This window comes from Peromyscus leucopus, chromosome 20, assembly GCF_004664715.2.
Source record: "Peromyscus leucopus breed LL Stock chromosome 20, UCI_PerLeu_2.1, whole genome shotgun sequence".
NCBI classification, from domain to species: domain Eukaryota; kingdom Metazoa; phylum Chordata; class Mammalia; order Rodentia; family Cricetidae; genus Peromyscus; species Peromyscus leucopus.
The window spans coordinates 35,595,047-35,665,188 of NC_051080.1; the positions used below are offsets into that span (position 1 = coordinate 35,595,047).

General features: G+C 55.1%; 2 protein-coding genes across 3 annotated transcripts in view; both read right to left on the reverse strand.

Moving 5' to 3' along the window:
• The window catches only part of Mfng (MFNG O-fucosylpeptide 3-beta-N-acetylglucosaminyltransferase), an 18,823-nt gene extending 13,211 nt beyond the window's left edge, over window positions 1-5,612 (reverse strand). Inside the window, exon 1 of one of the 2 annotated variants that reach the window (XM_028871097.2) lies at window positions 5,103-5,609. In XM_028871097.2, coding sequence (XP_028726930.1) covers window positions 5,103-5,357 — 255 coding nt within the window. In that variant the 5' untranslated portion in view covers window positions 5,358-5,609. Of the gene's footprint in view, window positions 1-5,102 lie in introns of both variants that reach the window. The other variant, XM_028871098.2, reaches the window with a different exon arrangement.
• A 1,617-nt stretch (window positions 5,613-7,229) lies between these two features.
• Card10 (caspase recruitment domain family member 10) lies at window positions 7,230-35,078 on the reverse strand. The gene is made up of 21 exons (XM_028871099.1): window positions 34,949-35,078; window positions 34,423-34,674; window positions 33,497-33,634; window positions 31,185-31,510; window positions 27,393-27,584; window positions 26,145-26,300; window positions 24,826-24,951; window positions 23,287-23,478; window positions 22,111-22,239; window positions 21,097-21,212; window positions 20,248-20,276; window positions 19,788-19,911; window positions 13,471-13,630; window positions 13,125-13,236; window positions 12,459-12,702; window positions 12,249-12,318; window positions 11,162-11,255; window positions 9,719-9,877; window positions 9,499-9,614; window positions 9,013-9,125; window positions 7,230-8,400 (listed from the first exon to the last, which is right to left on the reverse strand). The coding sequence occupies exons 1-21, from the start codon at window positions 35,076-35,078 to the stop codon at window positions 8,163-8,165; spliced, it is 3,216 nt and encodes a 1,071-aa protein (XP_028726932.1). The 3' UTR covers window positions 7,230-8,162.
• Window positions 35,079-70,142: the final 35,064 nt, after the last annotated feature.

The following is a 70,142-nucleotide window of genomic DNA, read 5'->3' on the forward strand; positions in this document are numbered from 1 at the left end:
TTAATCCCAGCACTCAGGAGGCAGAGACAGGCGGATATCTGAGTTTGAAGCCAGCCTGGACTACAGAGTGAGTTCCAGGGCAGCCAAGACTATACAGAGAAACTCTGTCTCAAAAAATAAATGAAATAGAAGAAGAGGAGGAGGAGGAGAGAAATAAAGCAGACTGGGTAAGCCGTGGGGAGCAAGCCTGTAAGCAGCACCCCTCCATGACCTCCGCTTTCTGGGTTCCTGTCTTGACTTCCTGCCCTGACTTCCTTCATGATGGACTGTAACCTGTAAGCTGAAATAAACCCTTTGCTCCCCAGTTGCTTTTGGTCGTGGTGTTTACCACAGCATTGAAAGCAAAGCCCCTCGAACCCTAACCCACGGGAGTGTGCAGACGGAAGGGCTTCCCCCACCCATTCCCTCACACGCCACACCATCCAACCACAAACCCTCGTCCAAGTTCAGAGGCCCCGAAGCGCCTCAGAAACCTCACGTGCTGGCACGATCTTGCTTTCTCAGCTTGGGCACCTCCTCCCCAGTGACCATCCTAAGATGAGGCTAAGCAGGGATTCCAACCCACAGACCTGCGCTGTGTTCTTATTTTGTTTATTTGTTGAAACGAAGTCTCACACTGTAGATCAGGCTAGCCTGGAACTCAACTATGTAAGCCCAAACTGGCCTACAACCAGTGGCAATCCTGCATTGGCTTCTCGTGTGCTGGGATTACAGGTACGTCCTGGCGCGACGGGAACATTTCTTGCCACCCCCGTAGGTGGGTGAGAATCAGTCTCTTAGTCAACCAAATACCAACTCCACACCAGACATCTTCAAACCCTCCAGAATCCGCCTGTGGGCAAGACAGGGTCACAGCAGGCAGGCAATATGTCACTTGCCCACCCCAGAGCTGGCCCAGGGTTTACAGAGCTTCCCTCCTGCGTAAACAACACACACTATCACAGAACATCTGGAAGGCCTTTGGTGGTGTCCCTGACCCTTGGGCTGCTCTGCCAGAGTATGGAACAATTTTGCTCCCCCACTAGACCCAGGCCGGTGTGACCTCCTCTATCGTCCTTCCCAGACCAGGGCTCCAGCTTCAGGGAGCTGCTTTCTGCTTTACCCACAATGTCTTGACACCACAAACCCTCCCAGGCCAAAACAGCCCCTGTCTTGAGCCTCAGTTTACCTATCCGTCAAGTAGGAGAGTGAGGCAGCTGTATTCGTGGAAGACAGGGAAGTTAGGGAAGGCAGAGCTTCCAGGGAAGGCAAGCTCTTCTTCTATCTCACAGGGAACAGGGGCACAGGAGGCCAGAAGCCAGGGGTAGGGCACTGGGAAAGGGGGGCATGAGGGAGCCAGACCGCTCCCCCAAGGCCTGTGACCACAAGCTTACTTCTGAGCCACGGTCATCCTCTGCCTTGATCCTCAAACCTACTGCCCCCTCAGGATCAGATGGATAGCACCTGTTCATGTCATTCACGACGCCCTGTTTCCCTTACAGTACGTGTAGTCTGGACCGAAGAGATGGCTCAGTGATTAAGAAAGAGCACTGTCTCCTCTTCCAGAGGACCCAGGTTGGACTCCCTGCACCCACATGGTAGCTCACAACTGTAATTCCAATCCTAGGGGAATTCCAGTGCCCCCTTCTGGCCTCTACGGGTACTGCATGCACATAATGCACAGACGTATGTGCAGGCCCAAACACCCATATACATAAAATAAACACTTTTTTTAAAAAAAGTTAAGTGTGGTCAAGGAAGAGACATCTGCTCTTTGCCACCTGAAGTGACTTTACCTCAGCCCTTCTTGCCCTACCCCTGGGGCTTCTTGACTCAGAGTCCTTTCAGTCACCCCAACACATTACAGACACACCTTCTGCATACACTGAGCTCTTTAAACCTCAAATTGCCAACTCTAGCACCTCCCCACAAGAGACCTTCCCTGACACCTGTCGCTACTCCAGAGGCCCTCTGTGCTCTTCTTGCATCCCACCTTGTCCTCAGTCCCTCCCAACGTGATCTGTCTGTCCCCAGTGTCCCAGCACCTGGCTCTCTCAGGGCCTTTGAGTCCTCTTCCTGGGGTCTGCTTGTGCCTGTCACATCGAGCTGGAGCCCTGGACGTTCTGGGGAGCCCGAGTGGCCTAGGCCTGGTATCTTCCTCTTCACCCCTCCACCACACACAGCATTACCACCTGAACCCTGGGACCCCTCTCCACACCTGCTGCTCGGCCTCCTACTGAGCCCCAGCCTCTCAAATCCCTCAGGACTGAGGCCCTAAGAAATACAAGCAAAGGCCAGCAATGGAGCTGTAGCCTAGCACTTGCCCAGCATGCTCAGGCCTTGGGTTCAATCTCTAACACTGGGGAAGAGGGGGCAACCCCCCCCCCACCAAAAAAAAAAAAAGGCAAGAGCCAGGGTTCATCAATAGAGCAATCACCTGCACTTGCCTTGCGAGGCCCTAGATTCCATGACCAGCATCAAAAGAGCGAGTCGCCCCCCCGCCCCCCCCCCCCCCCCCCCCAGCAATTCTCTTCCCACTTGCTAGGTCCCTGAGCCTTGCAGTCTGGGTACCTGTTCCCTTCCCCTTGCGCCTCCTATGGTCCGTCCGCTCCTCTCACCCTCCACATTATCCTGGCTTCTGGCTTCCTCTGCTCCCAATCTAGTCCTGGCCCAAGCCTTCTCCTGGGTCTCCAGGCTGTCTTCCTTGGCCTCTGGCAGTCTTCTGCCCTCACCCAAACCTCCTCACAACAGAGCTCTAGAGGGAGCCAGCCGGACGGCCAACGAGTCGGGCCCTTCTCGCCTGACCGTCTGGCAAATATTTGCCGCCAAACGGCCACGGGGTAGCAGAAGTCACGCAAGTTCAGAGCATGAGACCAACAGGCCTGAGGATGTTTGCTGAGGTGGGGTGGGAAGTGGAGCGGAGTTTGGGGAAGGACTGAGGTCCAGGCCCAGAGTCTGGGGCCAGAGAAGGCCCGGGAGCCCACGGTTTTGGCCCTTGGGAGCACAGGGTCGTGGGTAGGAGCAGCAGGCTGCGTTTGATTTATTGAAGCAGGAGACCCAGACAATAGTTAGTTACAGCTTCACAGGCTGGGAAACAAAGAGACTGGCAGGCTGCTGGGGCAGGGGAGGGGGTGGCCGGGGACCATCTGCTGCCGTGAAGGGGAGAGTGGGCTAAAGCCATCTCCCCCCCCCCAGCCCCCACCCCGGAGGGAGAAAGGCCCCTTGAAGCTCAAAACACACAAAACAGCCTTCCCCGCCCACCCCCTCCGCCACACAAAGGCCATACACGAGTCCCTCCGGGCACACTAAGCTGGGGCCACCTGTCACCCCATCACCTTTAACCAGCTGGGAGTCCAGCACCGGAGTTAACCAGCTGGGGCTGTTTCCAGACACATTGGTGATGTGCAAATGTGGACACTGAGAGCCCAGAGCCAAGATCACAGGAAGAAAGAAGCCTGGAAGTGAGGGACGGATCTCCCTGTCTTCCTATAGTCCTTCTACACCTGACCACCCTTCCAGAACCTTTTCCCTTGCTCGGTCGGGGTTCCAACACCTCGCCTGCCTCCGCCTGAGCTCATTGTGGATTGGAAATCAGTATCTGCCGTGCACACAGGCAGGATTAAGCAGCCTCTGACTGCAGCCCCTTAGAGAAGCTGGTAGGTGCCCCTTGACCTGGTCAGCCTCTGGGAGAACCTGGGGCATGCAGTCATGCCAATCTGTTCTGCCAGGCACCAGCACCCCAGCTGATGACACAGAACCAGCACTCCAGTAACCCTGGCAGCTCTGATTTTGGGGGTCCCCAGCAGAAAAGAAAAGGGCCCCGTTGAGATGTCCCACTGTGCTCTGCCCGACAGGCCCTCTGGGTGACTCTGGCCAGCCTAAGCTCATCTGCAGCCTTATTTGAGGCGAGGGCACCATGATGGTGAGCAAGACAGGAAAGCGCCAGGGACCACATGAGGCCTTGTTCCCTGGTACACACAGACGCAGCTCCATAAACAGGAAGGTCTGTGCGGAGGGCCAGCCCTGCTGGCTTCCGAGGAGGAACCATACTCTCCACAAGACAAAAAAACTGTATAGGGTGGTGGAGCAGGGCGGGGGTGGGGGTGGGGAGCTGGGGGTGCACGGAACTCTATGGGAATGGAGCTCACGCCTGTGCCGGACACTGTGCCAGGAAACAGGGGAGGGGGGGCATCCTTTTCAGGTACCTCCACCTCTCCTCCCTCACTGAACTGCCTCCTCTCCTCGGCCTCCCCGGCAAGGGCTCAGCCACTTCCTCCCACAGAGCCAGCAGCCACAATGAGGACGGGAGTATGTGTGTGTACAAATGCATGAGACCACTTCTGCCTCCCCTGAGGTGGTCTCCAGCGCACCCCCATCCCTGGCTTTGATTGACAGGGTCTTGAGTATTGGGGAGGAGGGCTCTGCTTTCAGGAACCACACTTATGGCCCGCACTTGATTAACTTTCTTATTGTTGTGTTTAGCATACGTGGCTCTGTGTGTGAGCACGCACGCACACACACACACACACACACACACACACACACACACACACACACAGAGGTACTCCACATGACAGGCAGATCTCCACCTCACCTTGACCTCCTGCCCACTCTGCCTGAGTCACTGTCTGCCAAAGGCAGCACAGGAAACCAGGAGGCTAGACACTGCCCTCACACAGCACAGTGGGGCAGGAACTGAGAGGAAGCCTCCTTCAAGCAGGCCCCCCACCTCAATGTCTCCCCAGCATCCACACCACACCTCAGCTACACGCAGCCTCATCCATGCTCAGAGCCGAGGACTCATCTGGTGGGCTGCACCTTTCCTGCGGGCTAACATCCACCGGTGACCCTGAGGCAAGTTAGGGCCAAAAATCTAGGAAAAGAGGGGGACCCACAAGGGGCGGGGGGGTGGTGGTCCTGGAGCAGGGGTACCACGCTGAACCCAATAGATGTAGACACGTGAAGCTGAGGAGCCCCTGGAGCATGGGGGTGGGCATGGAGGAAGGAGCAGGAGAGAGAGACCCCAGAAGGACCCCCCCCCCCAGTGGGCAGCTTCTCCCAAGACCGTTAGGAAGACCCCTGTGAGCCCCTCGGCCAGGAGCTCTCTCTGGCCCGCCTGTCACCTGTTGCCTGGTCCTGGAGACCCACGTGTCAAGTAGCAGGTCCAGGCGAGAGCGGTGGAAGGCCCAGGTAGTCTTGACTGCGATGAAGATGTCTCCCAGCTGCAGCTCCGGGGGCCCTGGGTTCGGCTGGGTCAGCCTGAGCGTGTCCTGAGCCATCCGCAGCGACAAGCTCGAGTGGTACCGTAGAGACAGGAGGCCCACGCACAGGAGGGTAAAGAGGGCTCCTGCCAGGCCCCGAAAGGCCCTGCAGTGCATTGGTACAGGGGGACCCCCCAGACAGTTCAGTCCCTGACTCCCCAACCGGTCAGTCTGGGGTGGGAGGCTGGTCAGGCGGAGGCCCTGGTGTGGGCAAAAGTCGGGCAGGCATCGGGGGCAGGCACTGACGGGGAAGGAGGAAGCTGAGTCTCCAGACCCAGAGGCTGAGCCACCACGGTCCCGCCAGCCGGCAGAGGCCACCAGCCCGCCACCTGCTCCTGCGCCCTCCCTCCCTCCGGGCAGGGCCGCTTGGCTCCTGGCCCCGCCCCTGCTTCAGCCCGAGGGGCGGAGCCAGGCCTGGGAAGCCCCAGAGGCGGCTGCAGGGAGTCACCCACTCCAGAGGGAGCCCAGCTCTGCCTGCTGCGGCTGCAGCCACACCAGGTCCCCCACGAGGTGGGAAGAAGCCCCTCAGCCTTCCCACGCTCACAGCCACGCTCACGCTCTGGCTCCTACAATACCCACTATTGCAGAGTCCACAGAGTCCTAGTCGACCCAGCCTCGGGTCCTGGCTCCCTCCCTCCCATCTACCCTCGCCATCACCCACCACACATCAGGCCTCTATGTACCACAGGACTGCGCCCACCCTACCACGCTCCCTAGCAATCACTTCTTGCTTTCTCTGAATCTTTACCCAAACGTTATTTCCGCCATGCGGCTTTCCCCGTCCTCTTTATTTAAACAGCCCTCCTTCCCTTGGGGAAGCCGAGACCCCTTCCTTCTCTTCCTGTCTTCCAGCTGCCCAGTGTATTTTACATATTTATTGTCTTGCTGGTCAGACTGCTGGGGCAGGGAGTTTCTTGTCTTTTGTTGACCATCCAGAGCCCTGTACGGTGCCTGGCACAGACTAGGCAACTATATCAATACTTGTTAATTAAGCACAGGAAAGGGCTTGGTGGCTGTGAATGGATCTGGGCCCGGACCAGGACAATGAGGCAAGCTTTGTCAGCCCCAGCCTGTCCCCTTCACAGCCCGCCTCCTCAAAACAGTGCCACCAGGGAAAAGCATAGGCTTGGTGCTGGGTTCAGATCCCCGACAGGGCCACTACCTGGCTTTACGGCATCAGGCAAGATAGTTCTATCGTTTATAAAGGATAGAGACCTGGCAAGATGGTTCAGTGGGTAAGGGTGCTTGCCACCAAGCCTCTGGACCCGAGTTCAGTTCCCAGGTCCATGCACACACATGCCCACTCCTGCAAGTTGTCCTCTGACCTCCACACAGGTGTGCATTACCACGGCAAATTCCTTAAAGAAAGGAATCTCAGGGCAGGTGAGAAGGCTCGGCAGGTAAATGAGCTGACAAGGCTGGTGACCCAGGTTTGATCCCCAGGACCCACAGGATGAAAACAGAGAACCGACTCCTGAAAGCTGTACACACGCTCGGCACTCTCCCTCCCGCAGGCACACACCATAAACATCTTGTAAGTGAAATCCTAGCCCCCAAAGCCAAGGGGCACCTCTTCCAGCCAGTCTGCCTGGACTGCTCCCCCTGGGGGTGACCATCCTCCTTCCTGGGGCTGTCTCGGGGACATTCACACACCCACGATGTGTTCTGGGTCTCCCGAACAGACTCCTGAAGCCACTCATACCCCACTGGCTCCCGTGACCTGCACCAGAGGACACTCTGTGGATGAAGCAAGGCAGGGCTGAGACCCCCCGACCCGGCACTGTGGCAGGTAAGGTGACGCCTGCACAGATGGCAGGCATCTCTGGGAGGAGTCACGGGAAATGTGACCCTGGCCACAGACCGAGCAAGCTGGCAGGGACCTGAAAAGGTGGAATTTGCCAGTGCTGAGGATGGAGACAAAGAGGTGGGGGGGGGGGAGTGGAGCAGGGGCCCCAGGCCAGGGATGGAAGCAAGCAGGAGGCCACCAACTTCTATGACAAACTTTAATGACTCATTCTGTGCAGCTTGAGTGAAAGGCCCTGGGGGTCACCCCCAAGCCAAACATTCGGGCGGCCTAGCAGCACCGCCACCCCGGCCTCCTCGAGGCAGGTGGGGAACAGGAAACCAGCCAAGAGAACATATCCTGGTGTGCTGCGGAGAACACACATTTGTTAGTGCCCAGTGTCACGGGGAGAGTGTGATGTACGTACACACACACACACACACACACACACACACACACACACACACACGGAGAGATGACACACACAAGGAGACGTAAGGGTTCAAGCTGACCGGGGCAGCCATGGTATCCGCATGACAGCACACGAGAACAGCCAGTGAACTGTGGGGGCCACACGATGGTGGCAGGGCAGGCTGAGGACCCCGGGGACCTTGTGCACCCAGGTGGAGAGACAGCATCAGAGGTCCATGAGGACATGAGTGTGCAAAGTTAGACAACAGTGTGAGAACTCTATTCCAAGGTAAGTGTGTAAGGAGAGGGCCCAGGCACACACGAAGACCCACAAACGGAAATGTTGGGGGTAAACACAGGGACGCAGGAGTCGGTGAGGAGACAGAGCAGCAAGTCAGGGGCAGGCACAAGGTCTGCCCCGTGGGCAAAGGTCTGCCCCGTGGGCAAAGGTCTGCCCTGCCAGCCTCCACAGCCCGTGCAAAGCCAATGGCTGACTCTGGCAAGAACCCAGGACTAGGGTCCCACGCTGGAGAGTCCATGGGACAAGGAAGGCCCCAAATGGGGAGGTCTGACTCCACCACAGACACAGGATTGCGTCAGTCTCTCTAGCACAGGCGGAAGCCCAGGCCTAAGTGGAGAGTGTCCGGGCACCGGATGGGGGAGGCCCAGGCATCTGATGGGAGAGGTCTGGAGAGTGGCTGGAAGAGTCCCGGGCACAGGCTGGGTCCTCAGGCTTCACTGCTGCTGCCGCTGCCTCCTCGGCTGCTGCCTCGCTCCACCCACACGAGGCGAGCCTGTTCCTGCAAGATGCGGCCACGCACCACCTTGGCCAGCTCCTCCGCGTGGCCCCAGGCATGGGCAGGCACCTGTACCCAGGAACACGGCAGTCCCCAGAGCCACTGTTCTGAGCCCCGGCACTGACGAAGCAGCTCTGAATCCCGCCAGCCTGGCCGGCCCAGCAGGCCCCTGCAGAGGAAGGTGGCGGTCAGAGCAGGCTGCACAGGCACACGTACAATGCATATGTGATACATGCAGATGATGCATATTATATGCACGCACATATGACAAACAGCACACATAACACACACCAATACACACTGACTGATACACAATACACACATACAACTACAATACACACAATACCTCAAAAGCACGATATACATGTGGCACATGATATGGATGTATATAATACATAATATATGTGTAGCACGCCTGATATACACATGGTATGAGGTTTACACATGACACATGATAATGCATGATACACAGACAAGATACATATACAATGCATGAACACATAATACACACCCAGAACATATACACATATGATACACATGACACATATACCACACACGTATGATGTATGCATTACCTATGAGACACACAGTACATATACCTATGATACATACATGCACATGATACACAAAATATGGACCTACCTGTGTTACAGACCTAATCCTCTCTAAAGATAAATACCCACAACACGCATACACACACTGATGGACAGACAGATGGACAGTTAGAAACAGAGGCTTCCACGGGGTGGGGGTGGGGCGCACACACATGGCCACCACTCACCTGATCTCACGGACATTCTTCTCAGTCACCTCCACATGGATGACGATGGGGTAGACCTCACTCTGCACCAACTCCCGCACGCCCCGGGCACCCAGCTCCAACAGACAGTGCTTCTTCTCGGACAGACAGACAGCTTACTCCTGGGACCACCTCCCCGGCCGCACCCACCCTGTCACCACCACCCAGGACAAAGTCCTGCTTCATCAGCAAAGAACCCAAGCAGACTGGAGACCCAGACTCACGAGGGGCCTGGATCTCAGCGGTCACACCCCACAGCCACCTCCCGCAGCCCCAGTCAGCAAGCAGGACAATGGAAGTTCAGAAACAAGGAGCGTCCGGTAAGAAATACTAGTCCACACCTCAGGGTGACCCCAGGAGCCACGGTCCCGTCCCAACCCGCACAGGGAAGACACCGAGGAGCCCAGGAGATGGCCCAGATGCTGGTTCTGGGTCCCAAGTGCCAACCTAGCCCCCTCCAGCACCTACCTTCCCAACAGACTCTTGGATGGTCCGGATCCTGTTGCCCAGCCCAGGGGTGGCAGGCCAGGCCTTGGGAGCTCCGGGAGCTGAGGATGCGCCCTGTTCCTCTCCAGAGAAGCTTTCTACGGAGAACAAGGACGAGGGGCCACAGGCTTGGCTGTCCAGTGCCGCCCAGTGTCCCTTCAGCCCACGCCAATCCACCCACCCACCCTGGTGGCAGACTCACCTGCTGGGCACACTTGGAAATCCAGCCTGGAGTTGGGCAGATCCAGCAGATTGCGGATGAGCCGGGGTGCCAGGCACTCAGGCAGGAGCACCACAGGCCGCAGGGCAGACACTAGTAGTGGCCGCACCAGGCTGTAGGGTTTAAGGCTTCGCTCTGGCTCTGCAGAGGGGGCGGGGTGTGGATGAGATGAGGGCTCCACAGGACACTTAAAACCACCGTCATCCTCTGCTACCTAGTTTCCCTTCCTGAGTCCTGTTGTGCTGAGAGAGAGAGAGAGAGAGGGAGGGAGGGAGGGAGGGAGGGAGGGAGGGAGGAGAGAGACAGAGAGAGAGAGAGAAAGCTGGACTCTAGCAGAAGGCATCTTTCTGATCCTGTCTCAGATCTGCCCCCTACAGGCCACTCCCCACTCAGCACTTAGGGAGAGGCTTCCAGCCGCCACCCGGATCTTGTGACTCCCTGCTTTCAATGCACAGCTGACTTCCCAACATCCCAGGGCAAAGGGCACATCCTCCCAGCGGTGACAAAAGAATTGCCTGAGGGCCTGGGGAGAACACAGCATCTGCCCGGGCTGGGTTCCTGCTTTAGCTGCGTGCAACGCCCGAGCTTTCCCCTGTCGCCCAAAGCCATGCACCTGCCACCAGTCTGCCCACTGGCCACCCCAAGCGTGAGTCACACCTTCCTAGGTCCCCAGCACACGCTCCAGGACACCTCATTCTTTTTTTTTTTTTTTTTTTTTTTTTTTTGGTTTTTTGAGACAGGGTTTCTCTGTGTAGCTTTGAGCCTCTCCTAGATCTCGCTCTTAGCCCAGGCTGGCCTCGAACTCACAGAGATCCACCTGCCTCTGCCTCCCGAGAGCTGGGATTAAAGGTGTGCACCACCACCGCCCGGCAGGGCACCTCACTCTTAACTACGCTCACTGTTTCACCTGACAGACAGGAAACCCCCTGAGCAAGGGGTTGCTGAGTCTCCTGGACTTCAGCCCGGCTCTTCACACCCATCTCCTGTGCCCATCATCCTCCAAAGTCACAACCCACACTCTGTTCCTGTGACTCTGCATGAGCCATGCCTTCTGTCAGGGGTAGGCTCCCCGCTCGCCTTGGAGGCTCTGGTAGAAAGGGCCTCTGCCTCCCTGGTGCCCCTCAGAAGTGCCACTTCCTCATCTGGCTCCTCCCCAGTGCCTGCCGGTGTGGTAGATGGTGCTGGTATTAACCCTCATCAGAGGTACAAGCACGGGTGCACACGTACACACGCGCGCACACACGTACACGTACACGCACACACGTACACACGCACACACCAGCACCGGCCCACAGGCTACCTCCAATCCTTCCCACCATCAGGGAGCCTTGTCCCTCAAGACGGTCCCACTTCTAAACCAGCAGCTGCCCAGAGGCACCCTGGGCACGTGAGTAGTGGAAATGCTCCCCATGCGCTCAGATTCACCTGAGCAGGGCTCTGCCGGCAGCTGTTCCGATGAGTCTCCTGCAGCGGCCCCTGCAGGCTTGGGCCTCACCAGCCCCAGGGCGCGCTTCTTCAGCTGGGAGCACAAGAAGGAAGATCATCATCACACAAAGTACAATCCATCCTAAGGGGGGGGGGCGCCCATCCCACGGGGGAATGCCCATCCCAAGGGGGACACCCATCCCACGGGGGAATGCCCATCCCAAGGGGGACACCCATCCCACGGGGGAATGCCCATCCCAAGGGGGACACCCATCCCATGGGGGAATGCCCATCCCAAGGAGGACGCCCATCCCACGGGGGAATGCCCATCCCAAGGGGGACACCCATCCCACGGGGGAATGCCCATCCCAAGGGGGACGCCCATCCCAAGAAGGACGCCCATCCCAAAGGGGGCACCCTGACACTGCTGTCCCGGCTCAATTGGTCCATGCGAAACTCTCCCCCCAAGCCCAGCCCAGCCCAGCCCCCAGCAGCCTCTCCTCCAATGAACTAGCAGCAAGACCTTGGGTAGGAACGTCAATGACACCCACACTATTTAGCTCAAGCCTGATAACTATGGGGGGCGAGCACTGGTCCCAGATACGTGGGGACTCATAGCCGCTGCTTGCTGTCCAGGAGGCAGGACATGGCTAGCATGTCCTCTGGTAGCCGCAGAGGCAGCCACGTGACCACAGGCTCTTCACAGTCTGCCTCATATACACACCCCCTGCCAACTCTCCAGCAATGGGGTCTCCCGGGGACCTAATCAGGGAAACATTTTTGCTGTGGGCACAGTGGTGCCCCAGTCTAGGGACTGAGAATATGGCTGTTCTCGGGTGCCCACGGTGTAATAGCCACAGGGCACATTCCATTACATTTCACCTCTCCACCACCCTGCATGAGGAAACTAATGTTCTCGGTTCCCTGGGTGCCTAGTAGATCAATTAAATCCTGCTGACATCAGAAAGCGGGTCTCCCCTTCTCTCTCCTCAGGATGACAGAATACTCAGCCTGCCCCTCCCTCTGGACTCCCCCCCCCCTATTGGTCCGTCTCCGATGCCTCTCCCTGCCCACCATCTCTGCTTACATTGCTTCGAGGACTTCGGTGCCTGCTGGAGAGCAGGCATTTTTCCTGGACTTCCAGAAGCTGCTGTGCTCTGCAGGGGGAAGTTGAGTCACACACTTTGAAAGAAACGCAAGCCCCAACTTCTCCTCCAACTCATCCCGCCCCGGGGGAGAGAGGGCTACGTCCCCGTACCAGATCCCATGGGCCCCCACCCTAGGCCGCCAGGATCACCTCTGATAATTGGGCACAGTGCCCTTGTCCAGGTCCCGCAAGGTGAGGGGGTCGACCCGAGTGCAGAACCATTCCTGCCTCCGCTTGTATGCTGGGTCCACCAGCCGCAGGATCTCTTGGGCTTTGACGCAAAGGGCGTGGGGGTCTGCCCGCTCAGGCAGGGAGAGGTTGGCTCGAATGTAGAAGGGCTCTGTACCCGATCCCTTTGCCCAGGCATCCAGGGCCTCGTGGAAAGACTGGCAGGCTGGGTTGGGCAGGACAGGAAGGACATGAGAGGTCAGGGAGCCCAGTGACAGGCTTCGAGGGACCTCACTGGCCAGTGATACGGCCCTCGGTAGGGCTGCAAGGACCTTCTTCAAGTGAGGAGCTTAGGTGAAGAAGAGGGTTTGCTCGAAGCTGCCTAGTCCCTAGCAAACAGCGCCAGGACTCAAAGCCAGGCCTCTGGATTCTTAATGCAGTGCTCTGTTCGCAGTTCGTGCCTATCAAACACAGGGAAAGGACACAGGAACACACACAAAAAAGAGGCCACCGCCCTGCTGGGCACCGGGACGTGGGCTTCTGCATCTGCGTCTGGGCCCTTCTTTCCCTACCCCCATCCTAGACTGAAGGAGCCCTGACTGGCTGGGTCTCATGAGCTCACCAGGTCCACCCACAGGCCAGGCTTACCCTTTGAGTCCAGCAAGAAGGGGAGTGTAGAGCCCTGGTTCCAGGGCAAGGTCCTCTGCTGGGCCTCCGCTTCCAGGCCTGCCCCCTCCAGGCCAGTGCCTTCTGCTCTAGGCTGAGTAACCCGGGCAGTGAACGATGTTAGGGATGTAACTCTGTCAAGACACTGTCATCCTGTCCCACCTCCCACTCTACCCAAACAGATTTTATTCACGGCAGGCTGAGGGCAGAGCAACGTCTACTTCAGCCAGCCCCCAGGAGCCCCACCCATGGATGCGGCTCCCCCCAACCAACGCCCACCCTTGTTAAAGCAGGGCACTCGTGCCCAGTTCAGGGAGAGGGACCTCACCTCTTTCTGTTCAGTCCTGGCTGAACCAGGCCCAGACAGTACCCTTCGCACCACGGCCCCAGACCCTCTGTCCCCAAGGACTGGCAGGCTATCTGGACTCCTATCCTGGGGCTCCAGGACCCCAGAAGGACTCCAACCGGATACTCGGATGGCCAGAGACCTTAACGGGGAGGAAGACGGGAATAAGAGTCCAGTCAGTACTGTAACAGTGCACCTGGAAAGCTGCCATGATCCTGCTGCCTGAAACAGGCCACGGGTCTCACCCAGGGCCAGTGCCCCTAGAGCGCCCTCACCTGCAACATCCTTTCCCCAGCCTGGTCACACTGCGGCTGCTTCAAAGCTCAACTCAGACACAGCCTCTCCTCCCATCACCCTGAAGAAAGACACACCCACCCACCCAACCCCACCCCTACCCCGGGCCCACTAGCACCAGCGCCCCCCGCCGCGCCAGGTTTCACATTTTCTCCCCAGAACCCTTCAGGCCCAGACATCTGTGAAATCCAGCCTGTGCCCCAACACCCAGGCCGATGTCTTGACACACTGAGGATGGAGCAAGCAAAGGTTGTCCAAGGAGAGAGGCACCATTAGAATCTAATCTGGAAGCAGCTGCAGGAGGAGCAGAGGATAGGAAGAGGCTTCAGGGAAAGATCCACCAGGGTCACTGCTCGGTAAGGAACAGGGGTACAGTGACAGACCGAGAGGACTCGGGCTCCAGGGTGATGGGAAGCTTGGGGCACAGAACCCGGGATTTACAGATGGTTCAATGCCAACAGCCGCACCAGAGGCAGCAGGAAATGGCAGGTGCCACACGTGCCTCCCAGCAGCACCCTAGCTTAGTACACCTCGATTACCAACTTAGAATCCCGAGCAATGGCTCCCAGGAAAGCCAGCTGGAACCAGCCAACTGTCTGAGCCACAGGGAGGCATCTGTCTGCCCTACACCCTGATGCAGTGGGGGGCCCTGACTGTGAAGCCAAAGAGATGCTGGGGTCCCCCACGGTGGCAGAGTCCTGCCCACCCCGGGTGAAAACCAATCTCAGACAAACTGACCCCAAGTCTCTCCCATGAGCCCAAGGCTAGGCCAGCTGCAGAGGGGCACCCTCTCTTCCAGCAGAGCCTACCCTACCCGACAGCAGTCACACTGCCCCCTGCAGGTGGCACCTGTCCCCTCAGTCAAGTCAGAAAGCCAGGCCCAGGGGGCCTGCCCTGCCTCATGGAGGCCATGTGGACAGACGGAGGCAGAATGGGGAACTCTGAGACTCGTCCAGTTAGAGCAGAATATTCAGAAGACTCCACTAAGTATGTCCAACTCATGGCACACAGGCCACCCCGGACAGCACTCAGTGCAACCCAACACACAATCATAAATGACTTAAAACATGAGATTTTTTTTGTGACCTAGATGCACAGAGTGAAAACCACGTAAATGACAACCTCATGTTTAGATGTCCAAAGTCTGGACATGCCTGCACTAAACCTTACCTAAACCATGTCCTGGACTCGCAAGAATGAACCCGCTGCTTGTCCATAAAACGAGGATGACCGTGGCCACCCTCTGCCCCTGTGGGTGTGGGGGTCAAGGCAAGCAGCTGTAAAGCCACGCTGGGCTGAGGAATTCCCCAGACGAGACTTGATTAATTCTGTTCTCAGCAGAACTGGATACAAAACGCAATCCTGACTCCTCTCAAGTCAATTGGACCATACTCCATCTCTCTTAAGGCAGGGTCTCATGTACCCCAGGCTGGCTCTCTACGTAGCTGAGGATGACCCTGAACTTCCGTTCCTCCTGCCTCGGCCTCCCGTGTGCTGGGATGACAGCGAGCATCACCATATCCGGGGTAACCAGTTCACGCTAGGCAAGTACTCTATCAACGGAGCCACACCCCCAGGCCTGGACCACTGTCTCATGGGCCGTTGATTTCAGGTCCTTCCCAGGCTTTTCTTACCAAGCCGTGAGGACAGAAAAGCAGAGAGAGCAAAGTGCCATAGAGGGAAACAGTGTGGCCTGACTAACCGCTAATGCCTGCAACCCACCCCTCAACCCTAACTCGTCCCGACGTGTCCAGCCATGAGTGGAAATGTAGCATGCTCTCAGCACAGTTCCAGCATCTGTGTCCTTAAGGGGCATGCTGAAGAAACGCTGGCCAGGCTGATGAAATGAGTCAGCGGGTAAAGGTGCCTGCTGTCAAGACTGGCGGCCTGAGTTCCATTTCTGAGAGCCACATGATGAGAGAGAGAGAGAGAGAGAGAGAGAGAGAGAGAGAGAGAGAGAGAGAGAATCAAATCCCACAAGTTGTCCTCGAACCTCCACACTTGCTCTATGGCACACACACACACACACACATATACACACACGCACATACACGGACTACACACATACATGCACATGCACACACATATATACACATAATAAATGAACAAAATATAATTTAAGAAAAACACTTGGGTAACTTCCTGTCATCAGGTGGGACTGAGGACAATCCCACCGGCCCAATGTCCCCAGCTGTTGCAAAGGCACAGCCTACCGTCGTTATTCGTCACGGCGTCAGCACAGCTCCTCTCAGATTCCTCCCATGCCTCCGTGGACCCCACGACCTAAAGACTCAGCTCTGGCACCCCCCTCCTCGGGAGCACTGTGGACAACCACCCCTCCCAGGGTCACCGGAGGACCCTGTGGCTTCTCTGAGCCTCCACGAGCAAGCAGCCTGCTCTGAGCACTTGCCGGAGTTCTGAATATGGCCTAGGGCTGGGTGGGGACAGTGTGCAGAAACCCCCTTGTTTGGGACCTTGGCAGATTCAGAGGAGGGGAGAGAGCAGGACGGACTAGCTGACCCTGAGCCTGTCTGAGACTAAGGCGCCGGGGCTGAGAGGGCCTCCCAGGCGCAGGCCTGTCTTGTCAGAGAACCGGCCCTTTCTGCCAGCCATGAGTGGCAATGGGCCCTGTGACCCGTGAGGGTCCCTGTCCCAGGGCACCGGGGGAAGATCTCCAGGCTGTGTATGCAACTGATCTGCATCAGTGAGGGATCTGGGATGCTGAAGGCTTCGGACAACCCTCCGGGAGGGTCGCAATGGCGCTACCATGGTAGGGACGAGGGAAACGTGAGGTACAAAGAAGTTACCACTTACCAAGGGCGGCACCAGCAGCGGGTAGGGGACGTGGACAAAGACGTTGTTAGAACTTTCTCTGCATGGCCAGAAGGTTCTAGAGATCTCTAGGACCACATGAGTGAGTATAGACCGGTGCAGGGTTCTGCTGAGAGACAGCAGACCAACGTTCTTCCAGTCCCCAGCTCTCACACCATTCTTGGACTCCTCCCCACCCCCTCCCCCACACCGCCATCCGTCCACTCACCTTCTAGCTCTACTCCACGCACCCCAGTGCCTGACTGCCCACTGTCCCTGCCCTACCCTGTCCCCTAACGGAGGAGTGGAGAGAGGTCGGGGTGGTGGTGGCAGAGTTGGCACCTAAAAAGGCTCAGAATTATGTGCGTGGCACCCAACAGGTGCATCTGACAGACGGCAGGTGTGCCCAAATCACAGCCTCCAGTGGCTTTGCATTTAGAACCGTTCCTGGCTGGGGAGGTAGTTCACTAAGTGAGGTGCTTGCCGCAGAAACTCAGGACCTGGGTGCTGTGGGATGTTCTGTATGTCCTGTGGGAGCCCTTCTTGGGTTCTTTGTGGCGTTACCCAGCAGGTCCGCATAGAGGATGATTAGGACCATGGGCCTGAGTGCAGGTGTCTGAGATGGTCTGCACTTGGCTGTGCTGGGGAATGGTCTGTATGTCGTTGTTCTGATTGATCAATAAATAAAACCTGATCGGCTGTGGCTAGGCAGGAAGGATAGGCGGGACTAACAGAGAGGAGAAATAAAAGGACAGGAAGGCAGAAGGACTGCCTGCCAGCCGCCGCCATGACCAGCAGCATGTGAAGATGCCGGTAAGCCACCAGCCACGTGGCAAGGTATAGATTTATGGAAATGGACTAATTTAAGCTATAAGCACAGTTAGCAAGAAGCCTGCCACGGCTATACAGTTTGTAAGCAATATAAGTCTCTGTGTTTACTTGGTTGGGTCTGAGCGGCTGTGGGACTGGCGGGTGACAAAGATTTGTCCTGACTGTGGGCAAGGCAGAAAACTCTAGCAACACCTGGGTTTGGGTGCCCAGTACCCATGTGAAAGCCAGGCACAGCGCCTGTAACATCAGCGCTGGAAAAGCAGAGAATGAAGGCCGTCTAGCCAAAACAGGGAGCCCCAGGGGCAGGGAATTAAGGTAGACAGCCATGTGGGAAGTCACTAATGTCAACTCTGGCCTCCACACCTGCACACACAAGCCAGCACACCCATGCATGCATACCCTCCCACATACTACTACACAGACATGTTTGCTTGCACACACACACACACACACACACACACACACACACACACACACACACACAGCCATATGGGCTCTGCAAAGCCATAGCACTAGCTAGAATACCCAAGAGTTAACCAGGTACTATTTAAATCATGAACCTTGAAGAAAAAGGGAAAAAAAAAAAGGACTCCAGACCTGCATCACCCAGATTGAGGCCTAGGATGTTAAGTGGCCTGCACAAGCTCCCGGGGTAGCATTAAACAGCAAGATTTGAACCCAAGCCTCTGGGTACAAAGCCAGCTCTTCCCCACCTTGCCATAGTCCCACCCCGGGGGACTCAAGTGGGTCACCCCGGCCTGATGTTAAGGGAGGCCCTGTCCCCTTCCCCTTTCAGCCACCTCTGCACCCAGCCCAATATTGGGCTCTTCCTCCAACTCCTTCCCCAGAACCGCAGGGGCAGCAGGGGTGACCCCGGTGATTACAGCCCAAGCCCAGGAGGGGTGAGCCAGAGCCTCGCTCCGGTTCTGCATCCTGGCGTCCCCTGGAACACAGCCAGGACCCCGCTGCAAGCCGGGCTGGAGGAAGGGCCACCGCAGGCAGGAAGGGAGGCACCTCCGCCCCTTCCCCTAGAAGCACATCCTGCACAGGCTGAGACAATGTCACACTGGGCTCCGGGATTGGGATTTCGAGAGGAGCAGGGGTGGGGGCAGATGGGTGGGGTGCTGGAGGCCTGGCCAAGCTGCCTCTAGGAGGCAGGAGGCCTCCGGTCCTGCTCTGGCCTCATCTGTTTGACTGGACATTCATTCCCCTGCCCCAACCCCATCTCACACTGGCTAGCATTCAGTGGTTCCTAAGGCCTTCCTAAAACCCAAGTGTGATGGGGTCCCTGAAGATGGCCCTGGTACTTTTCAGCTCCACGGTCTTAAGCAAATTCACTAATGCCTCTGAGTTTTATATTTTATCAAACTGGGACACAACACGTAAACCGGACAGGGATGGCGCACACCTTTAATCCCAGCAACTCAGGAGGCAGAGGCAGGTGAAATCTCTGTGAGTTCAAGGCCAGCCTGGTCTACACAGCAAGTTCCAGGACAGCCAAGGCTACAAAGAGAAACCCTGTCTCGAAAAAACTAAAACAAAACAAAACAAGAACCCCACCTAGTCCCAGGAGCGAAGCAGCAGGCTAGCAGCTGCCTTGGCATTGAACAGCAGCTGACCCCTCCCAGGCATCCAATTCACACAAGTAAAAACCCACATGTCCCCGGCCTGAGTCACGGAGCCCACTGGGACTCATCTGGCCTGAACTTTCACCTTCCTTCCCCGCTCCTACCCCGTCACGGACTCCAGGCCCTTCCCGGGCTAACCTTTCTTACTTTCCCCAGCAGCTCCGAGTTCAAAGGTCATGTGGCACTGGGGAGGTGGTGGGGGGCTCCTTCCCCCATGGACTGAGTGGGTCACTGTCAGGGCATCCTGCCCTTCATGTTTTGTAACTTCTGTTTGGGGTTTTGTGGCCACAGCAGCTACAGGGGTTCCTGTGGCGGCCCCAGCCCTGGCAGCGGCCATTTGTGAGTGCCTCAGCGGCTCAGCGGGATACCGCTCGCCCACAAAGCGCTCAGGGCAGGGATGCCCAGTCAGGAGGAAGCTGGCATGAGGGTGGCATGGGCAGCCTGTCACTGTGCCTGTCAGAACTCCGTTCACAGGAGCCAGAAATTCCCTGACAACCACGCGCGCGGGAGAGATCACTGTTGCCTTTAGCCAGCGAGGAAACTGAGGCCCAGGGACCCGTGGGGCTCACACAGCACAGGATCTGAACCCCAAGGCTGCCGCTGTTGGAAGACCTGACTGTTTCACAGAGGCCTGAAGCAGAGGTGTGCCCTGCTGCCTCCCTGCAGAGCCCGGCCCCTCTGCAACCACGTGGGGACACCCAAGCCCTTCTCCCACCATCCTGAAGAACTGCATACCTATTGAGAAGGTCCAGGCCACAGCCCCGGGCCAGGAGGCCCTCCGGCTTTCCCAAAGGCCACACGCTGTCAGACGAGGATGATGAAGAGAGGCCAGGGGACCAGGGCTTAAGGGTCACACTCCCTAGGAAGGAAGAGGGACGTCAGGAGTTTAGAAAATGGGGTCAGCCGAAGGCGATGAAAGGGGACTTGGCAGGCGAGTGGCCCCAGGAGCCCAGAGCTGGGTCAGGGCCACAGGGTGAGCCTCCAGTTTCCTAGAGGAGGAAGGGGTGGGAAGGAAATGAGGGGCCCCCACATGGCACACCCAGACGCAGGTGTGCAAGCCAGACCCGAATCCTCCCATGCAGCCTCTCTGCCTGGACAGGGGCAGGGACGGGCCAAGGGAAAGGGAACACACAAGATCCAGGCCAGTGGCAAGGAACTCCCCAAAGTGAGCCTCCCCGAGGGCCCTGGGAGTTACCTGTGATGTCGGACATGCTGCTGAAAGACCTGAAGGGAGAGAGACCAGGGTGGCAGCTGAGGCCTGTGACGCTCTGCCCTTCCTCCTGTTTCATTCCCCCTGCAAACACTGACCAGGCCCCAGGCCCAGGCCCCCCAGGTTACCCAGCCCCCTAAAGCCACAAGGCAAGGGGTTAATCGCTTTGATCCACAGCTGGCTTGTCCTTCCATACCACTTCCCCTGACCTTTCACCCTGCCATTGTCCTCCCCTGCTACCTTTAGCCCTGGGCTCCTACTTTCTGAGTTAGATCCCCCCCCTTCCCTCACACCCACCCTGTGAGAGCAGGTCACTTCACAACAAGCCCGTGGGCACCACAGCCTCCCCCGGCCTAGCCTCCCATCAGGAGGCCACTTAGAGGGGGAAGGTCGTGATGGAAGGACCAGGAGACAGGAAATCCCACATCCTGCGCTGGCCATGACGGACGTGGCCTGAGCTTTCTGACCTGCTTGCTACTGCTGCTGACTGAAGCTGGGGCCTGGCCTTCTTGCTTTGAGTACCTGGGCCCTGGAAACCTTCTCTGCACCCCCAACCTGAGCCAACTGGGTTTCTAAGGTTGAGAATCTGAGCTCTCGGGCTGCCTGCGGTGACTTCCTCACCAGGCTGCAGCTGAGCACACTCTGCCCTTTGACCTTTCCCTGACCTGACTTGGTTCCTCTTTGGACCTCATTGTTTCTAGAGCTCTGACCGATCCAGCCAGTCAAGCCAGGTCCTGACTGACTCCGGCTGGCTGTCGAACTCAAAGGATGTGGCTGTTCAGGACCCAGCAACCCTTCCTGGGGGGGGGGGGACTGCTGCCTCCAGCAGGTTACCTCTTAGGGGGCTCCGGGTCCTCCTCACGCTGCCTGCGGAGAATGGAGCCCGCGCTGGGTGGAAAGGGCAAGATGGACAGCCGGTTGATCTCCTTCTCGCTGTCTGTGGCTTCCTCCTGCAACCCCAGAATAAAGCCTGTCACCTCCAGCCCAGCCATCCCGGCCCTCAGCTCACAGAGAAGACCCAGGGCCCAGGATGAAAGGAAAGGCATAAAAGACTGCAGTGTATGAAGGGTCCCCACACCTGCGCGCTCTGGGAGAAGCCTAGCCAGAGAAGTGTCTGCTGAGCAAATGTGGGAACCCGAGCTGGATCCTCAGCTCAAAAAAAAAGCCAGGCATAACAGCACACACTTGTAACCCCAGGGATGGGGAGGCAAGGATGAGAGGATCCCTGTGGGTTGCTGGTCACCTAGCCTATTCAGACAGCTTCAGGTCCCAGGGAGAAAGTCAGTCTCAAAAACAAAAAACAAAAACAAAAACAAACAACAACAACAAAAAAAAAAACCAACAAAGTAGAGCCAGAAAGATTGCTCAATGGTTAAGACCTTCTATTGCTCTCAGAGGACCTAAGTTCATTTCCAGCACCCACAGTGGACTTTCACAACTACCTGTAATTGTAGCTCCAAAGGGACCAGACATCTTTGGCTTCAGAGGGTACCCACACACACACACACACACACACACACACAGATACGCACCCATACATATAATTAATATAAAAATAATAAAATAATTGAAAGAAACAACAGGGTGGACAGCTCCTGAAGAATGACACCCCCCCCCCAGGTTGATCTCCGATCTCCACACGCATACACACTCCTGTACCTGCACACACATGGACATGCAGAAACAGCTGCACATAGAAACACACATGGTTCTCAGCCTCCCTGGGCCTCGACGACGACGTGCTTGTCTGTGGCATGCAATGGTTGGCAAAGTGGAGACAGTGTGCACGTTGGAAATACAGGAAAGTCCCACCCAGGCTTCCCTTGCTTGAGGTGGGTGGCAGCTTACCGAGGTATGGGCCTCCGATCCCCCCGCTTCTCCTGTAGCTTCAGGGGGGCCTCCCACTGGGGATGGGAACTCGCTGAGGCTCCAAGTGCTGCTGAGGTTGGAGCACAAGGAATGGGAAGAGGCGCAGGCCTGCCGGAGGGTGAGGCAAGGGAGAGGAGGTGAGCATGAGCCCAGGCTGGCCAGGGTCAGTACTGCACACCGGCCACAGGCTAGGCAGAGGGAAGATCCAGGCACAGGGTGCCAGATCTGGGCCTTCATGGCGCCCATGCCACAAAATGGGAGAGACTACAGCCAGCAGAGGAACAAAATCACCCCAGAGGCCAGAGCTAGAGAAGGAACATGCCCTGGGCACAGAGCACAACAGAGGCCCCGCCTTGCCTGGCATATCCACGCTCTCTAGGCGAAGTGGGATTTGAGCTGAAGACTCAGGGTATGGGAGTTACTATTAGGTACCATTGGAAAGGAAGATCTGGACAGACGCATGCGCAAAGGTCCCTGAGGCAGGACCATGACAGAGTCTAGGATTTGCAATACTGAGGCCCATAGGACCAGACAAGGGGGTGGAGAGGCCCAACCCTAACGGGCCTGGGGGCAGAACTGGTCTGTTTTTAGCTCAGCGCGAAAGCCACCAAGGTTCTGACACATAAGAGATCACATACTCATGCATCTTCCCTCTACCCCTCCAGGCCCATGAGCTCATCACAAGCGACCAAAAACAGGAAACAGCAGAGCTCCTGGCCGAGCCCAAGGGTCACTGTCTGATTTCCCAAGGGTCCAGGCCCTGTATCAATGCCACCTGACTGTGTGATCTCCGGCAGACCACTGACCCTCTCTAGGCCCCCCGTACTATGAAAGAACTGGAACAGCTGCTCTCTCGTGGAACGTCAAGGCCTGTGCTGGGCTAGCCTAGCTGCCGCTGAGGGTTCTGCTCACAGGCCCTCCCACATCCAGGCTTGCGGTCAGCTCAAATGATCCAGCGTCCCCCAGAGCAGCGGCAGAAACCTAGAGGTCAGCCCACAACCACTCGGCTGCAAGCTATTGTTAATCCCAACCACGTTCCCGCCCGGCCAAGGTCCCCCTACTCAAGACCTCCATGTTCCCAGCCCTGGCCGAGAGGTTCCTCAAGTCCACAGCACCCCGGCCCCAGGGCACTACTCTACTTCTGCCCCCACTCACCTTAAGACAGGAGCCCCCCTGGGACCGCTGCAGCTGGGCCTCCAGCATGGCCTTGGCGCCCTCCAGGCTGGTGACGGTAGTGAGCAGCTCATCCCGCTCCGCCTCCAGTCCCCGCACCTGCTTGCGGTACTGATCCTTCTCGATGAGGCTCTGAGAATACTGTAACTGGATCCGGTCTCGACTCTGGATGGCCTGGAGAGAGCAGGGTAGCCAGCCTCTGAGGGAGGCACGCTGGCTCAGTGGGCTGGACAGGACAAGCATGGCACTGTCGCCTGTGGGCACTGCTTTTATTGGGGGGGGGGGGGGGCTGTGCTCAGCATCAGCTCATTTCGTCTACGCACAGAGCGACTCAGAGGACTGATCGCGGACCTCACTTACAGGGGAAGAAACACCACCATTGGGGCTACAGGGTAGCTCTAACCGGAAAGGCCAGAGTCCTGGAACATCACACCCCTCGGTTGAAAATGCTTCCGAGCCGGGCGGTGGCGGCACACGCCTTTGATCCCAACACTTGGGATGTGGATCTCTTGAGTTTGAGGTCAGCCTGATCTACAGCCAGGGCTACACAGAAAAAAACCCTGTCTCAAAAAAAAATTTTTAAAAAATGCTTCCAAGAGACCCACTGTGCACCTAACTTTAACCACAGCACAAGAGCCACGGGTCCAACCCAGCCTAGTACTCTTTCCTCCCGTGAGGATGAAGTCCCTGAGAGCTAGGCCCAGGCCCAGACTTGCCCGCACTGCTTCTCAGTGGGGAGCTAAAAGCAAAGGCCGGGGGGCTGAGAATAGCCTGATGGCCCCAAAGCACCAGACTCACAATGCCAGGGATGACACCCCAAACCTACGTTCCCAGGGGATTCAGAGGACCATCCTAACAGGTGTGGCGGGACAAAAGCCTCCCACGGGGGGGCCCTCCCACACAGTGGACAGGGGCATAAAGGAACTGGTCTAAAGTCCTCAGCTGCCCTGCAGCCTTCACGGGAGACAGGCCTGGGTGACGCCCAGGAACACAAAGCCAAAACCTTGGGGAATTTCTCCATCAGCAAATATTTGCAGGTCCCTCCTCCAGGCCGAGAACCGAGATGCAGGAGGATCTTGGAGGGCCGGGGAGCTCAGGGTCTAGATCTCTCAAGTGCTCATAGGAAAAGGGCAGAGATCCTGGCTGCAATGCAAGCACCCCTGGGTGACTTCCCAAGGGAATGGGACCTGCTCCAGTGCCGCCTGCCTGTGATCATCGGCAAGGCTGGCCCTCTTTGGGCCCTGCGCAATGAGAGGATTGGAGCAGAGCCTCTGGGGGACTGTGCGGCCCATATTGGACCAGCGGGCATCCGAGGCCCACGCTTCACCATCCAGCACACTCACAGGCTTGCCTGGGTACGTGGGAAGATGCTTACCTGTCTCCCCGGCCTGCCAACTTCATCTCAGTGCCCTTATAATGTCTCTTCCTGCAGTGCCCATCCTGCCTCTGCTTCCTCCTTCTCCTCCCTAAACCAGAAGCAGCGATGGGACGAGGGATGCCACGCGGCAGGCCGCAGCTCACCTGGTCCCGCTCTTTCTCAATCTCCTCCAGCTGGGCCAGCACCGTGGCCATGCAGTGCTTATAGAGGTCACAGTCCTTCAGCAGCGTCCGGTGTTTGAGACGCAGATCCTCCATCTCTTGCAGGTACTGTGGGCAAGGCAAGGGGGCCAGGCTCAGAACCCCAAAAACCCAGGAACAAGCGCCCACCTCTCCCATGGGACATCCTCAGCCATCGCCTTTGTCTTGCTGGGCCTCAACTGCCTACGTCATAAAACGGGCTTGATAATCCCAAAGCACCCTCCATGCCACGGTCTCCCGTGGAAACTTCGGCCCACGACCCCCCTTACCCTTCTCAGCTTCTTTCCCAGCATGACCTTGGGCAGGCGGTCAGGTGTGCACCCTGTGCCCCCGCCTGCTAGAAACACCCTCTTCAGAAGTGCGAGCCTTGGTTTATTTTTTATTTTATCTTTAAGCATGTGTATATGTTGGGGGGGTGGGGTATGTGCACATGAGTGCAGATGTTGACAGAGGGCAACCAACAGATCCCCTGGTACCGCTTAGGAGCAACCAGACATAGTTGCTCAGAACCGAACTTGGGTCCAAACCCAAGTGCTTTTGTTTGCTAGGCAAGCACTCTACCACTGAGCTAGATCCCCAAATCCTGTGGGATGTTTTTTGGTTTTGTTTTTTTTTAAGATTTATTTCTTCATTTTAGGTAGTCTTAGACGTGTTTTCTAATGAACCTGCAATGCATAAAAAGGCCCTACACAAGGGTGAATGAGTGTGCATGGATGAGCCGTGCCTGCTGAAGACACCAACGGAAGGCTACGGGATACACCTGCTGTGGGATGTCTTTCTGTACGCTGTGAATATGTGTTGCTCAGATTGGTTGATAAATAAAGCTGCACTGGCCTATGGCAAGGCAGCTTAGAGGCAGGCGGGAAATCCAAGCAGATATATGGAGGGAAGAAAGCAGAGGAGGGGAGAGAGAGAGAGAGAGATGCCAGCTGCCGCCTAAGGAACAGCAAGATGCCAGCAGACCAGTAATGCCACGGTCACATGGCAACTTATAGATCAATAGAAATGGGTTAAGTTATAAGAGCTGGCTAGCAAGAAGCCTGCCATAGGCCATACAATTGGCAATTAATATTAAGCCTCCGAATGATTATTTTATAAGCGGCCGAGGGACTACAGGGCCGGGTGGGACCTGAGAACACTTATGGCTGCATACACTGCCAATGCTGCCAGTATCGCCCCCCCCCCCCCCCCCGTGTAGAGCAGGGCATGAGCAGACGGTGGGGGAGCAGGGTGGGGGTGGGGAGGCGGGCAGTAGTCCCTACCTTGTCACGGAGTTCCTCAGCCCACTGTAGCTCGCCTTGGACAGCGTGCAGCTTCTGACACAGCTCCTGCCTGCTGTCCTGGGCCTCTCTCCAATCATGCTCCAGGATGTCCAGCAGGATGCGCTCAGAGCCTGCAGCCTCTGGCCGGCTCACCTCCTGCAGGGTAAAGTCAGGGGCCACCTCAATCCCTGGCCCTCCAAGCCGCCCCCTGGGGCATACAGAGACACACAGCCCTCAACCCTCCAAATCAACCAAGCCTGCTGCTACCCCAGGCTTGGCACCTAGACCTCGGTTTCTGCATGTGGAGATCGGTGTGGCCCCCTCGGGCCCCACTGTCTTCCAGAAGACATGTTCGGCTCAGGGAGGAGAGTGGATGAAGGTGTATTCTGAGCTCAGTCAGGACCATGATCACAAACAAATCCCTACCCCACTCCCACTTGCTCTGACCCCCTCCCCCCCCCACACACACACACCTAGCACTATTCCCAAGACCTATCCCCACCCCTCAGACTACAGGCTTTCAAGGGGCTGGTCCTGAATCCAAGATCCAGACCCTAGGCCCACATCTAGTGAAGCACCTCCAACCCCACAAAATAAACAATGTTCTTTCCACTTTCCCTGTGGGACAGTGGTAAGTCCACGCTGCCGCCGACACCAAGGACACCGAGCCAGTCCTGGGGCCACCCAAACCAGGGACTGTCTCAGCCACTTCAGGGTCGGAGACTCCTTCACAAATTCCTCAAGAGCCAGGAGTGGTGGTACAGGTCTCTAATCCCAGCCCTCAGGAGGCAGAGGCAGGAGGATTACCACAAATTTGAGGCCAGCCTGGGCTACATAACCATTTTCTAGATCAGTCGGGACTAGAGTGAACCAGGTCAAAACAAAATGATCGTAACGAAAGGAGAAAGTAGGACTGGAGTGTAGGTCCGGGCCCTGGGCTTGATCCCTAACATCCCATCTTAAAGAGAAACAGGACCCCTCTCTCTAGGAAAACGCTCACGTACACTCAGGAGTGCAATTTTACGGGGTTCTGAGACCCCTAGGGATTGGCTACAGAGCCCAGACTGAGCCCCCAGAGAGTGCAGTATGCTGAAGCCCAGGCCCTAGAGCTTCAGGTGAGAAGTGAGCGTGGCTTGCGTCGGCCCTCAGGCTCTGGGGCTGACTTTCTCAGCCTCTGGCGTCAGAAGGAGAGTGAGGAGCAGAGGCCGACTTCTGGCTGACCCACAGGCCCGGCACCAGGGTCCCTACCTGCTGAAGACCCTCCTGGAGCTCCTGCAGGGAAGCCGTCAGCCTCTGATTCTCCGCCCGAAGCTCGGAGAGCAGATCCGCACCGTCTGGCTCCTTCTCCTTGTCGTCGGCCCCAGGCAGCGGCCCCCTGGCCCTCCGCAGCAGCACACACTCCTCCTCCAGCCGGCTGACCTTGAGCTTGAGCTGATCCACCTGAGGCCCAAGACGTGAGTCAGCCTGGAAGGGACCCACGGGCAACTACCCCAAGGTGTCCCCGGGTCCCTGAGAAGCCTAAGCAGGGCGTCTGCCTGAGACTCAGTTCTGAAGAGGAGCCAGGCTGGGCAAATGTGGAAGTAATAGGGAGAAGGAAAGGGGAAAAGCCAAGGTTCTCCTCCCAGGGAGAGCCTTGGAAAGATGTCCGCCTAACACATAATTTGGCCAGTGCTGGTGTGATGGAAGGGGAGGGCTACATGAGAATGGAAGGGAGACAGGTCCCAGCTCTGCCTTGAGCAAGCCAACAACTCTAGTTGGGCCTGCCTGGGTCTCCTTATCTCCACCAGAAGGAGGAGAAGGAAGTGATGGGCCTGAGGGCCTGAGCCAGCCCAGCAGCCAAGGATGCCCCTCCAGCCCAGAGCCTACCCACCCAGCCCCCAGCACACACAGGGGAGTTGGGGGGAACCTCGGAAAATTCTTCACCAAGGAACTATGTGGGGTGTGCATGCCCATAATCCCAGCACTCAGGAGGCTGAAGCAGGAGGGTTGCCAAGAAGTGAAGGCCAGCCTGGGCTAATATTAAATTCTAAATCAGCCCGAGCTACCTAGTGAGACCCTGTCTTTAAACAAAGGGAAGAAAGAAAATCCTTACAGAGAGGTTTTCTCCAAAAGATCAGCTTGCTGGTTTGTGCCCAACACCCCCACCTCCAGGTGTAGGCGTCAGTACTGACCACCCGTACTGTGCCCCTCTAAGAATGTCCCTCATCTCCTCCCAGCCTCAGCTTTATCATCAGCACAATGGGCCCCTCCCCTCCCCCTGCCTCCGGGAGCTGTTCAGAACTGAGGCAGACAATGACCCGGCTGTGAGGCAACCACAAGCGAGACCCAGCCATTGTGGAGCTTCAGAAAGAAAAGCCCAGGGCCCTGGCCTGTCACCAGCTCAGTGTGGGACGCCAGAGCCTGGCCTGGGAGCTGGATGGGGGTGGGCGGCTGATGAAGCCTGGCCCAAGGTCCAACACGCATGGTCAGTTTGCTGGAGTACAGTGTTCTTGGCCAGGGATGTTTGCCAAATGCATGTGGCGTCTGGGGTGGCCAAGTGGAGGGAAGAGGAGCAAGCAGCAGGTGCTGGCCATCAGTGAGGTCACTGAGGGGGGGACAGAGCACAGTGACCTCTGGGGATGCTCTCAAGAGAACCAATGCCTGGTGTCCTGGTCTAGAAAAATGATTGCTGGTCCTCCGGGCTCGGCGCCCAGAACAGCACATCCATACACACCCCAGTCTGTGGCTGGGTCAGCAGCTCCTCAAATTAACAGTCCACTCCTCCTCCGCAGACTCAGAAAGTCTTGACCCCCCCCCCCCACATTCCTTTCCACTCACAAAACATGCTTTGTGACCCAGCGGAGAAAGACAGCTGGTTCCAGGGGCTAGCCTGGCCACGCCCTTCCCAGCAAACCGCAACTGCACACCCAGGTTCCTGCCTGACCCGCGCGCGCCCACGGAGGCAGCGGGCTTCCCCGGTGAGCTCAGAGCACAGGTCCCCAGCCAAGCCCCAGGAAACCCGGATGCCTTTAATCCCGCTGTACAAACTCCTGAGCACGAAATTACAGCGTTCACTCCTTAAATTTATGTTGCTTGGAAATAACAGCTCATTAACTTTGCACCCTATAAAACACAGTATTAAATCAGCCACCACAAACACCTGTCCAGGGTAGGAGGAGGCCAAGCTGGGGAGCCACCCCGTCAGCTGTGCTGAGAACCTCCACCTGCGAGTCCTCTTTAAATTCTAAGACAGGAAAAGCTCCCAGACATGCAGGTGGATGGGGGGGCGGGCCCTCTATTCACCTCTTCTCCTCACTCTCTACCCACTAACTGCAAGAGCAGCCACTGAAGCAGATGGTCCCACCTGTGAGCAAAAGGCACCTCTTCCTCTGCATCTTTTCCAGCCGCTCCCGCAGCCCGGCAGTGCCTCTCCCCATGACTGGACACACACAGGACATTCCCCAAGTCATGCAGGTGCACATTGGCTCCAGTCCGCAAGCACACCACCTCCACCTCAAGTGGGGACAGCAGCCTCAGGACTCTCATCCGGGCTCCCCTCCCCCCAAACACGGAGCCAGCCGGCATGGACAGACCCAGACAGTGTACCCCAGAGTCCCACATGCTGTTCACGACGCCTCCCAACCCAGTCCGCATGTCATCACCACCAACACTAAAGCCAGGCTTGTGGGGGAGAGTCTCTCTGGAGAAGAGACTACTTTCTGGAGGAGGCCTGCTGTGTACCCACTGCCATAGGAAGCCTCCGATCCATATAGCTTCCTCGGTGCTTGGGACAGCACATGGCCGCCATCAAACAGGGCAGCAGAAACTCCATTTGGAGTCTCGAGAATGGAGGAGAGTAAGTGAAGGACTCCCTCCATCCCTCGGCCTTTGAGAGGCCCTCAGTCCATGAGAGGGATCCAATGAAGAGGACCCAGTGGGAGTTCACCGGCCAGAAACAGGCAGAATACATCATCCCCAGGAGGAGGCCTGCTGGGGTACCAGGCAGATGCAGTTCATACCTAGGCTCTGAGACCTTGGACAAGTCCCTTTACCACGGTGAGCCCCAGCATCCGTACTGGGGTAAGGAACCTGAGCAATCGTCCGTTGGTGTGGACACCACGAAGCCACGCATGGGACCCACGCTGGGTGACCATGATGCCTGACAGGGCACAGGCTCAGCACTGCCTTTGGCGAATGTCGCCTGCCTCTGACATTCCAAGCCCTAACCTCACTGAATCCTTACGGCCCAAAGTTTCATCGCCTTGGTTGGCACTACAGACAGTCTGAGCTGCACAAATCTGCTGTGGGGTTATCGGGGGCGTGGTGGGACGTGCGGCAGCATCCGTGGCCTCTACTTACTAAATGCTCATGTCACCAACCTAGGTGTGACAACCAAAGCCGTTCCCAGAGTGGAAGGGTTTGTCCTTGCCTGGCATGCACAAAGTTCCTAGCACTATACACGAGGTAAACAAGAAACCTGCATCCTAGCATGTGGGAGGTGGAGGCAGGATGATCAGAAGTTCAAGGCTATCCTCAACTACATATCAAGCTTGAGGCCAACTCAGGATACTTCAGACCCTGTCACAAATTAATAATAATAATAATAATAATAATAATAATAATAATTAAATAAATAAATAAAATAAAACTTATTCCCAGAATGGTCATATGCTTTGTGGGGTGTGTCTCTCTGTGTACATAACATAATGAAACATGAATACAAGGCAGCCAAAGAACTAATTCTCAGTCAAAAATTGGGTGGATTGCCGGGTGGTGGTGGCGCACGCCTTTAATCCCAGCACTCGGGAGGCAGAGCCAGGCGGATCTCTGTGAGTTCGAGGCCAGCCTGGGCTACCAAGTGAGTTCCAGGAAAGGCACAAAGCTACGAAGAGAAACCCTGTCTTGCAAAACCAAAACCAAAACCAAAAAAAAAAAAAAAAAAAAAAAAAATTGGGTCGATGGTGACTCTGAAACATACATCGATGACCACGCTGCCATCTTTTTGTTGTTGTTCAGACATCTCCCTTCTCTCCCGGACCCCGCCGTCTCCCCAGGGCCTACCGCCAGCTGCAGGTCCCGGCTGCGCAGCACGGCGGAGTTCTTCTCCTCGCTGAGCTGAGCCAGGCGCATGGCGATCATGTAGTTCTCATCCTTCAGCCGCAGCAGCTCCAGGCTGCCCGCCTCCCAGTCCTCCCGCAGCCGCTGGCAGCGCTCCTGCGCCTGTTGCTGCTCCCGCAGCCGCTGCTCCAGCCCGGCCCGCTCCTCCTCCAGGGCCCGGCCCCGCGCCTGCAGCTGCTGCTCTCGCTGCAACTGGTTCTTCCGAGCATCCCGAAGCCTCCGCACCTCGGTCATCAAGAACTGGGTCAGGCCCTCGGGCCCCTCCTCATCTGCCAGGACAGGAAAAAGAAGATTCAGGAGGGTCCGAATAAAATCCAGGGAGGTAAGCCACGCGGTGGGGGCGCACACCTTTAATCCCAGCACTCGGGAGGCAGAGGCAGGTGGATCTCTGTGAGTTCGAGGCCAGCCTGGTCTACAGAGTAAGTTCCAGGATAGCCAAGGCTGTTACACAGAGAAACCCTGTCCCAAATAAATAAATAAGTAAATAAAGGAGGAAAAAACTATAATGGGACTCAAAGCCATAATATATAAAGAGTTCCCACAAAACAACAAGAAAAGCAAACAACTAAATAAAAACAGGAGAAAAAACTAAACACATGTTCCAATCCACAGCAATAACAGTAACACCTGTCACTAATGTTTGTTGGCTTCATTCTTTCTGTTTAAATTTTTTATTTATGATCATTGGTGTTTTGCCTGCATGTATGTCTGTGTAAGAATGTCAGGTATCCTGGAACTGGAGTTACAGACAGTTGTGAGCTGCCGTGTGGGTGCTGGGAATTGAACCCGGGTCCTCTGAAAGAGCAGCCAGTGCTCTTAACCACTGAGTCATCTCTCCAGCCTGGTTTCATTCTTTATACTAGACACTGTGTCAACTTATTTAAACCTCACGGCACTATAAAATAAATATCACCACCGGCTGTGGTGGGAAATATAAAATAAATATCACCACTGGCTGTAGTGGGAAATATAAAATAAATATCACCGCTCTACCCACCTTGCTTACTCCTCTTCACTAAATAGTAAGCGATGAACTATATCACTTACGAAGACACAAGCCTTTCTGGGGTGGTGGTGGTGCACGCCTTTAATCCCAACACTTGGTGGGCAGAGGCAGGTGTTCAAGGCCAGCCTGGTCTACAGACTGAGTTCCAGGATGGCCAGGGCTACACAGAGAAACCCTGTCTCAAAGAGGAAAACAAAAACAAAAACAAAAACCAGAAGGTACAAACCTGAAACATGATTTTTACATATCTGTTTGGCAAAAATGTTTCAAGACCATGCTGGGGATTCATAAAAGTATAGCAAAGGGGACCCTCACAGTCAGTCAGGGAGGAAGGTCATAAAACACTTAAAATATAGACATTCTTTGAGAAACGCCACTTCAGAAACTCTCCCCAGTTCAGAGCAGAACTGCACAGAGCTGTCCACGGAAGGACAGAATGTTACAAAACCAAAAACAACCCGGTTGTCCTCCGGCCATGGATTCTACAAACGAGCTATAAGACAGCTTCACAAATACACGTTTCCTAACGCTGTCACTTCAAACAAGTGGGATCAGCCATTCTGCAAAAAAGCAAGATCCTGAACAAGACAGGCAGGCCAAGTCCCAGTGTATGTTAACTGCTCGGACAAGGAGCCTCGCCAACTGTCCCACCAAACAAACAAACAAACAAAAAAAAAAGACAGGAGGTCTGGATGTGTAGTCAGGGCTGGCTTGCAGCTCATTATGTAGCCTAGGCTAGCCTTGAACTTGGTCTTGCCTCTGCCTCCTGAGTGTTATTAGAGACCAACACCACCACACTGGGCTTGAGTGTCTTATTACATTTATTTATTTGGGAGTGGGAGAAAGCATGTATGTGGAGGTAAAAAAAAAAAAAAAACTTCCAGGAGTTGGTGGTTCTCACCTTCCACCATGTGGGTCCTGGTGATTGAACTCAGGTGGCCAGGCTTGCTGGCTTGTGTCACTACCCACTAAGCCACCTCATTGACGCTTGAATGTGTCTATGAGAAACTAAGCTGTGTGTGCAAGCCATCCCATTCGGGAAGATTCTCAGGGAGAAAGAGTCACGCTAAGCACATGGACTCTGAACTCTGGATCCAGCCTACCCCTCCACCTATGGTGGGTGGCCTGAGTAAACTTCTCCAGGCTCTGCCTCAGTTTCTCTATCGGTCCAACGGGTATCGTGGGAGGAGGTCCTGATGCGGCTAGGGTTAAGGAAGCTGTGGCCTGGCTGTGCGGCGAGGGTGCTTACCAAGGATCATGGAGCAGCGCTGGGCGGGTTCCTGGCCAGTGAGCAGTGTGAAGTGTTCTGGGTAATAGAATTCCAGGGCTTCCAGGAAGGCTTCGAAGCCCCTCTTACCACGGCAGCGCAAGATGTCTATGAGGCGCCCTGAGGGGACAGGTTGCCGCAAAGGTTGCAGGCGGGGTCAGGAGGAGGGCTTCCCCGGCGCCCCCTGCTCTCCGACACCACAATGCTCCAGGGCCCACGTTCCCCAGATTTTTGGCCTGTGACACACACAAGGGCCTGTTCCAACACATCAGGGAGCAAAACTCAGTCTGCCCTGGCTAGAAAAAAAGCACCTTCCCCCACAGCACCTGCAGCAGGTCCCCAGGACCCCCTACACACACACACACACACACACACACACACACACATGCCCGGGGCATCGGTGTCTGTCTTACACACTTACACACACACACACACAAACACACACACACACACACACATATGCCCGGGGCATCGGTGTCTGTCTTACACACACACCCGGGGGCATCGGTGTCTGTCTTACACACACACATACATACACACACACACACACACACACACACACACACACACACACACGCCCGGGGGGCATGGATGTCTGTCTTTCCCAAGCATTTAAAATGCCCTTTTGGGCTTAAGGTTCCCTGAGACCCCCGCTCCCTTGCCAGCTCTGGTCCAAAGACACCCAGTGGGAGAGGAGTCTCAGAAAATTAAGGTCGGACTTCAGCTCTTGAGGAAAACTGATTCTCTAAGGGGTGCGTGGCCACACAAATGGGGCAGAGAGAACCAGAGAGAGGTCAAAGAGCACAGGAAAGATCCCACAGGGTTCGCCATCCGCACCGGCCACCACGTCCAGCGGTCTGTCTGGAGTGGGCCCAGGAAACCCCTGGCGGCGGCGGCGGCGGGCTCACCGGTGCGGTTGGCACGGCACGGGAAACGGTATGTGCTGAGCACCTCCTCCTCGTCCTGCTCGTCCAGGACGCGGCACTGGCGCAGATACGGCGTGAGCTTGGCCGGGTTCAGGGCGCGCGTCAACCGGTGCCGGACGCCCTCGATCCGCTCCCAGAGCGCGTCCTCCTCGGCCTCCGATCCCGAGCCGGCCCCCGCCTCCTCGTCGGCCTCGCCCGCGTCCGCCCGGCCCTGCATGGCCGCGTCCTCCGAGTCTGCGGGCAACAGGCACGGTGGGCACGGAGCCACCGCGGCCGTCGCACCTGGGCGTCGCCCGCGGGTCCCCGCGCTGCCCCGATCGGTCCTCCCGGGTCCCCATGCTGTCCTCCCGGATCCCTTAACTGTCCCGCCCGCGTCCTCCCGGATCCCCGCACGGCTCCGCCCGTGTCCCCCAGCTGTCCGGTCAGCGTCCTTTCGGGTGCTCACGCTGTCCCGCCCGTGTCCCTCCCTATCCACGCTCCGTCCCGCCCTCGTCCTCCCCGCACTCACCGCGGGCGCCGCAACTCCCCTGAGCTGCCGGCTCGGTGCTCGGCCGACGGCTCCGGCGGCGCCACGGGGCGGTGCCCTCGGGGTCCTGGGCCCCGCCCCCGGTCCCGCGGCCGCCCGGGCCTCCCCACATCGCCCGCGCCCCGCCGCGCTCCGGCCGTGCTCCCGGCCGCTCTCTCCGGGCCGGCCGCGCCTCCCCACCCCCCCACCCCACCCCGCTTCCTGTTTCCCGCCGGCTCTCCCGGCCTGTCCTGGCGGGGTCCCCGCGGCCCGCCCACACCTGCCCGGCCCCCGACGGGGCGGGGCCGCCACACGCACGCTCACACAACACACACACACACACCGCGCGCCCCCGCCGCACACACCTTGTCCCGGCCACGCGCTGCGCCGACAGCTGACGGCACCCACCCCATCCCCGACGCCAGGGTGCAGCTGGCCACCCGGAGCCCGGGACACGACAAGTGTCCGCTGCGCTGGCCACACACGACCTGCGGCAAACAGGTCACATTCACCATTCACCCAGCGGGTTCTGGGTTCAGATTTCACACACACAGGACCCCTTCACACTCACTTCAACCTGCATGGTGTATGTCCACTCTTCCTGGAGCCACATACCTGTACATAACCCCCCTGTCTATTTCTCAGGAAATAGCTGTAAAGTGTGGGGACAGGGCCTCAGAAGTCGGCAGAACTTCCACACTTGTCCATTTTCTGGGGTAATAGCCTTACAGGGTCGGGCGGGACTTCAACCAGGGACAGGACACTCACATGACTCCCCCTCCCCCAAACACCCTATGCCCAAACATTTGCAAGACCCTGATCTGCCCTGAGCCTCTGTAGTTCAGTGTTGGAATCATTGCATCCTGTTCCCAGCTGGGCCTCTTATCTGCCAGTGGCCTGGACAAGGGCTTGCCCCTCCCCAGTCTCAGTGTTCCCAAACACATTGCCAAGAGCTCAGGACAGCCTGTGTGGGCAGCTGCGGGGGGGGGGGGGGTCATGGGCACCTTTCCAAAGATGGGGAGTCAGTCCCTGCAGACATCCACACTGCACCTCCCTTCCTGGGTGAAGGTGATGGTACATGGGGACCAGGATGCTCGCATTTCTCAATGGCTGTTCCTCCAGACTGTGGTCCAAGAGTTGCCTGAGGAGGGCTTTGTGGTTAAAGATAAGCCGCCTCAAAACTCCCCTCCACCCTGGAGACTAGTGCTCACTCCCACAATAAGGTCTGTCTGCACTCACATGAAAAACTGCTCTCCGGGCACTGGGAAGTGCCCTCAGGGTAGGGGGGAGCAGGGTTGAGAGGACACAGAAGGCGCTGGAAAGATGTGTGAGTCCCCAAAACCCACCCATACCTTCTGAATTAGATGCATCGCTCGCCCAAGGAAACAAGGTTCAACCACAGAGGCCCTGAACAAATAGTCCTGCCTTAAAGAAACTAGTTTACCTACATAACCTAGTTCCTCCCCAGCCTTAAGGAACCGCAGACTGTCCTTGACTTGGTTTTGTCTGGAGGATCACCTTTTCGCTTTCAGAAGAACCTCTTTAGAAGGACTGAATTCTAGTGCCAACCTACACATTAACAAAGCAGGAAGCAGAGACCCAGAGAGGGCAAGAACGTGCCCCACAGTGAGGTAGCGCCGGATCCAGCCCGGCCCCTCTCCTCTCCCGAGGCTCAGTGTCCAGGTTCACATTAGGCTGTACCTCTCCTCTGCAGGCCGTGGACACCCTGGCTCTATGCTTCCCACAGCAAGCATTGTCTCCTCCCCGTAGTGAATATTTTCACTTGGCAAGGATAATGGGAAGGAAGCCTGGAAAATGAGTCTTTGGTTAATTATTGTCTCATCAGAGGCATAAGCAGGGCCAAGGATTAGGCACTGAAACTAAGAGTCCGCTTGTAAGCCGACAGGGCAAAGCGTGGGGGTCACTGGGGTCAAATCGGGTCCCAGAGCCTGGTCCTGAAGAAGCTGTAGAGGTCCTGAAACACCCTACATGTGCACACATGGTCACATGCATACTCACAGGCACACACTTGATTTCACAGACACATTGGCATGGACACACAGATATGTTCACTATTCACAGACATACCAACACCCATACACAGGATTACACACACACCATGTGCATGGTTGCACACACACTGACAGGTGCACGCACACACACGTCTACACACATTTACAATGTCACACTCACATGGACACACACGTTAACACAGACACACTCAAAGGCACATGCACAATTTCACACACCTTACAGATAACATCTGCACAGTTGTACACATGAACACATGGTTACGCATAATCATATACACACAATTATGAAGACACCACACTTCTGCGCACATACATGGTTACACACAATTGTATACACATACACACTCACGTGCACACACACAGGCACACATACACACTTGCCTGTGTGAGTATGGAGCCAGGCAGCAGACCCTCAGCACCATGCCCACATCTCCATAGTCAGCAGATGCCCCTGCTGGGTCTGCTGTCCCCAGGTGTCCCCAGCATGGTGGGTGGATGGATACCATTAAGCATCCCTCCCAATACTGTCTTCTTGTGACTTCTCCCTGTCACCATGCCCAGAAAGCAAGGCTGTTGCAGGGAGGCAGAGGGCAGAGCCCCTGTGCCGGCACACCTTGGTCCCCAGGCTCCTGACCAGGAGAAGAGCAGGCCCGGTTCCCTGGGGACTGACATCGGGCCTCAGCCGTGAGTGTGAGTCCTCCCTGTGCAGGGATAGATGGTGTGTGTGAGCTGAGGCACCTCCCTCTTCAAAGTCAATTCTCTTCCCAACTCATCAAGGAGCACATACATTCTCAGGTTCAAACACCTCCACATCCTATCACCTCTGGCCCCTCCACCCCCCACCCCCGCCCCAACTCTGAGTCACAGTGTGTTTCCCACTGAGCGGCCAGAAGGGTTGTTCTTCATTTTGTTGCTGAGATGAGATCTCACTAGACTGCCCACTCTAGCCTCAAAAGCCCTGGCTCAAGTAATCCTCCTGCCTCAGCATCCAAGTAGCTGGGACTACAAACTCACAACATCCTTTCAAAACAGACGTCTCTCGGGTTTAAACCTTCGCAGTTTTCCCACCACACTGGAAGATGGAAATGCCCTGGACCTGCCAGCGATGGGTACTCCCCACCATCCCCACTCACCCACAGGCCCTGATCTGGTCCTGCCAGCTCTTTATCTCGGCTTTCCCTCTACCCAGAATGTGTGGCCCTCTGCTCCTAGCCTGATCTTCCGTCTGGCGCTACAGAGCTGAGGTCAAACGTCACCCTCCTGCAGGCAAAGACGTCATTCTACCTCTCTGGCCATTGATGCTTTCTCTACACCCATATCCCTGGGACTACCCTGCTTACCAGTTAGTAGGAGTGGGCTAGATGTTCCAAATTCGAGGATGAGGACTAGGACAGAAGGGAGAGGGAAATAGAGGGGACAAGAGCCAGGGACGGAGCACAGGCTGGTAGGGCACCAACAGGGTGTCAACCTTCACTTTTGTCAGGCGTGGGGCTGTGTAACCAATGTCTTCCCCAGGCCAGCCATGGAGTGTGCGGAGGTTGGGACCCCCTTTTTTCTTCTCCCCACTTTTCAGGGCTGCCTGGGTGCTAACACTTTCTCCTTCCTCTCTGAAGATCTCTGATGGCATCCTAGGGATTCAGGTCTCCTGGAGAGCTGGGGACATCGGAAGAGGAGAGAGCGACAGACAAAAAGATAGACAGACAAGACAGACAGAAGAGGGAGTGGTGTGGGTGTGGATGAGGTGGCCCTGTCCCCACATCCCTTCCCCCACTTGGCCATGCCCAGCAACTTGGCATCAGGGAACAGAAATGATGACTCACCCTAGTTTCAACCAGAGATCTGTGCCCACCTGGCCTTGGGTGGGGTGTGAGGCCAGAGGTAAGGCTGAGCTGGGAGATAGGGACAAATAGGGAAATGGCCTAAGACCGGAGAGAAGAGCTAGACAGCTGTGGGCAGACAAGATACTGAGGCTAGACCCTTCCCCAGGCTGTACCACCCAGCTTCGGGGTCCTATGTGTGCCTCCTCTTCTCCCAAGGTGGTTAGAAGAGATGTTCAATAAAGCAAGCCTGTAGCAGAGAGGAGACTGAAGATGGGGGGGGAGCCAGTGTAGTGTCTCTATGCAGGGTGTGCCCTGCCTACAAGAGGAGGTGGCCAGGAACACAGCCTGGGGCCCAGAATTCCAGAGAAAGGCCCTGGACAGTCTGGCTGAGTCAGCTGAAAAGGGAGGGGTGGAAGAAGAAATGTGGGGACCTGCCACTGAGTCACTGCCCCCAGGGGCTGGCAGGGATCCTGCCTGCCCCACCTGGTGTCACGAAGGTCCCGATTCCAATTCCAGCCCCCACCCCCTCTTTGTGACCTGGGCTGAACAAGAGACAACAATGGCTGTATCTGGTGACTCCAAGGTAGGGCTCAGCACAAAATCAGTGACTGTTTTTATACACCAACACATTCTGTATGTGCACTGTGCAGAGCTACCTTATGGCCTCCGATCTGCTACATGAACCACCGGCCAGGGACCTCCCTCCTGTCACTTGCTGAGAAGTCACAGGTTTCCTGAGGCTGCATCCACCGGCTACTGTGGAGCTAGAGTGTGTGTGTTGGTGTGTGGCTCTCCTCCTGTCTCGCCCGTCTGTGCCCCACACCATTTGATGGCCTGCAGACCCTGAGAGGAAGGCTCCCTCTGCAGCCCCTGCTGAAGAAACCCTCACCTCTGCCCAGGGGCATCCAAAAGCCCAGCTGAAGAGGAGGAGAGAGAGAAGGGTGGAGCAGGCCGAAGGAACAGCCAGAGCGAAGTCCTAAGGTCTCCCCTAACGCGTCCCAGGCTTCCTGCTCGCTCTAACTTGGCCCGTCACAAGCCACGGGTCCTCCTTGCCTTCATCCTCATGACTCACGGCATCCCACCGGCCCCGGCCCCTGAAGGAGATGCTAAGAGAACCACCCCTGCCAGGAAGGCTAGTGAATACATTCCCCTGGTGTTCACAGGGGAAGTCGCTTGAGGGTGTGTGACACAGATGGGTTCAGCAGCTGATCCTGTGCCGAGTCCCCAACTCTCCATGTCACCAACCTGGGTGTGGACCAGGTGCTGCCCAAGGTAAGGAATAAGGCCTGGGGCAGAGCCATAATCCCAGCCAGGCCCAGCCTTCACTGCATCAGGCTCCTGGTAGAATGAGCGCCCTGGGGTGGAAGAGAAAGGCTGGGCTCAAACCCCTGTGTGTGTTCCTGGAATCCAGGGGGTTCGCTTCTCCTTTTGTGGCCTCCTCTCCCCTGCCTGTGTATCAAATCCCCTGGAGCTGCAGCTAAAGGCAATAGCGAGCCACCCAGGCGAGAGCTGGGAACCAACCCCGGGTGCTCTGTCATAGCCACAAGTGCCCTTAACCAGCCAGTCCAGCCCCTGATTTTTATTTTGTTTTGGGGGGCAGGGTATGGTTTCTAAGCAAGGCTGCCCTTACACTTGCTGCGATCCTCCTGCCTCAGCCTCCCAAGTGCCGAGATTACAAATATACTTTATGATGCCCAGAGGTTTTTAGTTTGGGTTTTGTTTTGTTTTCCCTGAATATTTCCAATCTGAGATTAATGGATTCTGTGGATTAGAACCTGGGGGTAGGAAAGGCTCGCTGTATAATGTGGTAACTTCCAAGTCCGTACCTGGGGACCACCCAGGACACTGGCAATGCAAATGGCCTCCGGCTACACTCGTCCACCCAGGCTCCCTGCAGAAGCCTCCAGATGTTCTGATTGCTCTGCCTGCCCTGTTCTTCCCACCCCCTCCTCATCTCTGGCTCCCATGCCCCCCCTCCTCAGTTCTCACCGCACACTCATCCCCTCTCCCCATTAGGAAGAGAGGGGACCACTCAGCTATTTCTCCTTCTGCATCCCTCGTCCTCTTGGATGCTCTCATCAAAGCCTGCCGACTCTCTTCTGTATCCACCGGATACCTTCCCCAGAGAATGTAAGCCTCTGATGGTCAAGATGGAGCCCACCTCCCCCACCACGGCTTCCCTGCAGCTGGGCTCAGAATCAGGCACACAGCTTGTCCCAGAGACGTGGGCAATGCCAGCGGACTAGTAAGTGGGTGAGTGAATGTGATGGGCAACTGCTGGCCTCCAGCTCAGCCCAGCTCACCATGTAGAAAAAGAATGAACAAATGAATGGATATCATTAAGTCACCAGTGAATGGGACTCTGGAGATCAGAGGACAAGCCCCCACCCCCCAGACCTGGGACAACAATTACTGCCAACATTCCAGAGGGCTCTTGTGGCTGGGGCAGTCTGAGTACTTCCCGAAATGCGATCCCTTTTAGTCCCCGTGTGAAACATCCACCGTGACTACCCAAACTGTATAGATCAGGAATCTGAGGCTGAGTCACACGTACCCTGCCCAGTGACCCACCTGGGAAGTAGGTAGTCTGGGACCTGCTCCTGCCACCGCTAGGCACTGCACGCTGAAGGCTTCCTGGAGGAGGTGTGGCAACATCTGGAAGAGCGGCCAGATTGCTGCAGCCTGGAAGGGAGGCATTTCTGTAATGGGGAAGTGGGCACGCTGGGGTGGCTGGAGAGGTGGAGGGGCCCTGAGGAAGAAGGTAGCCAGGTGTTTCCTGTGCGGCAGCCTACCCCAGGATGGAGCAGGCTGAAGCAGGCCGGAGTGCCGAGTGAACTCCGGAGCCTGCCTGTGCGGGGTAGGACCTGGCAGATGGCAGGTTGCATGGGCCATTCATTGGTCAGGATGGCTGGGGCTGCTCACTCTGCGTTCTCACTGCCTGGGCTGCATGGTGGCACGAGGACCATCAGCTTCCTACATCGTGGTTTCAAAACCGTATGTCAAAGACATCCAGAAGAAGCCACGCCACCATGCTCTGCCCTTGGAAGTCAGCCAGTGTCACTTCTGTAATGTGGGTCACGATGGTCTTTACAAGGGTGGCCTGGGCTCGGGGGAGGGAGTAACAGTGTCCGAGGTGCCTCTAGGTCGGCGGTTCTCAATGTGTGGGTCACGATTCCTATGGGGGGGGTCCGCATGTCAGATATCTTGCATATCATACTTCCACTCATAACAGTAGTAAAATTACAGTTAGGAAGCAGCAACAAAGTAATTTTATGGTGGGGGGGGGTCACCGCAACATGAGGAACTGTATGAAAGGGTCACAGCATTAGGAAGGTTGAGAACCACTGGCCTAGGTAGAGGAGAGAGTTCTGGAGGGACGGAAGGTCAAGACACTAGGTCCGTTTGGGAAACTCATCGCACCATGGGAGATGATGGGCAGGACCATTGTCAGCCCAGGGCACTCTGAGGGTAGGTTCCAGGGCTGGTTTGGGGAGAGGGTGGCTTTTTTCTTTTCTTTTCTTTTTTTTTTAAAAGATTTATTTATTTATTTATTATGTATACAGTGTTCTGTCTGCATGTATGCCTGCAGGCCAGAAGAGGGTACCAGATCTCATTACAGACGGTTGTGAGCCACCATGTGGGTGCTGGGAATTGAACTCAGGACCTTTGGAAGAACAGCTGGTGTTCTTAACCTCTGAGCCATCTCTCCAGCCCCGAGAGGGTAGCTTTATGTTGAGACCTTTATCTCCTCCCTTGTACTTACACATAAAACATTGCAAAGGGGCCAGTGAGATGTCTCAGCAGATAAAGGCACTTTTGACCAAGCCTAATGACCTGATTTCAACCCTCAGGACCCACGTAGTGAAAGGAGAGACCCAACTCCCAAAATTCACACACACACACACACACACACACACACACACACACACACACACGAGTAAATGTAAAACACAGCAAGGCCTGTGGCGGTAGCCCGCACCTGTCTCCCAGCACTTAGGAGGCCGGGGTAGGAGGACTACCACCCTGAGCTACAGAGTGAGTTGCAGGCCAGCTTAAGCCTAGAATCAGTTCCCAAACAGGCAAACAAAAGACAGCCAAACAGTCAGCTACCCAGACCTTCAAGGTGTGTCTCTGGGGAATTTTACCTGGACTCCCACCAAGGTCATCATCAGGCTGGGTCAGGTTCCAGTGACTTCTAACAGCGTTCCACGTGACCCCTCCCAGCCAGGTCCTCCCCTAGGGGACTTGTCCTCTCTACAGGGATCCATCCCACCTGCTTTCTCCTTCCTGGAGTGGACTGAGCCCTTTAGCTGTGTGTGTGTGTTGGTATCGATATATCACGTCGTTGTCGTCAGCGTCAGCAGTGAGAGTCCCCCTCAAGGGCCTTGCATTTGCAGACTGCCCATTCCCATTGCTGTGTTCCTAGACTGCTCTGGGCCAGTCCTGCGTGGAGACTCGAAGAAATATCTCGAACTCCCGTATATCTCCTATGATAACCACAGGCATGCCCGCAGTCTGGCTTTACCAAGGACAGGACCACTTAATTACCAGGGTAGGTTTACTTTCAGTAGATCTGCCAAGCGGTGTCCTGACATCCTTGTACCATTTGACCCCTCCCATCAGCGGTGGGTGAGCTCCAGTTCCCTTCCCACCGGTACCTGGGATGTTTTGTTTGCTAGAAACCGGACTTGGCTATGAAGCCCATGGGTTTGTGCTCTTCCTGCCTCACCTTCCTCATGCTGAGTGTCAGTGGTTTTGTCTGTCAAGTCTCTTGAGTTATGATGGGTAATGATGCTCGCCAACCAGAGGCTCCGGAGTCACCTAGGAGACCGACCTCTAGGCACGCCTGTAGAAGCTAGTCTAAATTACATTAGCCTCTGGGATACCCATGAAGGACTGGAACAGATGAGGTGAGAAGACTCACCCTAAAGGAGAGTGACGCTTCTCCCAGAGCTGGGGTTCTGGATTGCATAAAAAGGAGAAAATGGGCGGAGCATAGGCATTCATCTCTCTTCTTCCTGTGTGGATGTCATGTGACCAGTTGCTTCAAGCTCCAGACACTAGGATTTTCCCAACCATGATGGATTGCACCCTCAAACTGTGAGCCAAAATAAATGCTTCCTTTTTTCCTTCCCTCCCTCCCTTCCTTCTTTCCTTCCTTTGCTCTTGTCTGTATTTTCTCTTAGCAAGAGAGAAAGTAACTAAGACACACGTGAGACCAGGTGTTTGAAAGCTCAGGGAAAACCCGCCATGGCTAAGAGAGATCAAAGGTGGAGAGACGCCAGTCACAGCAGTGTGGGGCCAGAGGACAGCCTGCTGGTGCTTGCTTTTATTCTGCTCTATTTTCCATCTTTTGGCCGTGTTGACGTGGTTTTGGACTATTAAATTATCTGGAGAAACAGCTCGGTGGTTAAGAGCACTGGTGGTCCCTCTAGAGGACCTGGGTTTGGTTCCTAGAACCCACATGGCCGCTCGCAACTGTCTGTCACTCCAGTTCCAGGGGATCCAATGCCCTCTTCTGGACTCCATGGAGACAGTCATACACACAAACACACAAGCAAAACACCATACACCTAAAATGATAACAAAGTAACTTAAGTAAGAGTAACAACAGGAAGTATGTGTAAGTGTTTCTGGGAAAAAAAACAAAAACACTTGATGGTGAAGAAAGAACTGAGAGGCGGCTCTAAACATGGAACTCCATGCTGGGTGTGGTGGTGCGGCACCCTTGATCCCAGCATTGAGGAGGCAGAGGAAGGCAGATCTCTGTGAGTTCGAGGCCAGTTTGATGCAAATAGTGAGTTTCAGGCTTGCCAGAACTACACAGGGAAACCCCATCTCAAACAAAAAAGTCCAGAATTGGGGCTGGAGAGATAGGTCAGGGGTTAAGGTCATTGTGGCTCTTACAGAGGAATTGGGTACTGTCTGTACCACCAGTTCTGAGGGTTCTGACATGCTCTGGCTCCCCTGGACGCCTGCATGCACCCTGGTGCACATGAACTCATGTGGACATAATAAAAATAAATAAATCTTTCTTTTTAAAAGTCCAGCTGGGTGGTGGTGGCCACTTGCCTTTAATCCCAGCACTCGGGAGGCAGAGGCAGGTGGATCTCTGTGAGTTTGAGGCCAGCCTGGTCTACAGAGCGAGTTCCAGGACAGCCAAGGCTACACAGAGAAACCCTGTCTGGAAAAAAAAAAAGAATGAGGAATGACAGGAAATGATGTCATTGCTGGTGGAAACATCAGACAGCTACTTTAAAGGATGATTTTTGTCTCTTGTTTTGAAGTGCTTTGAGCATCATCTTGTTAATTAGCCCTGGATGACTCACCTCTGGCTATGTAGACAACACAGGCCTTGACTTAAGGCAATCCTCCTGCTTTAGCCTCTCAAGTACTGGGACTGCAGGCACGTGACACCTCACCCAGATTTATTTATTTATTTATTTATTTATTTATTTATTTATTTATTATTGAGACAGAGTCTTTCTATGTAGCCTTGGCTATCCAAGAACTCACTCTATAGATCAGGTTGACCTTGAACTCACAGAAACCTTCCTGCCTCTGCCTCCCATGTGCTGGCATTAAAGTACCACCACACTCAGACCAGCTTAACTTTTATTTGTGTGTATATTTTGTTTTTTTCTAAACAGAGTTTCTCTGTGTAACAGCTCTGGCTGTCTGGGAACTTGCTCTGTAGACCAGGCTGGCCTTGAACTCACAGATATCCATGCTCCTGCCTCTGCCTCCCGAGTGCTGGGATCAAAGGTGTGTGCCACCACCGCACGGCCCAGCTTGGTTTCTAATGAAAAGAAATGCTCTCTCACCATGCCATCCAGCAATCATGTTCTGTGGTACTTGCCAAGGATGAAAATGTCCACACAAAATTCTTCACACATATCACTTTCAGTTTTATTCATCGTTGTCAACACTTGGGGACAAGCACAATGTCCTTCAGTAGATGAATGGATAAACCAGGGTGCCTCCAAACAATGGAATATTATTCAGTGCTAAAAAAAAAAAAAAAAAATGGAGCAAGCCAGCTAGGCTTGGTGAGACTCCCAGCACTTGAGAGGTGAATGAATGAGAATCAGGAGTTCAAGGCCAGCCTTGGCTACATAGGGAGTTGGACAGCAATGAGACACTGTCCCCTCCGCCCCTGCCCTCCCAAAAAAGAAAGAAAGAAACCGGTAGTCAAGAGCCAAGTGTGGTGATAAACACCTGTAAACCCATCCCTTGGGAGGTGGAGGCAGGAAAATCAAGGGCTAAGCCAGCCTGTACTATGTAGTGAGACCTTGTCTCAAAAGCAGGAGAGAGAAAGCCCGGCGGTGGTGGCGCACGCCTTTAATCCCAGCACTCAGGAGGCAGAGCCAGGCGGATCTCTGTGAGTTCGAGGCCAGCCTGGGCTACCAAGTGAGTTTCAGGAAAAGGTGCAAAGCTACACAGAGAAACCCTGTCTCGAAAAACCAAAAAAAAAAAAAAAAAAAAAAAAAAGCAGGAGAGAGAAAGAGAGAGAGAGAGAGAGAGAGAGAGAGAGAGAGAGAGAGAGAGAAGAGGAGGGGAGAGGAGGGGAGAGGGGAAGGAGAGAGAAGGGCCACCGAGCTATGACAAGCCATGGGGCAGCCTTACATGCATTAATGAAACACCTGGTACTTTCAAGTTATTATCAAGTTATTTCAAGTTATCATCATCCCAACTCAGAACATCTGGAAGAGAGAAAACTCTAGGGACCATGGAAAGGTAAAGGGGACTGTCAGAGGTTTAAAGAAAGAGAGTTGACCATGACAGATAACTCTAGTGGCCATAGACATTTGTCAGAACGACCACAGGATGTACAAGTGAATGCTGCTGTAAATATGGACTCCGGGGGCCAGTGATGGATCATGTAGGTTCATTCATTATTATAATCAACACACCATTCTGCTGTGGGAGTTTGATTCAGAGAGAAGTTATATGGGAAATTCTACCTTTCTGACTCAATATTGCTGTAAACCTAATATTTCTATTTTAAAAGTAGTCTATTTAAAAAAGGGGGGGCTTGGAGAAGCAACTCCACAGCTAAGAGAATTTACTTCTTTTTTTTTCAATAATTATTTATTCTTATTTTATGTACATTGGTATTTTGCCTGCATGTATGTCTGTGTAAGAGTATCAGATTCCCCTGGAACAGGAGGTATAAATAGTTGTGAACTGTCTTGTGGGTGCTGGGAATTGAACCCAGGACCTCTGGAAGAGCAGCCAGTGCTCTTAACCACCAAGCTATCTCTCCAGCCCCAGTATTTGCTTCTTGCAGAAGACTTAAGTTCAGTTCCCAGCACCCTTGTTGGGCAGCTCACAGCAGTCTGTCACTCCAGCTCCAAGGGAATCTGATGCCCTCTTCTGGCCTCTGAAGGCACTGCACTCATGTGGCACACAGACACACAGTCATACACATAAATAAAAATCACAGTAAGTCTTTTTAAAAGAAACTTTAAAAGGAAAAAGAGATGTTAGGAATATAACTCAGTGGTAGAGCACTTACCTAGGTTCCATCCAACATAGCAAGAATCAAAGAATCACAAAAACAGAAATCCAGGCTTGGTGGCCCAAATGTTTTATCCCAGCACTTGGGAGCCAAAGGCAGGCAGAGCTCTGTGAGTTTGAGGCCAGTCTGGTCTGCATTGTAAGTTCCAGGACAGCCAGGGCCACACAGTGAGACCCTATCTCAAAAACAAAACGAAAACAAAAACAAAAAACTTCTTAGTAATAAATCAACAAAAGATGTGAAGAACCTCAACACGAAAAGCCCAAAACATCATTGTGTGAGTCATTAGGAAAGGTGCAGACAGACAAAAGGACATCGAGCTCACACTTCACACCCACCAGATGGCCCTGTTCCAGCAGATAAACAGAGCGGGCACGAGGAGAGGTCAGAACTTCACCACGGCAGGTGGGAACGTGGGATGTGCGGCTGCTGTGGCTGTGGAAAACGGTGTGGCAGGACCTCAAAACTTTAAACACAGAGTTACCTTATGTCACTTCAGTTTCCCAAGGGAGAGAGTGGTGTGACTCAATGAAAGTCCTCACCTATCATGCCCAAGGCCCCGGGTTCCATTTCCCAGAACTAGGAGAAGAAAAAAAAAAGAAGTACCCAGGAGAACTGAGGACACCCACACAAAACTTCCCCGTTGTTCTGGTTGGCAACTTGACACAAACAAGAGTCACTTAGGAAGACGGAATCTTAACTGAGGACCTGCCACTATCCTGTGGGCAGGTTCAATCACTAATTGATGGGGAGAGCACAGCACTGTGGATAATGCAGGTGGACCTAAGAATCTAGCAAGCCAGTAAGCAGTTTCCCCCATGGCCTCCGCTTCAGTTCCTGCCTCCAGGTTTCTGCCTTGACGTCCCACGATGACGGACTGAGATAGGAAAGCTTAAGCTAGATAAGCCCTTCCCTTGGGCCCTAAGGTACTTCCAGCCAGTGTTTTATCCCGGCAACAGAGAGGAAACCGGGACACCCATGAGGCTCAGCAGCAGCACAGCCCCAGATCGAACTGTCCTCAGGTCTGTGACTGGAGCAGATCAGCACATTATTGAGCCATGAAAAGGAGGTGCTGGGATGTGGCACAGTTGGTGGAGTACTTGCCTACTGTGCGTGAAGCCCTGGGTTCGATCCCATCCCTAGTACTGTAAAATAAAAATAAACATACGGTCATGGCAGTGCACACAAGCAACCCCAGCACTAGGGAAGTAGAGGAGGATCAGGAGTTCAAGGTCACCCTCAACTACATATTGAGTTTGAAACTGAGCTGGGCTACATGAGAGCCTATCTCAAAAATAAGTAAATAAGAATGAAATTCAAGGGGGCTGGAGAGGTGGCTCAGTGGTTAAGAGCACTAGTTGTGGCAAATACCAAAGAAGAGAAACACAACACTAACACACACACACACACACACACCAACAGGAATTGACAATTACTGGTCATTAATATCCAATAATATCAATGGTCTCAACTCACCTATAAAAAGACACAGGCTAACGGAATGGATACGAACACAGGACCCATCCTTCTGCTGCATACAAGAAACACACCTTAACTTCAAAGACAGACACTACCTCCGAGTAAAGGGCTGGGAAAAGGCTTTCCAATCAAATGGGCCTAAGAAGCAAGCTGGTGTAGCTATCCTAATAGCTAATAAAATCAACTTCAAACTAAAATCAATCGAAAGAGATCGGGAAGGACATTACATATTTATCACAGGGAAAATCCACCAAGATGAAGTCTCGATTCTGAACATTTGTGCCCCAAATACACAGGCACCCACATATACAAAAGAGTACTAGCTGTTCTCCCAGAGGACTGGGGTTCAGGTCCCAGCACCCATGTGGCAGATTACAACTGTCTGTAACTCCAGTTCCAGGGGATCCGACACCCTCACTCAGACATACACACAGGCAAAACACTGATTCACATAAAATACAAATAAATAAATTACTGGACAAAAAAAAAATGATGTTCAAATTCAAGCTACAGCGTGGTGGTGGTGGTGGTGGTGGTGGTGGTGGTGGTGGTGGTGCACGCCTTTAATCTCAGCACTCAGAAGGCAGAGGCAGGAGGATCTCTGAGTTCAAGGCCAGCCTGGTTCAAGACAGCCAGGGCTACACAGAGAAACCCTGTCTCAAAAAACTGAAAAAAAAATTAAAAATTTTAAAAAATCAAGCTACAACATGGATATTGTGGACTAACTTTAAAACATCATGCTAAGTGAGAGAAGCCAGTTCCAAAAGGATAGGCAGTGTGTGATTCCATTTATCTGACGTTTCCAGAAATTGACTAAGAACTAGGAGGAAAGTGAGGAGAGAGAAGGGTGGTGACAGCCAACACATGCCAGCTTGACCAGGTGGCATTTGGGGAAGAAACAAATATTCAGGAAGTAGACTCTGGCAATGAATGCAAACACATGAGAACCCACAGAAATGTCCACTTTGTTTTTATAAATGCATTTATGAGGCGTTTGGAGACAGGGTTTCATGTGACCCCAGACTGGTCTCGAACTTACCGCACAGCTGACCGACCTTGCTGCCTCCACCCCTAGGGCACTGAGAGGGCAGGTGTGCACACCACACCAGGCACTTACACACTTGATTTATGCGTTGTGGGGGAGGGGTGGCTGTGTGCCGCCTCGTTCACCTGTGTGACAGGGACAGCTTTAGGAAGTTAATTCTCATCTTCCACCGTGTGGTTTCCAGGAACAAAAACATCATGTGCTGAGCCAGCTCGCCTCCCCAAACTGTGCGCTTCAAACAGGTAGATTTGGGGGGCTGATGGTGTGACCCAGAAGAAGGGCATCATCTAGCTCATCAGACTTGCCTGGGTTTGAGCCCCATGGGAAAAGAAAAAAAAATTGTGGGGAGTGAATTTCTTGATATGTGTGTTATATCTCAATGTATTTTATTTTTTGAAATAGGATTCACTGTGTAGTCCTGGCTGGCCTGGAACTTGCTATATATGTAGACCAGGCTGGCCTTGAACTCATAGATCCACCTGCCTCTACCTCTTAAGAGCTGGGATTAAGGGCATGTGTCACCTTGCCTGGCCCATAGCTCCCTTTTTTTTTTTAGACATTATGAGCTGGGCATTGTGGCACCTTCTGATCATCTCAGCACTGGAAGTGGAGGCAGGAGGATTAAGAATTCAAGAACAGCCTGGGCTACAATGTACCCTATCTCAACACAACAAAAATAAAAACAATACTGTTATGAAATTAAATGAGACCTATCTTGATTTTAAAGTTTCCAGGGAAATGGAAACAGAAAAACCATCTGTATAAAATACAAACACCGAGTGCACACCTTTAATCCCAGCACTCAGGAGGCAGAGCCAGGCGGATCTCTGTGAGTTCGAGGCCAGCCTGGTCTCCAAAGTGAGTTCCAGGAAAGGCACAAAGCTACACAGAGAAACCCTGTCTCAAAAAACAAAATAAATAAATAAATAATAAAATACAAACACTGAGAAGAAGAGCTGGAAGCCCTCAATGCCAGAGGTAAGAACTGTGCTCACTCCAGTAATGACGACGTGGGGTCTGCATGGACAGAATGCTGGGACAGACAGGCCAGCCACAAAAAGGGCGTGTGACCCCCTGTTAGCTTCCTGGGGCTGCAGGCAAAAAAATGGTCAGCACAAGGTCAGTCAAGATGGCTTAGTGGGGAGAGGTGCTGGCCACCAAGGCTGACAGCCTGACCCCCTAACCCATATAGTGACGAAGAGAACTGACTCCAGTCTCTGTACATGGGTGCTTTGTAGTTTACACACAGAGTTCCAGGCCAGTCAGGGTTAGAGTGAAATCTTAACTCAAGTACATATGAACACATGAACACACACACACACACACACAGAGAGAGAGAGAATGTAAAACATAATGCTTCCTTTTTAAAATACCACAAAGTTGGTGGCTTCAAACAATAGAATTCTCTTTCTTCACAGTTCTGGGAACCAAAATCTGTATCTCGGCCCAAGTCAAGGCATGTGCAGGGCCTCGGTCCCTCTGCAGGCTCCTGGGAAGAGGCCTGGGCTGGCCCTGCTGGTTCAGGGCCGAGGCAGCCCTGTCTTTACAGTTCAGAGCTTTCAAACCTTCAAGACAAGAGTATTGAACCGGGTGTGGCAGTGCGGGATGGAATCACAGCAAAGGGAAGTGGAGGCAGGAGGATCAAAGTGAGTTCCAGAGAAAGGAAGGGAGGGTGGGGAGGAAAGAAGGTCTCTTCTATGTAGTCCAGGCTACTCATTAAGTAGCCCAAGCTGGGGCTGGAGAGATGGCTCAGCGGTTAAGAGCACTGACTGCTCTTCCAGAGGTCCTGAGTTCAATTCCCAGCACCCACATGGTGGCTCACAACTATCTGTAATGAGATCTGGCACCCTCTTCTGTGTTCATAATAAATAAATAAATAAATAAATAAATCTTAAAAAAAAAAAAAAAGTAGCCCAGGCTGGCCTTGAACTTGCAGCAATCTTCTTGCTTCCACACCCAAGGTGCTGGGATTGAACATATACCTGTACCTTTATATGCCCTCTCATGTAAGTGTGAGTGTGTGCTTGTGATGGTGTGTGTGTGATGGTGTGTGTGATGGTGTGTGTGTGTGTGTGTGTGTGTGTGTGTGTGTGTGATATCCCAGACCTCCCTTACATGTGTGATCGAATTTGCTCCTGCATGGATAATCTGGGATCATCCCAAGATTCTAAACTTAATTGTACCTGCGAAGACTGTGCTTGGAAGGTGGCATTCACAGCCTCCAGGGAATGGGAGATGAGCGTCTTGGCGGAGGGAGGGGTTTGCTAACTCAGATCAAGGACAGAAATTCCAGATCTAGTTCTGAATGCTTGAAACAATTAAACCTTAGAATTCAGAGCGAGACAACTCGTGACCTCGAGAGAGAGAATGATTTCCCACTGAGGCCCAGAAGCCTAACCCTTGATATTAGTTACTGTGGAGTGACCATCTTCTAAGCCAAGCAGTCACCTTGGGGAATACAGCCGTGTCCAGCTGCAAAAAGGATTAACCCAGCTGGGCTTGTTGACTGTTTATGCTCCTCATGGAGGGGTGGGGAGGGTCTCCGGATCCTCACCTAAACAACCAGCCTCTCTTTACATGTTGTGTGCTACTCATTTATTTAATTGCATATGGCCTGTGGAGGGGCTAGAGTATATAGGTGGGGGATAGGAAGGGGGAGGCTTGTCTTAGTTAGGTTTTCTACTGCAGTGATAAAACACCATGACCAGACTGGGCACTGTGGTGGCGGTGGTGGCGGTGGTGGTGGTGGTGGTGGTGGTGGTGGCGATGGTGGTAGTGGTGGTGGCAGTGGTGGCCGCAGCAGCAGCAGTAGCAGCGGCAGCAGTGGGGCACACCTTTAATTTTAGCACTCAGTCAGGAGGCAGAGGCCAGCCTGGTCTACAGAGCAAGTTCCAGGACAGCCAAAGCTACACAGAGAAACCCTGTCTAGAAAAAAAAAAAATAAAACAAAACACAAACAAACAAACCCACGATGACCAAAGGCAACTTGGGGAGGAAAGGGTTTATTTCAGCTTAGAGTTCCACACCGCAGTGTGGAAGTCAGGGCAGAAACTCAAACAGGGAAGGAAGCCCAGAGGCAGGAGCCGATGCAGAGACCTCGGAGGAGTGCTTGCTTACAGGCTCGCTGCTCGTGGCTTGCTCAGCCCGCTTTGTTATACCCTCCAGGACCACCTGCCCACTAGTGGTCATCACCCATGGTGAGCTAGACCTTGACACATCAATCATCAATCAAGAAAACGCACCACAGGCTGGCCCCCCAAGCCAGTCTGGTGGGGGCATTTTCTCAACTGAAGTTCCTTCTTCCAAAATGACTCCAGCTTGAGTCAAGGTGATATAAAACCGGCCAGCACAGGGCTCTGTCTATGCAGCTGGGGATAGCCCTCATCCCTGATGGGTAAAGGCTTTCTGAGTAAAGCCTTTTGGGGGAGGGGCAACCTCATCCCTGTAAGGAAGCCCTCTGTGAGGAAGCCCGGAAAAGTCATTGGTTCTCCAGAGTGAGCTCCACTGGACCTGTGACTCAGTTTGTCACGGAGACCTTGGCAGGAGGGGTGGCTGTTGTTTAGTTCATCCCTCGGGATGGAATTTTAGCAACAAGGGCTCTTCTCCTGGCTATGATAAGATACTTGGCAAAAGCAATCTCGGGGTTGATGTTAAGACGAGAGAGACGTGGTTCAGGGGGTAGAGCTTGTGCCTGGCATGCGCTGGGCCCGGGTCCGAGCTCAGAACAGAATAAACCAGGGATGCTTTCAAACACTTATCATCTCAGCGTCCAGGAGACGGAGGCAGGAGGATCAAAAGTTCGAGGTGGTCCTCATCGACATAGAGAGCTCAAGGCTAGCCTGGGCTATGTGAGCCCTGTCTCAAAGACACCTAAAAAAAAAAAAAAAAAACTGAAGAAAAAGAAAAAAAAATAGAGACAGCTCCATCCGTATGGCACTTGCTTTGCAAGTGTATGGACCCAATTTCAAATTCATGTTAAATTCACATTTTAAAAAGCTGGGCATTGCCAGGCAGTGGTGGCGTACGCCTTTAATCCCAGCACTCGGGAGGCAGAAGCAGGCGGATCTCTGTGAGTTCAAGGCCAGCCTGGTCTCCAAAGCCAGTTCCAGGAAAGGCGCAAAGCTACACAGAGAAACCCTGTCTCGAAAAACCAAAAAAAAAAAAAAAAAAAAAAAAAAAAGCTGGGCATCGCCAGGGGGTGGTGGCGCACACCTTTAATCCCAGCACTTGGGAGGCAGAAGCAGGCGGGTCTCTGTGAGTTCTAGGACAGCCTGGTCTACAGAGTGAGGCCCGAGACAGCTACAGCTATTACACAGAGAAACCCTGTCTCGAAGAAGGAAAAAAAAAGCTGGGCATGGTGGTGTGTGTTTGTAGCCCTAGCCATAATGAGATGGGTGCGAGACACATAATCTATATAAATATAGTAACCTACATAATCTGTATAAATCTGTGTGTGTGTGTGTGTGTGTGTGTGTGTGTGTGTGTGTGTGTGTGTGTGTGTGTGTGTGTATGAGAAACGCTAGGTGCAAAGACTGGGTCAGAGCCGCTTCCTGCAATACCCCAAGATCGACACAAGGTGGCACCAGTAGCCCGCAGCCTGCTGCCACAGCTTCCAGGCAAGAGGGCTGAAAACTAGTTAAGGTAACACTTCTCTGCCCCGGGCAGAGGCCATGTACATGAGGGCCGCCCAGTTCATGATCAGGAGGCCAGACTAGAGGGTCCAGGAGGGGGACAGGGGAGAGTGCTGGTTCGGGATATTGCCAGCCCTTGCCCCCACCTGGAACCAGTGATTGTGACTTTGAGACCTGGGTAGACCTTACGTCCAATGACCAGGTGTCCTTAGAACACCAGAAGACCCAGGAAAGGTCACATGGAAGCAGGCTGAGGCTGGCACAAGAGCCCGGAGCCAGGGGAGGCAGGAAGACTCCTGGAGCCTTCAGGGCCCCCCAACACACACTGTGGTCTCTGTCTCCTGCCCTACAGAGGCAGGAAGCAGCCTTTCTGTTGCGTTCAGCCACCAGCTTCAAGCTCTTTGGTTGCCGTAGCTGCAGGAACCTAATATACATGTTGAAAATCTCCCCTGCCACTCAGCCTGCCTGCCCACCTTCCCCCCAACCCCCAGGTATCTGTGGGAAGATGCCCAAGGTCCCCAACACTTGATCTCACAGTTTCCCCTCCAAATTTAACGTTCTCCATCCACACTACCCCCACTCGGGCTTCCGCTCCTCCCCGGCGTTGTTTTTGGTGGTCTCTGTCCCGGGGGGCCTTTCTTTCCTCACTGGGGCTCTGAAGAACAACTCCCACCCACCCTTTGAGGGTCTCCTTAAATGTCCCCTGTTAAACAATGTACCACATTCTGGGTTACGGGCTCTCCACACACGGGCACTCCTCATCTCCCCTGGCACGGAATTCACTCACCCATTGTCACTGTCAGCTTAGCACTGTGTGCCCCTAGGAGTCCCACCCCTGGCTTCTCCACCCCTAGAACTACTGTCCCTGCTCAGGGCTCCCCCTTTTTGTGTCTGTGTGTTGTGCGTAGGCGTCCATGTGTGCATGCGTGGAGGCCAGAGGCAGACAGACACTGGGTGTATTCTTCCATCGATCTCCTCGTTATTCTTTAAATTTATGTATTTATGTATTTAATGTGATTTAGTGTGTGTGTGTGTGTGTGAGAGAGAGAGAGAGAGAGAGAGAGAGAGAGAGTGCATAGGTGTGCAAGTGTGCCACACCGCACGCCTGGAGGTCTGGGGATAGCTTTTATCTGCTGAGCCAGCTCATCAACCCTCCACCTTATTTTGGGGGAACAGGGTCTCTCACTGAATCTGGAGCTCAGCGATTGGCTAGAGTGGCTGGCCAGGGAGCGCCCCCACCCCACCCCCCCACCCCCCGCAGGATTTGCCTGCTTCCCCACACTGGAGTTACCTGGCTTTTTCCATGTGCTCTGGGCATCAGAATTGCAGGTCCTCAAGCTTGGGCAGCAAGCGCCTCGCCCGCTGAGCTGTCTCTCAGGCCCCAGGCACCCCCATCTCTCACCAGGGTCTCCGTGCTAACTCCTCACTGGGCTCTGTGCCTGGTCTGGCCCCTACAGGCCGTCACCACTCCACAGTCCTGCCGCTCAGCTCATGCGTATCCCATCGTCCTGTTCAAAAGCCTCCCATGGCTCCCCGCTTCCCCAAGGCAACCGTCCAAAGGGAAAAATGGTGCCTTCACATCCCCCTCTCCCATCACCCCCTTCTAGTGCTCAACATGTCCCCACACTACACGCTCTGGGCCTTTGAACAGACGCTGCCCTTCACCTTCGCTGCCGCGGGCTAGCATCCTCAATAGTGTGGGTTTGCTCAAGACGGTAGCGGCCTAGCGCTGACACTAAATAAGCTAACTGTGGTGGTGTTGTGTGCCCCAAAATATTGTGCACCCTAATAAACTTATCTGGGGTCAGAGAACAGAACAGCCACTAGATACAGAGGCTAGAAAATGGTGGCCCTCACGCCTTTAATCCTAGCATTCCAGAGGCAGAAATACCTCTGGATCTCTGTGAGTTCAAGGCCACATTGGAAACAGCCAGGCATGGTGACACACGTCTTTAATCCCAAGAAGTGAGCCTTTAATCCCAGGGAGTGATGGCGAAAACAGAAAGATTTATAAGGCGTGAGGACCAGAAACTAGAAGCTTTTGGCTGGTTAAGCTTTTAGGCTTTTAGCAGCAGTTCAGCTGAAATCCATTCAGATGAGGACACAGAGGCTTCCAGTCTGAGGAAACAGGATCAGCTGAGGAACTGGCGAGGTGAGGAAGCTGTGGCTTGTTCTGTCTCTCTGATCTTCCAGCTTTAACCCAATACCTGGCTCCTGAGCTTGTTTTTATTTTTTATTATTTTTTTTTTTTAGATTTATTTATTTATTAAGTATACAGTGTTCTGTCTGCACATATCCCTGCAGGCCAGAAGAGGGCGCCAGATCTCATTACAGAGGGTTGTGAGCCACCATGTGGTTGCTGGGGATTGAACTCAGGACCTTTGGAAGAGCAGCCAGTGCTCTTAACCGCTGAGCCATCTCTCCAGCCCCAGAGCTTGTTTTTATTAATAAGAACTTTGAAGATTCCTGCTACAGCTAAGCCCCTCCAAGGCTGACCACACAGCAGGTACCGCCTCAAGTACTCTCGATACTTCATCATTCCGAGTTCTCACCATGACCCCAGCAAAAAGACACCATCACGGTGTCCAGCCCACGGGTGGGGAAATCAAGGGCCCAAAGTGGAGAAGAGAGAGCTACTGACCCCTGCCTACACTGTCCTTCTTCTAGGTAGAGACCTCCGAACTGTCGAACTGGGTCCTAAAAACTCCCCTCACCCACCAATCGCCTTTTGGAATCAGCCCCTTCTACAGCGGTCTCTCTCCCAGGAAGCTTCCGGAAAGCCCCGCTTGTCTAGGGCCCTGGCAACTGGCCCCGGGGAGGGTGGAATAGATGAGAAACGGGGGCTGGTTTCCAGGGAAATGAGATCCTGGGGATTTCTCACCCTCCTCAATGAAAAGAACAAATTATGCAAATTCTTGGGTCCGGGCCCCTGGCCACCCCCCTGAGCTCCCCTCCTCGGCCCCTCCCTGGACTTCTGGGAGGGTTAGGGCTCAGCAGAAAGCGCCCCGGGCTCTCCAGCAGCCGTTTCCTGATTACAGACGAAACTGGGGCTCAGACCCGGTGAATCACCGCGGCGGCCCGCCAGGACACGCTGGGTGCCAGGTAGGGCGCGCGGGACGCTGACGCTCTGCTGGCCTTGCTCCCTTCTGCCATCCAGAGTTGCCACCATCCCAGTGGGCCTCGGCGACGCCATCCAGACAAGGACCCGGCTCTGGGTGCGGAAGAGTTTGGGCAATGTCTCCTACCCCGGGTCCAAACCCACGCGTCCCCAGGGAACCTACAGCCCACGTGGCTCACACACCACCTGCCTGTGACCTGGGTAGGCAGAAGCAGTCACCTCCGGGTTCAAACGCCTTAACAGGCAAAGAGGTTAACAGTCACAGGGAGGGGGACCTCGGAACGAGAGCCCTGGTCCAGGTTCCAACCCCAAACTCACTACTCACAGTCCATGGGGTTGTGACCTTTGAGACATTTCTCGGCCTCTGTGGGCCTGTTTCCCCCACAGTAAATGGGAGGGGATGAGTATCCGCAGTATCTGGGGCTTGTTGTGAGGGAGGTCGGGTGCCCAGGAAGAAGGCTTCCAGAACTCCCAGGGAAGAAGCTGCTTTATAAAGAGGGCATTGCGGGGCTGGCTGGAGAGATCGCTCCGTTGGTACAGTGCTTGCTGCCAGAACATGAGGTCCAGAGTTTAATCTCCTTTGCTTATGTCAAAAAGCAGGCATTGAAAAAAAAAAAAAAAAAAAACACAGCAGGCATTGCAACACTGGTTCCTTTTCCTTTCTTTCTGGTTTGTTTGTTTCTCTAGTTTTGTTTTGTTTGAGACAGGGTTTCTCTGCATAGCCCTGCTGTCCTATCCTGGATCTCGCTCTGTAGACCAGGTTGGCCTCAAACTCAGAGATCCCCCTGCATCTGCTCCCAAGTGCTGGGATAAAAGGCGTGCGCCGCCGCCGCCGCCGCCGCCGCCGCCGCCGCCGCCACCGCCTGGCTCGCAACACAGGTTGCTATAATCACAGATTTGGGGAGATGAAGACAGGCGGGTTCCTGGTGCCTGTTAGTGTGCCAGCTAGTCTAACTAATCAGTGAGCCCGGGCTCACAGAGAGACCCTGTCTCAAAACAGAGGTGTGGGGCAAAGCGGCAAATGCCTTTTATTTCAGAGCTCACGAGGCAGAGGCAGGTGGATCTCAGATCTCAGTGAGTTCAAGGCCAGCCTAGTCTACATAGACCGGCCCTATCTAAAAAAAAAAAAAAATCAGGAAGTGGAAAAATCATTGAGGAAGACATTCTGTGTTGACCTCTGTGCATATACATTCACGTGTATATGGATGTGCACACACAAAAAAAAATATATACATAAATAAATAAATAGACAAAATAAGCTACTTAAAAGACTGATTTCACAAGCAGGCGCTTCAGAAGAGGTCCTCGCTGTCATCAGGGAAGAATGTGTCCCACGCCTGTCAGAACTGTCTTGTGGCCTTTGCCTACTCCCAGCCTGTCCATCAGAGGGGGTTGGGGGCGGGGAGGGAGGTCATGCCTCTGGAGATTCCTTGGCTAGGCAAGCCTGGGAAACCCCACTGAGTGCTGGGTCTCTGCTGGAGGCTTCTCCTGGCGAATCACCTCCCACCCACCTGATAGTTAGCGTGTCTTTGGACCAGAACCAACTTTTCTTCCCTAATAATAATACTCACAGCGGAGTGTGGCGTAAGCACCTGGAGAGCGGGCGCTCAACGGTGAGCTAATCGGCCTCGGAGGCAATGCCTTTCTGCTCCATCTCACCGGGGAAGCCAGGAAGGTTAATGACTTGCCCAGCGTCACCCAGCCGGATGGCACTCTGGCAGAGCCAGAGAACTCAGCACAGCCTTTACAAACAGTCCCAGCGCTCGGCCCAGGCTCTTAGCCAGAGCTGGCCTAGGGAGGCTGCTGCTCCTCCCCGGGCAAGTCACAGGTTAAAGCCCCTCGGTTGCCACCCAGCAACCCCCACACACCAAATCCCTGACCTTTCCTTTATCAGGCTCCACACTGCATTCCTGAGGGGCCAAAGAGGGCGTTCTAGAGCATGGGAAGACCAACTCAGAGGAGTTCAACCCCCTCACCGTCTCCACCCCCCCACCCCCCCACCCACCCCCCGCCTTTTCCTTCTAGGCCGGTCTCCAACCCCATCACACTGCTAGCATTTCCCTAGAACTGTCATGCCTTCCGCCAGACTGTTTCCTGGGCTAGGCTTCAGGAATTCATGGTGAGACGCTGCCGCCGCCTCTTGCGAGAAGCCCTCTGTGATTGCCTCCTCCTGCTGTGCCAGCTCCCTCCAACACAGCTGCCTCAAAGTCCCACAAAGGTGTGCCCTAAGGGCTGGTTGCTGGGTACTCTGAGCTGGGGGTGGGGGTGGGGGCTGTGGAGAAGAACAGAAGCAAATGGGGGGGGAGGCGGGGAGAGCACTGACTTTTTTCCAGTTAGGTGACGGGTAGTGACAGGGCAAATCCCCTGCTGCCACAGCTGGCCTTTTCTCACCGGGTCCTGACCCTCAGGTCCTGGATCGATACCTGTTGGGTAACCACAGGAAGAGCGGGCTGTGGGGACCTGCAGGGGAGGTGGGCCGGGTTGTTTTCTTCTGCAAGGATGGCCTTTGGCCGTCCCCAGCCCGCTGTCTGTCACCCGTGGGCCCTGGAGCTTCGCCGTGAAGTATATCTGACCGCTGTCTCCCAGCAGGTCCCGGACCTTAGACAAGCAATTCCATCCTTCGGGGTAGGGACGTCTCAAAAAAGGTGAGGGAGTCTAGCCAGGCACTGGCCTTCACCCACCCAAGCCTGGCCTGGCCTGAGCTGAATCTGCTTCCCCCACTCACCCCCACCCCGCTTCCCTCTTCCCAGACCCCCTTCCTCCAGGCTCCCTCGGCTCTACCCTAAAGAAGCTGTGAGGGCCGGAGTTCGAAGTCAACACTTGGGAGAGCCCTGCCTGCCGGCCTAGAGCCCCGGATATTACCCCAGATGCTTAGGTACTCAACTCCAGCCAGCCATTATTCAAAGACTCCTCACTTCCGATCCCATACGGGGCGTACGGTCCGAGCCTTGCTGGCTGAGATACTGGAGGCCCCTCCCAGGCCGCCAGAGCCAAGGGGCTGCCCCCAAGCCTGTCCAAGGCACCACCCCTGAGGGTCCTTGGGATTCTTGTAAACAGGAAGCCCCTGCTCCCCCCTCACAGACAGCTCCATGTTGTGTGGACACTGGGCTCTGAAAGCCCAGGACTCTTGACCTCTCCGGCTGTGTTTCCTGTTAGCCGGGCTGGAGAGAGGGAGATCGGCATGGTCTGGAGGGGGAGGGGGAGAGGGAGGGTGACAGCTGAGGCAAGCCAGACCCTGAAAGATCCAGAGCACCCCTGCACACAGTAGGTATTCAGTAGAGCTTGGTAAGGAGCCCAAAGCCTGCCCCCCCACGCTCCCCCACACAGAAGAGCAGTACCATTGAAGGGATGGACACTGGGCCACCATGGCCTGACAGCCCTGGTGGCCTGGTCCCCAAGGCTCAGCATCCCCCCCCCCCCATTGTCCCTGTCTGGCCCCGCCCCAGCTCTGGCAGCCTGAGCCAGGCCACTGTCTCAAGGCCCTTTATTTTTAAAATCCCTGTGGTGTTCCTGCCTGAGCCTAAGGAGCAATGCCAGCCACAGCGAGCCTGCGGCCTGGGCTCCGGCCCAGAGGCACCGGGCGGGGCATCCGGCCACCCTGCAGCTGCTGGGCAATTCTGGGAGGGCTTTGAGGCCAGCTGCCCTGCTGAGGAAGCCCTGGAATGCCCAGACTTCAGGCCTGAGGCACTAGTCCTTGTCCTGAGTGGAGGAACGGGGGGCCCACGAGGGTGGCAACCAGACCGTCCCCTGAATCCAGCGGCATACTCGGCGACAAAATGAGTCACGGTCTCCCCATATCCGACCCTACTGAGGGAAGAAAAGGGGGCACATGTGCGGGCGACAGCAGTGAGGTGTAGTCTCTCTCCCGGGAAGCCGAGGGACCTACAGAGGACATTGGTGATGGTGGGATGGTTCTGGAAGGGGTCTCAGACTAGAACCCGAGGACCCCAGCCCAGGCCCAGCTCCATCGCTTCCCAGCGGGTTGGCCTTGGGAGAATCACCCACCATCTCTGGGACCTCAGTTGCTCCCCTGTAACGGGAGAGGATAAAAGGCATCGTGGGAAGCTGTGGTCACCCCCCAGACGCTGCGGGAACAAGACATTCACAGTCCCTTCTGTCATGGAGCCGGGGGTGTGGGGGGGCCGGGAGGGGGGAGGGTCATTGTATAGTAGTCTCTAAGGACAGAGCAGGGACATAAAGGTTCATGATGGGCCGCAGGGGAGTTCACTGAGATCTGAGGTCTCTCGGGGCTCTGCGTGAGCTGGTGACCTTTCTGTCATGTCAGGAACGAGCACCGAGCACCGAGCACCGTAGGCGGAAAGAATGGCAGGTGCAAAGGCCCTGGGGCAGAAGGAGGTGGGCGTGGCCGACACAGAGGCCATGGAGGGGCTCTGACCTGGAAGGAGCTGTTATTATTATGGCTGTCCCTAGAAGAAGCTGGAGCAGGCCGAGTGTCAGACAGACTCGTGTACACTCTCTGGGCTGCCCCTGCGTCCCTTCTCCTTCGTTCACTGCATGAAGAAGGCCAGGCTGGTGGGCCAGCCAATGTGTGGCGTCCCCTTGATCTACAGAGGGTGCTCACTCCGACCCGACTTGTCCTTACCTTTGATCCTCCCAGAAGCGAGGTAAAGCAAGGAGGGCTGGTTACTATAGTCTCATTTGGCAGGTGGGGAAACTGAGGCAGGAGGGGCAGAAGAGCGATGGTGACTTCCCCACATTACCTACTTCCATCGTGGCCAAGCTCAGCCACGGGAGCAAGCGGATCGATCAGTCAGTCCTCAGGCTAACCCATTCACCCCAGGCCAGCCCGCTTCTCCTGTGGCAGCCCTTGGTGTACCCAGCCTTCGGCTCTCTGGAAAGCACGTCCTGCCTCATCCCACCCTTCACCCCAACATCTACAAACCCCGGAGGCCTCCCCAGCCCACAGTCTCCACCAGGAGGTGCCAGCCACTCTTCCCCACCCCCTCCCCCTCCCCCGCCGGCTCTGGCAGGCTAAGAATGTGGCCTGAGCCTCCCTCCCGTGGGGGCTCCGGCCAGCGAGCCTTGGCAGGAGAGCTCGCTGAGTCAACACAAGGCTAGCTGGAGCTCACGCTGCCCACCAAGGCAGCCTTAGAGACCCAGAAGGAAGGACTGCCCGCTCCCACCCTCCTCCCTCCCTACGAGACTCCCCCTCCTGCTCCGGGCTCCAGCTAACAGGGTTAACCCTTGAGGGCCTGCTGTCCACTAGCTGGTCCATGCCCCCCGCTGAGAGGTGCTGTGGGACCTCAGGCAAGTCACAACCCCACTCTGGGCCACTCGCCTCACCCGTGAGAGACTCATCCTTGTGGGAGTCTCTATGGTTTCACAGAGGGTTCTCTACACAGAAAACCCACAGAAGCTGCGCGTTCCCCTCGGCCAGATGGGAGTGTGAGTTCCTGAGTTCAAAGGCAACGGCTTTGCTCTCTTGCATCCCCTGACCTGGTGCTTAATGAGTCTGTTGTGCCTGTGCGACAGTGAAGTCCATGACAAGACTCGAAGCCTGGGCGGCTGCGGTTACCGGTTACCGTGAGGCACACCCCAGCCTGCGTTTGTAAAACAGCTTTCCCAGGCTGCTGCTTTGATGGTAGGCATTATTCGTCCCATTTTACAGACAAACAAACTGAGGCAAGGGAGGGTAAGAAGCTTGCCCAAGAGTCCCAGCTGGGACTAGCTGGAGCCAGGCCTTCGGACACTTGAAAGGAACGTCAGGGTCATCTCTGTGTGTGACAGTTGAGGTGGAGGGCGCGACAGCGAGCAGAAGACGGAGGGGTGGGGTTGAACTCTGCTGTTTCAGGGAGACACCTTGCCTGGTTGGAGTTGCCCTCTCAGGAAAGTGGTGAGCTCCCTGCCACCCAAAGGATGTGTGTAACAGACATCCACCAGACATGCTCAGCGACTCCTGCCCCAGGACGTGGGTACCACACGTGGGGACTCCTTCCAACACTGGATGACTGGCAGGAAGAGGGTAAGGACTGTGTGTGTGTGAGATCTTGGAGCCTTTCATGTGCTGTGAGGAACCACAGACCCATTTTCCAGGGCGGTGTTCGCACTGCCCAGGAATGTGAGGCAGAAGAGGAAGTCTCCGCGTGCCCTCCGCTCCGTGCCTTCACCGGACAATGGGCTGGGAGGATAAAAAAGAACGAACGCAGACAGACAGCCCGCCAGCCCCGCGCAGCAGGGTCCAGCCCTGACCATCCTCCTCCCATCTTCGGCAAAGAGAACAGGAAGCCAGGAGCCAGCCAGCCTGGTGGGGGTGGAGGCAGGGGCTGGGGTGTCTCTGGCTGAACCAGGGGCTGGCCCAAGAGTGCCACCGGGTTCTGTTCCTGCACTTGAAACCGTCAACTCCACGGGCAAGAGCCCACGGGAAGGGTGAAGAAGCCTCCGCGAGCATGTCTTAGGCCAGGCTGCAAGGACCAACGTTGGTGATGATCAGGGCCCATGCCTGGCCCACAGCCCAAGGGCCTATCTCTCCAGCCAGGCTGAACCATAGAGAATAGGCTATTGTTTGTCCTACTCTTAATGTGTTTCCTGTCCCCCAGCCCCTCCCCTCCCACCCACCCCCTCAAGTAAAGAACAAAGGTCTCCTGGATGTGGACCCCTCCCCACCCTTCCATCCTGGGCCTGGCCAGCTTGGAAGTATTCAGTCCCATCACCCAGGGGACAATGGGTCACCTGGCCCTGACCCCTTCTGATGTCCTTCCCACCCTCTGGGACTGTAGGCGCCTCAGACCGCCCCCCCCCCATGTTCCCCTGTGTCCATCCATCTATCTGTCCTCCTCAGGGTGGGGCCAAGGAACCAGCCCTACATCCTTCCTCAGCCCCCTGCCCCCACCCCAGGTCTTGTTCTCCTAGAGAAAGAGAACCAGTGGGGTGGGGGGAGTCCCTTCTCCACCCCCATTTCCCTGCGGACCAGGGAGCTAGGAACCAGAGCTGAGCCGCCCAGAAGGCTCCTCGAGAGAAAAACGCATCCAAGCTCTCGCCCTTTTCCCAGAGCCTGGAATTCCAGAGGCGTTTCCGGCATGACAGCTGCGTCTGAGCTGCGCTCTGTGGGCCTCGAGCTCCACACTCCATGAAACCCTTGGGATTAACTCCTCCTGTCTTGGCCCCGTAGCCCTCAAGAACCCCTTCACACCCAGGCTTGAGAAGCAGCTAGGAGAGACAGACAGGCACTCATCTGCGGTCACCAGCCTCCCCCTCTCCCCCACCACCACCACCACCCTGCAGCTCTGAGGTGTCAGTCTTCAGATAACGCTTCATAGCGGTGGCCACATGCACACACACACACACATGCCACACATAATGCCTGGTGTGTGCCCGGCCTGGTTTTCGGGCTTCTAGCTTGCACAGCCTCCTAAACCTGTATCCATAGAGCCTCTTCCTCCTCCAGGAAGCCTTCCTGGAATTGTAACAGCTCCCTGTGACCTTCCTGTCAGGCTGCCTTTATAGTCCCTTTGGAGCAAGAAGGTACAGCTCACATTAAAGGCCACCCTGGGGTGTGTGGTGATAGCCCAGGGCTTCCCCTTGCTTTGTAGCCCTAACAGGGTCCATCCTCTGTCATCAGTGTCCCCAGTAGTCTACTGTGGACCCCAAGACTCCCCACCAAGGTGATTCTTGGGGTTCTTGGACAGGAGAGAGAAAGAAGAGGCCAAAGATTCCTTCCAGAAAGTCCCAGAAGGCCTCCTAGCTCTCAGAACAGCTCCAGCCTTCAAGGTCGGCAAGGGAATGAGAAACACCAGCAGTTAATAAAGGAACCCGAGTCACCCCAGGGCCAGGTGTCTTAGGTGCACAATCCAGCCTGGCCTGTGTCACACTGGGGGCTGGGGGGGGGCAGGGCATTAGCCTCTCTCTCCATGCCTCAGTACCTCTCTCCTCTCCATCCTCCGCGGTAGGTAAGACAGACAGGCAGCTCATCTTCTAACTGGCCTGGTCACAAACATCCTCAGGTGTGCCCAAGCTCACCGCCACCTCTTTGCTTTCCCAAACCCAGCTCCATCTCCCCCAAGACACAAGAATCCTCTCCGCCAGTGTCATGCGTTGCTGATTCCTTTGACCAGGATTTTAGACTCTGGTCTTCCTCAGTGAGGCTCTACCCCCAGGGAAAGCAGCCATACCCACCCTTCCCCGACAGTCCCCACAAGTCCTAGCCCAGGGATGCTGCCAGCAGCTCTTCCCTTGGCACACACAGGTTGAACTTGACCCCTGGGGAAAGGTAAACGACCACAGCAGCCACCTCTCCCTGGCCGCGACCGCAGGGCCAGCTGTGACGTCCATACTTTGTCCAACTGAGGCCCGGGGCTCAAGGTCACACTGCCAGTGGCAGGCAGTGCTGAGATATGAACCTGACTTTGCCTGCCTTAGAAATGCATTCCAGGGCAGGGGCTGGGGAGATGACGCAGGAGTTAGGAGCCCTGCTGCTCTTCCAGAGGATCCAGGTTTGATTCCCAGCACCACACGATGCCTCACAGCCATCTGTACCTCCAGTTCCAGGGGATTCAACATCCTCTTCTGGACTCGGCAGTTACCAAGCACACACATGGTGTGCAGATGTACAGGGAGGAAAAACACCTATACATATAAAATTTTTAAAAAATTCAAATAGTTAAAAAAAAGGAAGGAAGGAAGGAAGGAAGGAAGGAAGGAAGGAAGGAAGGAAGGAAGGAAGGAAATGTATCCTGGGGCTGGGCATAGTGGCACATGCCTTTAATCCCAGCAAGTGTGAGTTCAAGGCTAGCCTGGTCTACATAGTAAGTTCCAGGCCAGCCAACACTGTATAGTGAGACCTTGTCTTAGGGGAAAAAAAAAGTATCCTAGATTTTAAAAGGGAGAGCATGGGGTGCAGCCACCCCCTTGGCCTCAGGCCGTATCCCCTAGATATAATGACATCTCACAGCACAAAACTTTTGGGGCCCCCAAAATGTTGCCCCCTCCCTCTGAGGTGTCCATGCGGGTCTGAGCCCTGTGGGAATCTAGTCCCTGAGAAGCAGAGGCCTGCCTTCATGAGGTTGTATCCAGGTGAAAGGATGCTGACCCTTTACTTGTGACAACCCTGGACATTCCCCAAACATGGCAGGAGTACCTACCAAGTAGGCATCTCATCGAGCGCTGCCTGGCAAACAGATGCCCACGTGGAGGCCAGACCATAGGCAATCTAGCTTGAGAGATGGCCTCAATCTAGCTTGAGAGATGGCCTGAGTGGCCCATCAGTGGGCATGGCTGTTTGTGTGTGTGTGTGTGTGTGTGTGTGTGTGTGTGTGTGTGTGTGTGTACGCGGGCATGCGCGCACTGGCTCAGAGATGTGGTCACCAGCAGAAGCCAAGAGTAGGTCTGTGTAAGGGAGTCATCAGATGGAAAGAAGAATGAATAGTTGAGTGTGAGGATACAAACTGGGTGGGTGAACAGGTAATGGTCAGGGGTGCAGGCGGGAAGAGAGAGCGGATGTCTGAGGAACAGAAGCATCTGTGGATGGGTAGGGGGAGGGTGAGTGGTAAGTGACTGGATGACTGGTATAGGTTTAAATCAACAGATGGGTAGGTGGGTGGGTGGGTAAATGGATGGGTGGAAGTGAGGAGGTGGGTGGGAGGGGATAGGCATCTAGGCAGCTGGATTAATGGACCTGTGCAGCTGTGGGTGGATGGACTGGGAAGACGGGGCCAATGAGCAGAGGAATAAACTGGCCAGCAAGCCAGACTTTGGAGTTCAAGGAAGCATGCTGCCCAGGAAGGGCTGATAGCTGTAGCCAGCCCACTCACCCAGCCCAGGATTCTCTGCTCACTGGACATCACAGAAGGTTGCCCCACGTGGGAAGCACCCCATCTCAGCCTGTATCCTCGACACCTCCTCAGAAATACCTCCTTCCCATTAACCTTCCTCCCTGCCCTAGTCTGTAAAGGTCAAGTCAGGGCAGCAGAGACCTGGAGTATACAGGCCTAGGGCTTGGTTTGCAGGAGAATCCCAGGCAACCGGTGTCAGCGGCAGCTCCCCTTCCTTCCCCAGCTGGGAGTCATTTGCTCTGCATCCCGCACGGTAATTAGGGCTCTGGCGAGGTTAACCCCTGCACTCCTGGCACAGCCTGGGAGGCGGGCAGGGGACGCCAGAAAATCAGAAGAGCAAGACATGAGAAGCGGGGGGCGGGGCTCACCCCTGGATCCTAGCGCTCTTCTCTTCCTTCCATTTTCCAGAGGAAACTGAGTCCGATCCTTAAATCAGGCGTGGAGCCTGGAGCAGGGATCGCAGCCTACATGGAGACAGACTTCTCTAGAGACATCCTACAAACGTGAGCAAGGGCTCGGTTCAACCCTCTGTACACTGGGACAAGAGTGTCTGCCTAGAAGATTGCCACACAGCCAGCTGGGAGAGATGGAGCATCTGGAATCTGGTCTAGGGGTCGGGAGGTTCTGAACCACTGAGCCAGGGTACAGAGGATGGTGCAAGAGTCGACAGAGGGTAATCACATGCACCCAAACTGCTTTCTCAGCTGGGTGTGGTAGTGCAAGCCTTTACTCCTAAGGCAGAGGCAGAGGCAGACAGATCTCTGTGAGTTCAAGGCCAGCCTGGTCTACATCATGAGTTCCAGGCCAGCCAGGGCTACACAGGGGGATGCTGTCTCAATAAACAAAACAAAGACAGCTTTCTGGGCCGTCTCTCTGGGCTTGCAACACACCCTCAGGTATGGTAAATGCCTGCCCCGGAGCTAGACCCGTTTTTAAAGTGAAGCCTGTACTGTGCTCACAGGCAGCCTTGAACTCCGTCTGGGTCTTTGACGCTCAGCCAAATAGCTTCCTTTCTGAGCTGCTCCGGGAACCCTGGCTGGAGGGATGGGTGGCTCCCCGGCCAGGCAGACTACCTTTGAGAGCAAAAGCCAGTGGCATTGGTAATCAAGCTGGGACACTGGTGCTCTTGACAAACAGGAAATGTGGTCACCGTGCCAAGCAGGAGGCCCTGGACAAGTCAGTTCACTTTTCTGAAAAAACGGACATAACGAGACACAGTTGTTCCCGTAGAGCTCTCCCCGAGATTAAAGGTGATTATGCACGGTATGCATTAGGCGCTCAATAAAAGCTGAGAGATTTGTAATTGCCTCTATGCACGCATAGACACCTGGCCAGGGTTAAGTACCCAAGCCCTGGCCCAGTTCTGTACTACAGTGCTCCAGCCACCTCACCCATGTGCCTCAGTGCCTCTGAGTCTTGGGGACACCGTCCTCAACTTCCCTGGGGTGCCCCCGGGGAAAGATCCCGAGCTACCTGTATCCCAGCCTCATCTACATGCCACTGGGACAAGTACGGTATGCTTTGTGCCTCCGTGCCTTCACCTGTCCTGCTGGAAAAATGACCTCCCCGCAGGAGGCTCGGGTGAGGATTGGGAGAGCCAACCGTGGAGGCACGGCCCTCTATGACCGCCTGTCTCCTCTATCCACCTCTCCTCATGGCTCCTCACCCCTGCAGGGACCGTGCTGCCCAGCTCCCGCCCTGCCTCATAGCTCAAAGCCTTTGGCCACAGTCTGTCCAGCGTGAACTTTCTAGGCTCTCCGCCGCTGGGTCTGTTTAAGTCTTACCCGGTTTTCCTCTCTTCCAGAGAACCTCGCTCAACCTCCCACTCTCAGGCTTAGGGACCTGTCTGTGCCGCATGCAGCCCCCCAGGATTCCTGTCCGACCTCAGAGGAAAGAAGAGGGTACAACATGATGTAGGGGGCCAGGATCTGTCTTCTCTTCTTGAGCATGGCTGACTTGGTGTCTCCTTTGAAGTAGGGGGGGGCTCCCCACTAAAGATTTCTAAGGTGTGACCTCATTTACCTGTTCAACAACTCTCCTAGTTGGTAGAGCAGGCAACAGGAGATAATGTAATATCTGATGTCTGCTTGGATAACTCCACTTTAATAGACGTGTGTGCGCACGTGCGAATGTGTGTGTGTGCGTGTGTGTGTGTGCGTGTGTTTATTCTGGGAACAGAACTTCCATCCTCTGGAAGAGCAGAAAGCACTCTTAACCGCTGAGCCATCTCTGCAGCCCCATGAGGAAACTGAGGCACTGAAAGGCAAGGAAGGAACAAGGGCCGTACCATCTTTAGGGTCCATAACAGTACCACATGCTACCCTACACCCCTCTCCCCATGTGGCCTGCAGTAATGGCCTCTTCCCCAGAGTAGCTAAGTGTCCTGCTGGGGCTTGTACTGGGTGGCCAGGAGGGGACCGGAGAGAAAGGGAAAGAGTGAATGCCCCACGCTTCATAAAAGCCAAGGTCTTCTGGCCAGTTCCCCCAGCTCCAGCAGAGAAAGGCTGGAGGCCCAGGCCAAAGTTGTCAGTCCTGGACTCCCCGGGGTCATCTGAGGAGCAGTGGGCAGCAAAGAGTCCCAGTGGCCTCCTCTGGGCAATCCTGGCTCAGGACAGAGCGAACATTCCCGAGGTCGCCCCGCCTCGGGGCGGCGGGCAGGGGCCTGGCCTGGCACCCCCGCCGCGCCCCTGCAGCCCTCGCGGCGTGGCTAGCCCGGGATGGGGGCGCGGCCGCCGCGGGCGGAGCAGGGGCGGAGGGAGCCC

Coding starts and splice junctions, on each gene's coding strand:
- Card10 (XM_028871099.1), bottom strand. CDS start 35,078: ATGTGGGGAGGCCCGGGCGGCCGCGGGACCGGGGGCGGGGCCCAGGAC. Junction 20,277..21,096: donor GACCCGGAGCCCCCTAAGAG/GTAACCTGCTGG, acceptor CTCTCCCTTCAG/GTCTTTCAGCAGCATGTCCG. Junction 8,401..9,012: donor AAGAATGTCCGTGAGATCAG/GTGAGTGGTGGC, acceptor CTTCCTCTGCAG/GGGCCTGCTGGGCCGGCCAG.